This window comes from Panthera leo, chromosome A2 (genome assembly GCF_018350215.1).
Source record: "Panthera leo isolate Ple1 chromosome A2, P.leo_Ple1_pat1.1, whole genome shotgun sequence".
NCBI lineage: Eukaryota > Metazoa > Chordata > Mammalia > Carnivora > Felidae > Panthera > Panthera leo.
The window spans coordinates 90152989-90212853 of record NC_056680.1 but is presented as its reverse complement, the minus strand read 5'-3'; the positions used below and the strand labels follow the sequence as shown (position 1 = coordinate 90212853).

The window sequence follows — 59865 nt, the reverse complement described above, 5'->3', positions numbered from 1 at the left end:
ACTTATTTGGCATTTTATTGGTTAAAACAAGTGACATCACGTGACTTCAGAGCCTAGGCCTCAAGAGGTCTTGCAAATTCTACCTTTCTCTCTGGGAACACTCCCAATGCCAAGTACAGAAGTCAAGAATAGAATACTGAATGATCAGAGACCATGTGGAGAGTGTCCCAGGTACCAAGTCGCCAGGGAGTGGGGGCTTTACAGCCTCATTCCATTCACCCTAGTGAATGCAGCCACATTAAACTACAGCAAGATCAGAAGAACTACCCAACTGGGCACAGTCAACTGACACCATCATGTGAAATAATCAATTGATTTAAGACCGTTAGTTTTCGGTGGTGTTGTACGCAGCAGCACCTAAGTTACATCAGAAAGTAGAAGGTCAAACAGGAATGGATTAGTTATCCAAACACCATACAAGAAGCTATAGGATTGACAGCTTTATTTTCTATTTTGAACAGCAGGGAAAAAAAACCTGTAAAATCCTGAGAATCTGATTCAACATTCAATCTTTTTAAAGTCACCAACTCTAAATATGTGCTTTCATTTTATATTCACAAACTAGTTATAATGAATTTTGATAGGTTTTTTGTCTATATGCATCATAGGGTATAAACCTCCCTCTAATTCTTATATCCAACAGAAATTCTACTTTTAAATGACCAGTAAATTGTAGTGGCCTTTCCCATCAAACAAAGCAGGCTTGTATCCCTGTGCTGAATGTGAAAGGCAATGACTTCATGGGGAGTTAGCATTTAATCACGTACTTTATATCCTTTGGCAACTAGAAAACGTTAAAGTGCTTGGAAGACAGACTCTACAATGATGGTCAGAGGATTTATAATCTATACAGGTACCAACAAAAATATGTGTAAGTTAAGAGTAAGACTTGCATTATTAAAAATTGTAGACTTGCATTGTTGAGGCTCATCTTCAACTTTCGCATGATGCTATATTTCGTTGTATCAATTTGCATTGCTACTGCATCAGAGGAAGCTTAAAAATCCTATTTTTATCTTCTAGGTGAGAATAGATTTAAAAAACGTGATTCTACCTATTTCTACATTTAACAAGTTTCCTTTAAATCAATATTCCTTTCTATCTCACATCAACAACCCACTCTCCACACCCGGTTTAATATTTTTGTAAATGCTTAATAAATGACTAGTCTCTAAAGATGGGCAGTGTTCATCAGCTGCATCATATCTTGGAAAGAATGAAAAACCAGCTGAACCAGCTTTTCTGCATCAGTTTCTGGGCAGGATTTCCAGGCTGTACTGGCCACATTAAACCTGTGAAGCACAAATAAAAAATGATTAAGTACTATACAAAAATCACAACACAAAGAGGCTCCAAATGGTGATGATGAACACAGCTGTGACCTTTACAACACCATCTGGTAAAATGCCTACTATTATACTTAGAAAATTCTGACTTCTTGTATTACAAGGCCCTGTATCAACTGACCACCCAAACCAAGACTCTGTCTCCAGAAGCAATGTTTTTAAAGCTTTCTAGGTGATTCTCATGTGTACCCAGACTTGAGAACACTGTCCTCCAAATGGAGGACCTCTTCAACTTCTACCCCCACCCAAAGCAACTTCATTGCTAATTAATAGTCATGCTGTTTCTTTCTGTTCCTTATAAATATCAGGCTCTTTCCTACCCCAAGACCATATAATTTTGTTCACCAGCAAAGTCACTGTGAAAACGTTAAGTGTATTCTACTTATTTAGAAGGCATTGTTACAGGGCTGGGGATACAACAACAGACAAATCAAAACCCCTGTTCTTCTGGGCTTATATTCTAGGAAGGGAAGAAAGAGAACATACAAATAAACATGGATACCCACTGGATGGTTATGAGTGTTCTAAAAAAAAAAAAAAAAAAAAAAAAAAAAAAAAAATGCAGCAGGTATGTGTGAAGGAGGCACAAGGGCTATTTTAGACCATCAGAGAAGGCCTCTCCGACCAGAGCAAATTTTAAGCAAATACCTGTACGGACTAACGGAGTGATCCCTGCATGTTATTTCAAGGAAGAGTAGGAGGCAGAGGAAATCACAACCACAAATGCCAGGAGGAGGGAGCTTGCTTGCTGTACTCCAGGTACAAGAAGGCAAGGGTGGCTGCAGTAGACTGAAAGAGGAGGAGAGCTATAGAGGAAAGGTCAGATCTGTGACTGAGAACTTGATCAGACAGGATCTCACAGGAGGACTCTGAATTTTACTGTGAGTGAGATGAGCTCTTGGAGAATTTTGCGAAAAATGATAGGACTTGAGTCACATTTTTAAAAGGGCATCAGGGCTGTTGTGTAGACAGTGGTCTGTAAGAATGAAAGGGTGGACCCAGAAGACCACATGAGAACCTGTTGCAATAACCTCAGTGGGAGAAGATGGTGGCTCAGCCCGGGTGGTGGCACTGGAGGTAGCAGGCGGTGATCGGAGTCTGGAGAGCTGCTTTCTTGGCATAGTATTAATTCCTTCTCATCCCTAACATCTCAACTTCCCTGTTGCTCTCTGACCACACTAAGTAAAGCGGTGCTCGATCTCGCCCTCCCCACCAGTGTGTCTGTATTACCACATCAGCTTGCTTTCGCTTCCCAGCACTCATCACTACTTATCTTGCTTATTTGCTTCTGTCTCTCTTTCCCCAGGAGAAAATAAAATCTCTAAAAGCGAAAATCTGGTCTGTCTTGCATCCTGAGCACCTAAAATGCTACAAGTTTCCAATACATATTTCCTGAATGAGTGAATGGATGTTCTGCCCCAGGATCGGGACTTCCAAAGTCAGAGAACTGGTGTGTCTGGACTGAACCCTTGTCACTGCATGCAATACAAGATCCATACTTGTCAGGAAATATGTTAGAATGCTTATGCTCTGTGTCTGATCATGATTTTAGACCGTAGACCCTTTATATGAAAACATAGTAAGATCTATGTTGAACCTTTGTAATTTAATCTTTAATTTGTACATTCATGGACATAAACTAAATACTATGGGAATAAATATCTAAGGACTTAGATGCTAACAAATATAAGTACCACTGGTATAAGACTATATGCACAGGTCACACTTGACACGGAGGCAGAAGAGAACATTTTGCAGAACAACCCTGACTGTAAACTCTTTTTAAAAAGTTAATGAAAAAAATAAATTACAAACTGAAATATGTCATACATATTATCAGTCCAATTGTTCACATTCCATCCGAAGCCCCCAATCCTACCATCTTATTCACATAGTGCTAAATGTGGCCACATGATTTTTTACAAAGCCCCCCAAGCTCTCAAAGATCTCTGAGATGGCCAGACTATATGGATGAAGACCTTGCAAGCCATTCTCCCAATTTCATATTACCTTATTCTCCACCTAATAGGTTTTAGTATTTTCTTTCTCATTCTTTCCACAAACATAAATCAAACCTCATCTGAAATTGCATCTGAGCTGGTAAAACATTCTTTTTTGGAATATAAATTAATTTACCTAGTCTCTTATCTTGGTCACATTAGTACTGTTAGGACTACATGAACCACCACATATTTATAGGCAATTACATTTTATGTGTTTTATTACCATAAAACACCTTGCCCAGAATATGTTAATATGTGTACTGAGATTTAAGGATGATGGCAGTATATCACTGAGTCAACCTAAATTGGTGTTCTGCACAAAATGCCTAAGGGACTGATTTGACCAGTGTCCCAAAAGCAGGATAGAGAAACAAACACACATTAAATGCCCACGTGGTAAAAATAATTACCTATGTAGCGAGTGGCAGATGACAACACAGTCAGAATTACAGTGCAAGAAAGACATTCAAAAGACAGAATAAAAGCTTTCTTACTCTGTAGCACAGTAAGAATGAGAAGAGCAGTCTCACCTGTCATCTCTGATGTGGTAGAAAAATCCATAGCCATTGTGTACCATGGGAACCACCACTCCCAGGACTCTTGAATACCCAACCAGACTTGTTGAGAGAACAAAGTTTCCACCTCCTCCACTGTATGCCATAAAGAGAGGATATTTTACTAGGCTTACAGAAACTTACATTACTTCAGAAAAGCTTTTAGGGTCCCAGAGGTGGCTCAGTTGGTTAGGCCTCCTAGTTCAGGTCAGGTCATGACCTCTCGATTGCTGAGTTTGAGCCCCGCTTTGGGCTCTGTGCTGACAGCTCAGAGCCTGGAAGCTGCTTTAGATTCTGTGTCTCCCTTGCTCTCTGCCCCTCCCCTGCTGGCACTCTGTCTCCCTCTCTCAAAAATGAATAAATGTAAATTTTAAAAAAAGCTTGTAACCTTCAGAAAGAAGGAACTGATTAAGTTATTAAACACTACATTACATTATATTACCTTTTGGAGAAAAGTGGGTCTGTAAAGAGTTCTGGAACTGGAAGATCTTCCTCTTTTGCTATGAGTAAAAGACCTAAAAGATGACGGTCAAATCCTGCAATGAAACCCCAAGTATTAAGCTAGAAAAAATTTTTCAACATGAGAGAATTTTTTTTAAGTCAGAATAATTCCAATGTAAGTACCTTTTCCAGCCAAACAATATTTCATCATTTTATCATGTTTTGCAAAAGCTTGTAACATCTTTCGCTGTCGCTCAAGAGGCTGTGTTAAAAATCAAGACACATTTCAATAAACTTTCAGCAACAATAACAACAAAAAAACCTGAGCTCAATATAGTTAGGATGCGGGTCATCTGAGAGAGAAAAGATTTCTAAAAAGACCTTTAGACACATGCTTCTATTTATTTTCCTCACTTCTATTGCCTTTTCTTTCCTATAGGTCCTGCATCTTGATTATTTCTTTCCCAGAACAGGAAAAACAATAGGAACTTGTGGGCAGCACTGAAGTGATACTAACAACTGTCAAGACAGAAACAAGTAGGATTTCAATACTAACACACAGTTGTTCAAAATGATAAGGAAGCAGTTCTAGGACACTAAAATAAATTAACACATACATAACTATGTCTATCAAAACTAAAGAAAAAAATACAATACCAAAATACCAGGGGGAAGGAACTACCCTATCGTCTAAATGCTTCAAAAATAAATAAATAAATAAAGTATAGGGGTGCCTGCCTGACTTGGTTGGTAGGAGATGTGACTCTCGATCTCCCGGTTGTGAGTTCAAGCCCCAGATTGGGTACAAAGATTACTTTTAAAACAAAACAAAAATATAAAACAAAACTGTTCTGGTTCCAACACATTAAAACAAGAATCTGTGATTTCAAAAACGTTCAAACACATTAAGAAAAGCTTCCTTTTAAGGCACTTTGGGAAAGTCTTCACTTTATTGGTGTTATCTCAAAGGCAGATCGACAATAGTCAAATACTCATGGTATTGAAGACACTTTGCTGAAATACCAATCAAAAGCACAATGAGATACCACCTCACACTTGTCAGAATGGCTAAAATCAACAACTCAGGAAACATATTGGCAATGATGCAGAGAAAGGGGAACCCTCTTACACTTTTGGCGGGAATGCAAACTTGTGCAGCCACTATGGAAAACAGTGTGGCGGTTCCTCAGAAAGTTAAAAATAGAACTACTCTAACAACCCAGAAACTGCACTACAAGACATTTATCCAAAGGATACAAAACTACTGATTCAAAGGGGCACATGCACCTCAAAGTTTACAGAAGCACTCCCAACAATAGTCAAATTATGGAAAGAGCCAAATGTCCACTGACTGATGAATGGATAAAGATGTGTGTGTGTGTGTGTGTGTGTGTGTGTGTGTGTGTGTGCGCGCGCGCACACGTGTGTGTGCCTCTCTCTCTATATATAGAGAATATTATTCAGCCTTCAGAAAGAACAAACTCTTTCCATTTGAAAAACATGGATGGAACTAGAGTGTATTGTGCTAAACAAAGTAAGTCAGAGAAAGACACATACCATATGATTTCACTCATATATGTAATTCAAGAAACAAAACAGACCAACAAAGGGGAAAGGAAGGAAAAATAAGATAAAATCAGAAATGGAGGCAAACTGTAACAGACTCTTAACTAAACTGAGGGTCGCAGGAGAGGAAATGGGGGGGAGGGAAATGGGGGAGATGGGGGAAATGGGTGATGTACAGTAAGAAGGGCACTTTCTGTGCTGAGCAGTGGGTGTTCTATGTAAGTGATGAATCACTAAATTCTACTCCTGAAACCAATACTACATTATATGTTAACTAACTTGAATTTAAATAAAATCTTAGAAGAGGAAGGAAGGAAGGGAGGGAGGGAACCAACTTTGCCTAGAAACAGACACAAATGGACTGCTTCTCAGGTCCTTCCTGTTTCATATTCTTCCAAGTACATACTTCATTAGCAAATGAATGAATGCTTCAAAAACTTTCAGAAAAAAATATGTGAAAGTATTTTACTGATCCAGGAGAACTGAAGCCAAGGGGTTCGTTATTCAAGGTCTAAGGATCCTTTAAACAAGTAAATAAATACTGTGAATTTCTTGTTTTTCAAATACTCACACTAGTAGAGGGATCCTGCATGGACTGGCACCACCTGACTGCTTCTACTGTACATGACCTCACAGTCTCTGTGCGGCCATGATAAAAGTATCTGGTCATGGCAGTTTCATAGCAGCTGCCAGGGCTACAAGAAAAAATGAAAATACAAGGATGTGTCACAAGAAAGAAAATGCTCAAACATCATCCAAAGAAAGCTTACGTAATAAAGCTGGCTTTGGTCAGAGACTAAGTTCTGTAATACAGACCACAGTCGAGACTTTCAATAACAAAGAGACTATTTTCGGTATCAAAGAGCAAAAAAGTATTCTGATCAACAAGGCCTGGTATTAATACGGGCTGTTTCCAAGGCTTGGCTGCTCTGAGGTTATGTACACTGGAGTGTGTGTGGTAGGTGGCCTGTAAGATGCACCCACAGTGATCCCTGCCTCCTGTTATTTATGCTCTGGTGTAACTCCTCAGATGGGAGTGTGAGAGGGACCTCATGATTTGCTTCTACTGAAACGAACAGGACAAAGGTGATGTCATTTCTGAAATAAGGTTACAAAGAGATCTCACTGCTCTCACTTCCTCGATACGAGGAAGACAAGCTGCCATGCTGGAAGGTGCCCTACAGTGAGGCCCAGGTAGCAAGAAACTGAGGGAGGCCTCTGGAAAACAGCCTCGGAGGAAATGATCCCTGTTAATAATCACATGAGTGAGCCTGGGAGCAGATCCCTTCTGAGTACCTTCAGATGAGAAAAGAGCTGAATGACACTCTAACTACAACCTCAGCAGACTACTACAATTGTATTTACCCACAGACTACAAAAATTCTAACTCAAAAGGATACATGCACTCCAACGTGTATAGCCCCAAATGTCCATCAACAGATGAATGGATAAAGAAGATATGGTATACATATACAATGGAATGTTACTTGGCCATCAAAAATAATGAAATCTTGCCATTTGCAACGACGTGGATGAAGTTAGAATGTAAGAAACAAAACAAACAAGCAAAGGGGGGGAAAAAGAGAGGCAAACCAAGACAGACTCTTAACTACAGAGAACTGATGGTTACCAGAGGGGAGGTGGGTGAGGGGTTGGAGATTAAGGAGTACACATCTTGTGATAAGCATTGGGTATTGTATAGAAGCTTTGAATCACTAAATTGTACACCAGAAACTAATACTACATTGTGTTAACTGGCATTTAAATAAAAACTTAAAAAAAAAAGAAAAACACTACAAGAAAATACTATAGACCATTATCCCTTTACGAATATAGATGCAAAAATCCTCAAATTAGCCAACCAAATTCAGCAGCATATTAAAAAGGACAACTCACCATGCCCAAATGCAATATATCCTAGGAATGTAAGGGTGGTTCAACAAATGAAAATCAATCAATGTAATACACCTTATTAATAGAATGAAGGATAAGTCCTAGAGTAATTGAGACAGAAAAGCATCTGACAAAATCCAACACTCTCCAGTAAAAACGCTCAGTATACTAGGCATAGAAAGAAACTTGCTCAACATGATCAAGGGCATTTATGAAAAACTCACAGCTAACATACTCAAAAGTGAAAGACTGAAACCTTTCCATCTAAAAGGAGCAATATGACAAGAATGATTCAGCATAGTACTGGGTGTTCTAGCCAGGAGAAAAGAAATAAAAGGCACCCAAATTGGAAAGAAAAAAGCAAAACTATCTCTATTTACAGACAACATGATCTCATATTTAGAAAACCCCAAAGAGTCCACAAAAAATTGTTAGAGGAAATAAACAAATTTGGCAAAGTTTATTTATTTTTTAATGTTTATTCATATTTGAGAGAGAAAGCTCGCACGCGCATGCGTGAACGGAGGAGGAGCAGAGAGAGAGGGAGACACAGAATCTGAAGCAGACTCCAGGCTCCGAGCTGTCAGCACAGAGCCCGACACAGAGCTCGAACTCATGAACTGTGAGATCATGACCTGAGCCAAAGTCAGACGCTTAACTAGTGAGCCACCCAGGGGCCCCCGGCAAAGTTTAAAGATACAAAACTAACACACAAAAATCAGCTTCATTTCCATACGCTAGCAATGCACAATCTGAAGAAAATTAAGAAAACAACTGCATTTACAACAGTGTCTAAAAGAATAAAATACTCAAGATTAAACTTAAGAGGCAAAAACAGTATACACTAGAAACTACAGAACATTGCTTGAAGAAATTTTTAAAAACATAAATAAATGGAAAGGGATCCTGTGTTCATGGACTAAGACTTATTATCATTAAGGTGACAATACTACCCATAGCAGTCCACAGATTCAAAACTCCCAACATTTCTGCAAAAATGGAAAAACTAATCCTAAAATTAATATGGTATTTCACAAAGAGCCAAGAACTGCCATAACAATCTTGCAAAGAACAAAGGTGAAGGACTCACCCTTTTGGATTTCAAAACTTACTACAAAGCTACCATAATCAAAATAGTATGGTATTGATATAAGAAGAGACATACAGACCAATGGGATAGAATTGAAACCCCAGAATTAAACCCTTACATCTATAATCAATTGATTTTAAACAACAACATCAAAACCATTCAATGAACAGCCTCTTCAACAAATAATGCTGGGAAAACTGGGTATCCACTTGCAAAAGAATGACATTGGACCCTTACCCCACAAAACTCCTAGAAGAATATGTAAGGGGAAAACTTCATGACATTGGATTTGGCAACTATTTCTTGAATACATTGACAAAAGCACAGGCAACAAATAAAAAAAAAACAAAACAAAACAGATAAACTGGACTTCAAAATTAAAAACTTGTGCGTCAAAGGGTACTATCAAGAGAGTGAAAAGAAAACCCACAGAATGGGAGGAAATATTTGCACATCACATATCTGATAAGGGTTTCATATCCAGAATACATAAAGAACTCTTACAATTCAACAACAAAATGGCAACCCAATTACCAAATACACAAAGGACTTTTATGGACAGTTTGCCAAAGAAGATATACAAATGGATAATTAACATATGAAAAGCTACGCAACCTCATTAGTCAATAGGGAGATGCAAATAAAAACCACCATGAGATACTACTTCACAAATAATAGAAATAATTTTTTAAATGAAAAATTAAGTGTTGGCAAGGATGCGGAGCAACTGGAACCCTTACATATTGCTGGTGGGAATGTAAAATGGTATAACCATGGTAGAAAATAGTCTGGCAGGTGCTCAAAAAGTAAAAGAATTATCACGCAACCCAGCAATTCCACTCCTAGCTACAGACTCAAAAGGAAACTAAAACAGGGACTCAAACAGATACTTGTACGTGAACATTTACAACAGTATTATTCACAAGATCTAAAACATAGAAACAACCCAAGTGTCAACCAAGAGATGAATGGATAAACAAAATGTAGTATACTCACATAATGGAATATTATTTAGCCATAAAAAAGAATAAAGTTCTGATTCTACAACATGGATGAATCTTGGAAACATTATCCTAAGTTAAACAAATCAGACACAAAAAGACAAATTCCACTTACATAAAATATGTGTATGATTCCACTTACATAAAATATCTATAAAAATAGGCAAGTTTTGGGGCGCCTGGGTGGCTCAGTCAGTTGAGCGTCCGACTTCGGCTCGGGTCACGATCTCGCAGTATGTGAGTTCGAGCCCCGCATCGGGCTCTGTGCTGACTGCTCGGAGCCTAGAGCCTGTTTCGGATTCTGTGTCTCCCTCTCTCTCTGACCCTCCCCCGTTCGTGCTCTGTCTCTGTCTCAAAAATAAATAAATGTTAAAAAAAAATTAAAAAAAAAAAATAGGCAAGTTTATAGAGACTGAAAGTAGATTAGATTACCAGGGGCTGAGGAAACAGTAGGAATGAGAAATTATTTTTCAATGGGTACAGAGTTTCTGTTTGGGGTGATGAAAAAATTTTGCTATAGACAGTTGTGATGGTTGTATAACATTATGAATGTAATTAATGCTGCTATATCATACACTTAAAGGGGCACCTGGGTGGCTCAGTCAGTTAAGCATCTGACTTCAGCTCAGGTCATGATCTCACGGTTCGTGAGTTCGAGCCCCACATCGGTCTCTGTGCTGACAACTCAGAGCCTGAAGCCTGCTTCAGATTCTGTGTCTCCCTCTCTCTCTCCTCCCCTGCTTGCGCTCTGTCTCTCTCTCCCTCAAAAATAAATAAAAAACATTAAAAAAAATTTAAAAAAAAGAAAAAAAATGACTACAATGGCAAGTTCTATTTTATATATTTTACCACATTAAAAAAAAGATACTCAAATGCTTAAGGCAAATAGTAACAGTGTATTGTAAGGCTTGTAACATATGTAGAAATATAATGTTATGACAACAACAGCACTAAAGATAGGAGAATCAAAATAGAAACATTCTGTTTTAAGGTTCTTACATTATACTTCAAGTGGAAAATGTTATTTAAAGGTAGACTCTGGTAAGTTAAAGATGTGCTTTATAAACCCCAGTTCGACTATTAAAAGCAAAACAAAACAGTATATCTGACAATGGAAATAAAAGGGAACAAGTGAAAAAAAATGAATTCAAAAGAAGATGAGGGGCGCCTGGGTGGCTCAGTTGAGCTTCTGACTTTGGCTAAGGTCATGATCTCACAGCTCATGAGATCGAGCCCCGCGTCGGGCTCTGTGCTGACAGCTCGGAGCCTGGAGCCTGCTTCGGATTCCGTGTCTTCCTCTCTCTCTGTCCCTAACCCACTCACATTCTGTCTCTCTCTCAAAAATAAAATAAACATTAAAAAAAAATTCAAAAGGGGGCGCCTGGGTGGCTCAGTCGGTTAAGCGTCCGACTTCAGCTCAGGTCACGATCTCCTGGTCCGTGAGTTCGAGCCCCGCATCGGGCTCTGGGCTGGTGGCTCACAGCCTGGAGCCTGCTTCCGATTCTGTGTCTCCCTCTCTCTCTGCTCCTCCCCCATTCATGCTCTGTCTCTCTCTGTCTCAAAAATAAATAAAACGTTAAAAAAAAAAAAATTCAAAAGAAGATGAAAAAGAACAAAAATCAGATATGATAAAAAGAAAAGAAACAGCAATATGGTAGACTTAAACCTATCATTACTGATAATTATATTAAATATAAATGACCTACATATCCTATTTAAAGATACATATTCTCAGGGCGCCTGGGTGGCTCAGTCGGTTGAATGTCCCACTCTTGATTTTGGCTCAGGTCACTATCTCATACTCATGAGATCAAGCCCAACATTAGGCTCTGTGCTGGGCGTGGAGTCTCCTGTTTTTTAATTTTTTTTTTTTAAAGTTTCTTTATTTCTGAGAAAGAGTGAGCAAGAGTGAGTGAGCATGAGCAGGGGAGGAGCAGACAGAGGGAGACACAGAATCCGAAGCGGGCTCCAGGCACCGAGCTGTCAGCACAGAGCCCGATGCGGGGCTCGAACTCGCGAACTGCGAGATCATGACCTGAGCCGAAGTCAGAAGCTCAACTGACTGAGCCACCCAGGCGTCCCTGGGTGTGGAGTCTCCTTAGGATTCTCTCTCTCTCTCTCTCTCTCTCTCTCTCTCTCCCTCTGCCCTTTCCCATGCTTACAGGCAGCATGCTCTCTTTCTCTCTCAAAAGAAAAAAGAGAAAGAAAAAAAAAAAAAAAAGGACACACGTTTCCTGATTAGATTTTTAATTTTAATGCTTATTTATTTTTGAGAGAGACAGAGCACGAGCACGCACATGAGTGGGGGAGAGGCAGACAAAGAGGGGGACACAGAAACCACAGCAGGCTCCAGGCTCTGAGCTGTCAGCACAGAGCCCGTTGCGGGGCTCAAATTCAAGAACCAAGAGATCATGACCTGAGCCAAAACCAAGAGCTGGACAGTCAGCCAACTGAGCCACCCAGGTGCCCCTGGATTTTTTTTTTTTTTTAACACTCAGCTGACTGACCCGCCCACATGCCCCTGGATGTTTTTTAAGTTTTATTTATTTATTTTGAAAGAGAAAGAGAACAGGAGTGGGGAAGGGGCAGAGAAACAGAGAGGGAGAAAGAGAATCCCAAGCAGGCTCCACACTGTCAGCGCAGAGCCAGATGCAGGACTTGAGCTAACTGTGAGATCATGACCCGAGCCAAAACCAAGAGTCAGGCGCTTAACAAACTGAGCCACCCAGGTGTCCCTCAGACTGGATTTTTATTTTTTTTTAATTTTTTTTTTTTTTTAACGTTTTATTTATTTTTGAGATAGAGACAGAGCATGAACGGGGGAGGGGCAGAGAGAGAGGGAGACACAGAATCAGAAGCAGGCTCCAGGCTCTGAGCCATCAGCCCAGAGCCTGACGCGGGGCTCAAACTCACGGACTGCGAGATCGTGACCTGAGCTGAAGTCGGCCGCTTAACCGACTGAGCCACCCAAGCGCCCCAAGACTGGATTTTTAAAAAGCAAGATCAAGGAGCTTCTACTTCTGCTTAAGATTTAAGAAAGTCTCAACATACCATTTCTCCAATCCTAAAAATTAGTAAAGACTGGATAATCTATAAAATCATGAACACATCAGGAAACTGAGGCTACAAGAAAACCAAGTGATTTGAATTCCAAAGAACATAAAACCCCTCGTAGAACAAAACAGACACTTCAGAAGTATTAAGGTTATGAAAAACAAGACTATGAAAAGTGTCACAGATCAAAACTCTAATATACTAATGATGTTAAGTCCCAATTAGGACAAGGTGCTACTTGGGAGAAAAGTCAGGAAAAACAATGGGGAGGAGTTAGGATGGAATAGCTATGGTAAAGATATACCCTTGGACTTCAAGATCTGAAAATGGAAAATGAATGGTCCTCACCGTCCATGAAGTCTATAATAGGCCAGCTGAAGTGCAAGCTGAATAAATGTATCAGGGTGAAGCCTCTTCTTCTTGGTTAGTTTTTTGCCAAAAGATGTAAAGGCATACGCCACAATCTGCAGATCAGATGCCTAACAAAAAAAATTAAATGGGAAAAATGAAAAATCACCTAAGAATACCCCAAAGATAACCAAATCATCATTTGCATCAATCATTAGATATTAAATAATAAAGGTATCAAAGCTATAATTTAAAATGTTTTATGTTGTCATGCTTGGATGGTAGCCAAATTTTTATATACGGTAGTTAAAAGACAAAGCATCAGTTTCTAAGAAAAAAAGTTAAAAAAATCTACCTGCTTGAGATATTGGGCTTCAGCCTGTTTAATGTTGTTTAGGATTTTATCATCCACAGTGAAAACGAGCTCCTCTGGAAGTGATATATCCCGTACTCTTTCTGAACCCTGAAAATAAGGAAGACTTAAAAATGCTCAAAAAACTACCAGGAAAAAAAGGATGAAATATTTTTTCTGACATACCTTCCATCTTCCTTCATTCTCTAAAATTTTCTCATCAACATAATGGCTGACGTTTACTACAACCATCCCATCAACAGGAGCATGCTAAAATGAAAATATACAAGATACTGAATACTTTATGTAAACTTAAAATTTGACCCAATATTTCATTTTCAATTTCCCTGCCCTTCATTCTTAATACAGAATAAACTGCAAAATTCAAATGCTTCACCTAGTAAGAATATATGGCATAATAAATGACTGCTATATTTTATCTGCTGCGAAAGAACAAATACTTAAAGCTGGAAGCACCTAATTAGAGATCCTTAGGTAATGATATTTATACTGGAAGTGAAAGCAGGTGTATGTGTGCAGTGCTAAGATATTCTGAAATTTTAAGAGCACTGTGCAAAACACAAATAAGGCTGGCAAACTTTCTGAAGGCAAACTGAGCATGGATGCAAATTTTTTAGGTGAAGACATAGACCACTAGGTTGAGTATCAAAAAGCATAACAATTTTGTGTTTATGTCTACAAAACTGTTCAGATGTGGCAGAAATAATTCTCAACCTTTAAGGAATTCTGGAAAGATGGGCTGAGTTACAGGGGTATTATGGGTTTGACAACTATATTTAGAGAAAGGAATTGCAGCTAGTGAATTTTTCCATTATTTACTATGGGGGACAAACTTTATGCCTTCTTTTTCCCATGTCCTTTGACAATTGCATCAAATAGTTTTTATTTTTCCTCCATGTTACTGCTCCACTTTAAACAGTTACCATTCATGAACTGTATGTGGTACTACCAGCCTTGGAGAGAAAGATGGGAGGCTTAAGATAGGAACTGAGCACACTTGGACCCAGTTTCAGAGGGAGTTAGGTATCGTAAATATCACCCTAACATTACAGAGATCCGCTGCCCTCTCGAACAGCCCAGTGGAGCCTAGAAGTACAGATGAATACTGTTACCAACTAGAGAGCAGCCTCAACATGAGGAAAGGCTCCTGAGAGAGTTCAGAACAAGATGCATGAACAACTCATCCCACCTGTCAGCAACAGCACCCATAAGACTCACAGATCAGTGACAAGCACATTTTCTAACTGCATCTTGCAACTTTACAAGAATTTTTTATTGGTATCACATAATGTTTCATTTGAGGAAATACTATTAATTTCTAACTCTTTTACTAGAGCCAGTAAGAAAAAGCAAGACTGGAGGATAAAAGTCTCTTTGACTTATAATTATTCTACCCTACCCATCTCATGGTAGAAAGCTTATCATCTATTTTTTAAAAGTTAGGAACTATGAAAACTTTAAATGCTTTCATGACGTTTTATCTATTAATACAGTTTTAACTTCCTTTTCTTTTTATTTACGTGGAGACAATATGTGTAACGTATTGTTTAGGAATGAGGGCTTTGATTCGGAGTCCAAACTCTACCATTTCCTAGTTGTTCAAGTGTTGAAAAGTTACTTAATTTTTTAAGTAATCTGCCTCATCTGTTAGTGGGGATAATAATCACAGACTTAGTGAGAAAAATGATTTTAATAATGCTTATAAAGTAACAAATAAGAGTCCAGGACCAGATGGCTTCCCAGGGGAGTTCTACCAGACATTTAAAGCAGAGATAATACCTATCCTTCTCAAGCTATTCCAAGAAATAGAAAGGGAAGGAACACTTCCAGACTCATTCTATGAAGCCAGTATTACTTTGATTCCTAAACCAGACAGAGACCCAGTAAAAAAAGAGAACTACAGGCCAATATCCCTGATGAATATGGATGCAAAAATTCTTAATAAGATACTAGCAAATCGAATTCAACAGCATATAAAAAGAATTATTCACCACGATCAAGTGGGATTCATTCCTGGGATGCAGGGCTGGTTCAACATTCGCAAATCGATCAACGTGATACATCACATTAACAAAAAAAAAGAGAAGAACCATATGATCCTGTCAATCGATGCAGAAAAGGCCTTTGACAAAATCCAGCACCCTTTCTTAATAAAAACCCTTGAGAAAGTCGGGATAGAAGGAACATACTTAAAGATCATAAAGGCCATTTATGAAAAGCCCACAGCTAACATCATCCTCAATGGGGAAAAACTGAGAGCTTTTTCCCTGAGATCAGGAACACGACAGGGATGCCCACTGTCACCGCTGCTGTTTAATATAGTGCTGGAAGTTCTAGCATCAGCAATCAGACAACAAAAGGAAATCAAAGGCATCAAAATTGGCAAAGATGAAGTCAAGCTTTCGCTTTTTGCAGATGACATGATATTATACATGGAAAATCCGATAGACTCCACCAAAAGTCTGCTAGAACTGATACATGAATTCAGCAAAGTTGCAGGATACAAAATCAATGTGCAGAAATCAGTTGCATTCTTATACACTAACAATGAAGCAACAGAAAGACAAATGAAGAAACTGATCCCATTCACAATTGCACCAAGAAGCATAAAATACCTAGGAATAAATCTAACCAAAGATGTAAAAGATCTGTATGCTGAAAACTATAGGAAGCTTATGCAGGTAATTGAAGAAGATATAAAGAAATGGAAAGACATTCCCTGCTCATGGATTGGAAGAATAAATATTGTCAAAATGTCAATACTACCCAAAGCTATCTACACATTCAATGCAATCCCAATCAAAATTGCACCAGCATTCTTCTCGAAACTAGAACAAGCAATCCTAAAATTCATATGGAACCACAAAAGGCCCCGAATAGCCAAAGTAATTTTGAAGAAGAAGACCAAAGCAGGAGGCATCACAATCCCAGACTTTAGCCTCTACTACAAAGCTGTAATCATCAAGACAGCATGGTATTGGCATAAAAACAGACACATAGACCAATGGAATAGAATAGAAACCCCAGAACTAGACCCACAAACGTATGGCCAACTCATCTTTGACAAAGCAGGAAAGAACATCCAATGGAAAAAAGACAGTCTCTTTAACAAATGGTGCTGGGAGAACTGGACAGCAACATGCAGAAGGTTGAAACTAGACCACTTTCTCACACCATTCACAAAAATAAACTCAAAATGGATAAAGGACCTGAATGTGAGACAGGAAACCATCAAAACCTTACAGGAGAAAGCAGGAAAAGACCTCTCTGACCTCAGCCGTAGCAATCTCTTACTCGGCACATCCCCAAAGGCAAGGGAATTAAAAGCAAAAGTGAATTACTGGGACCTTATGAAGATAAAAAGCTTCTGCACAGCAAAGGAAACAACCAACAAAACTAAAAGGCAACCAACGGAATGGGAAAAGATATTTGCAAATGACATATTGGACAAAGGGCTAGTATCCAAAATCTATAAAGAGCTCACCAAACTCCACACCCGAAAAACAAATAACCCAGTGAAGAAATGGGCAGAAAACATGAATAGACACTTCTCTAAAGAAGACATCCGGATGGCCAACAGGCACATGAAAAGATGTTCAACGTCGCTCCTTATCAGGGAAATACAAATCAAAACCACACTCAGATACCACCTCACGCCAGTCAGAGTGGCCAAAATGAAGAAATCAGGAGACTATAGATGCTGGAGAGGATGTGGAGAAACAGGAACCCTCTTGCACTGTTGGTGGGAATGCAAATTGGTGCAGCCGCTCTGGAAAGCAGTGTGGAGGTTCCTCAGAAAATTAAAAATAGACCTACCCTATGACCCAGCAATAGCACTGCTAGGAATTTATCCAAGGGATACAGGAGTACTGATGCATAGGGGCACCTGTACCCCAATGTTTACAGCGGCACTCTCAACAATAGCCAAATTATGGAAAGAGCCTAAATGTCCATCAACTGATGAATGGATAAAGAAACTGTGGTTTATATACACAATGGAATACTACGTGGCAATGAGAAAAAATGAAATATGGCCTTTTGTAGCAACATGGATGGAACTGGAGAGTGTGATGCTAAGTGAAATAAGCCATACAGAGAAAGACAGATACCATATGGTTTCACTCTTATGTGGATCCTGAGAAACATAACAGAAACCCATGGGGGAGGGGAAGGAAAAAAAAAAAAAAAAAAAAAAAAAAAGAGGTTAGAGTGGGAGAGAGCCAAAGCATTAGAGACTGTTAAAAACTGAGAACAAACTGAGGGTTGATGGGGGGTGGGAGGGAGGGGAGGGTGGGGGATGGGTATTGAGGAGGGCACCTTTTGGGATGAGCACTGGGTGTTGTATGGAAACCAATTTGACAGTAAATTTCATATATTAAAAAATTAAAAAAAAAAAAAAAAAAAAAGAAAAGAAGAAACAAAAAAAAAAAAAAAAATGCTTATAAAGTACTTACTACAGAACCTGGACCACAGCAATCATCAGTAACTGCTGTTATTATTTAATAACTTTATTATATGCTTCCTTATGTGCCCTTCACAAAGCCCTAAAACAAAGCCTGTATAGAGAAGACAAAATAGTTGACCCCAGGATTTTAAACCCCAAAAGGGAAATGTAATTAACTGCTATAATCACAAAAGTACATATTCAAGTACCAATGGAATACAGCAGCGACATGGCTTTGGATATAGAAGAGACCAACTTTTAGAGTATACAGATGAACAACACTGACCTCTCATGCAATCAAAAATCCATATATAATTTTTCACTACCCATAACTTAATTACTATTGACCCGAAGTCTTGCCAATAACATCAACAGTCAATTAACATGTTCTGTGTTATAAGTATTATATCTACATTCTTACAATAAAGCTAAGAGAAAAGAAAACGTTGAGAAAATCCTAAGCAAGAGAAAATACACTTATTGTATAGTACATTAGTAGAACAAGGCACTACACATCTCCTCATTCCCACCCAAATTAGCAAAGCTACCCAGGAATGCAGGAAACCTCCTTCCAAGAAGATTCTAGGGGAAGGCAGAGAAATGGCGAAGAGAGAGCACCATTACCCTTCTCGCTAGGTTGCTTGCTCCCCTGACCCCTCTGCATGGTTCTAACTCAGCTTCTGCTTGTGCCAAGTGCTGGCAAGTGGCTCCCAGCAGTATTAGTTTTCTACTTCAGAGAATTTTCAGCACCTCAGACAGCATTCCTTCCTGCCCTGAGCTCTGCAGCCCAGGTTCCTGCCTGGTGGTATCCTGCCCCAGATATTCTCCTGGACCCGTGGCACGGAGAAAGGGTTGGAAGGAGTGCAGATTATCATTCTGTGGTTCCTGGCCAACTGTGGCCAGGCCAACTGTGGACAATGACTGGCCTCCAGTTCCTCTGCTCCTTTCAGTTCAAGACCTCAGTGAACCAAACTTTGCACAGGTAGTGAGGTGAGGACTGCCAGGAGCACGTAGAAGCCCTGCTGTTCCAGCCTTCCCAGCATCTCTTCTCTATCTTTCCTTCACTTTTAGTCATTTGGCAACTTCTATCTTATTTTTCAATCACAATATAAAATATATACTTAAAACAATTAAAAAATAAAAATAAAATATATACTTTTAAAAATCCATGTATTTACACCCACACAGTTGAAACCCATGTTGTTCAAAGGTCAACTGTATACACTCTATTAATGATATTTTACATAGGTGAAATTGTTTTTTTCTGTAATCATCTCAGGTTACAAGGGAAACCTACATGGAATTTTAAAATAAGTGGGTATTAATAAATACACATAAAACATGTCCATACACTTACTACAAGAAAACATCTCATTTGTGCTGAGATGTGTGTTTATTTTGAGAGCAATATTCTTCATTTAGAGATGAAAAAACATCATTAAAGTTCTTTTCATCCTGAATTTGAGCAAGTATCAAGAGTTTAGTGCTATTAGTAAAAGTCAAAGTAGTGCAAGGAGTTTTTTGGAGGGATTTGAGGGTTGAAAGTGTTGATGAGAATAATTTACCCTTATGTAACAATATAACAACCAGTTTGAACAATATAAAATGAAACAAAATTCTCAAAATAAGAATAGGTAAAAACTAGAAAAGAATAACTGCTCCATTGAGAGATGAATGGATAAAGAAGTTGTGGTATACATACTCAATAGAATATTACTACTTTGCCATAAAAAAAGAATGAAATCTTGCCATTTGCAACAACATGGATGGAGTTAGAGAGTATTATGCTAAGCCAAACAAGTCAGTCAGAGAAAAGACAAATACCATATGATTTCACTCATATGTGGAATTTAAGAAACAAACAAACAAAAATGATCATAGGGAAAAAAGAGAGAGAAGCAAACCAAGAAAGAGACTCTTAACTATGGCAAACAATCTGCTGGTTACCAGAGGGGAGGTGGGTGGGGGTAAGGGTGAAATAGGTGATGGGGATTAAGGAGGGCACTTGCAAAGAGCACTGGGTACTGTATGTAAGTACTGAATCACCACATTGTACACCTGAAACTAATAGTACACTGTATGTTAACTGGAATTTAAATAAAAACTTGAAAAAAAGAAAAGAATAACTTTAAGCCACCCATATACAAATGGTCAATGAAACTATTAAACCAGGGGAGAGAACACACATAAGAGGAAACAGTGAGACTAATACTAAGGTCAGAATCAGTACACAGGACAAGACTGTTAAGAGATGGAGGCAATGTCAGAATATGTACGAAGAAGGTAATCAACTGCAGCAGACAAGTCAAGAGAAAGAGAGAGGAAGACACTAGGAAGTAGTTAGCTACTATACAGAGGATAGTTTCCGGGGAATAGAAAGAACTCAAGAAAATGGAGGCAATTAACAACAAGTATTTTGTCAACAATGAATCCCAAGGAAGATAAGAGACAAGAAATCTTTAAAATGACTCACAACAAACTTGCACTCTGATGAGGTACTATAATAGACATCTAGTTTATTACCTGCTCATCAACCCTTCACCCTCTTCTGAGATTTATTTTTCTATAGGCAACCACCACATATGCTGTGGTGGTATGAATGAGAGTGATTCTACCCCCTAGATTCCAAGGTTTAACATGTGACCCAGGCCACACAAATGAGAGCACCTGATTCCTCAGAATGGGCACATGGTAGACAAAGGCCAATCACAACCAGTGAGCATTATTCCAAGGACTTTTGCTGGAACCACTAGGATGGTGGAGGCGGTGTGTGTGTGGGGGGGAGGGGGGTGTTTGGTGTGCTGGCCATTTGCATGAAGAACACTAATCTCTGAAGTGATCTGTGAATGTGAAGACAAGACATTGTGGGTACAACGACCACATGGGATGGTCCACCTGAAGTCAAACACAGGAAGTAGTGTAAAAAATGAAGAGGGAAATTTCTAATAAAAGCATTTGGACACTGGAAGTCAGCCTTACCCAAATTCAGCTGTACCCTTATGCCAACAAATACCTTCTTAAGCTAATGCCAGTATAATTTAGGTTTCTGTCACCCAGCACTGAATACTGATTAACACAACTATTGAACGCAGATCAACATAACAGGTCTTTTTAGTATTGTATAGTCGCTAAATGCTTCTGGAGGAAGGCTACCAAAAACAATCTACCTCATACTACTTTATAGCAAATTACGTATTTTATGAAAGGTCTTAAAATGAGATTACAAGTGTATGCTGCAACTCTGACTTTGATTGATTTTTTAATTTTCTTGGTTTATAGACTTCTTGAATGGCCATCAGAAAATGGCAAGGTAGAGCTAATGAAGATGATCAAAGGAGAATAAAAGAAACAAGTTTTTTCTTTTTATTATGAAGAAGGTAAAAAATTGTAGAAGCATCACTTTAATATCTACAGTGTAAATAAATGTTCCAAGGATCATGTGCCATTTTAGGAAAATAATAATTCCTGGGTAAATCTAGAGATATATCCACATATATCTCTCTGTGCACAGAACATACACATAATGCTCTATCTTTTTTTTCAATGCTTTTATTATCTTTATCTTTGAGAGAGACAATGTGAGCAGAGTTGGGGCAGAGAGAGGAAGACATAGAATTCAAAGCAGGCTCCAGGCTCTGAGCTGTCAGCACAAAGCCTGATGTGGGGCTTGAACTCACGAATCATGAGATCATGACCTAAGCCGAAGTCAGAGGCTTAATTGACTCAGGTACCCCAATGCTGTATCTTTTAAAATAGGTTGTAACTCTCAACCAACAGGTAACAGTGGACTTCAAGACCTTCAAAACTCTTTAAAATCCTTAACCACATAAAATACACGCAAATTCCACTTTGCAGATACACGTCAAACCGTCAGCCTTACTACGAATAAAAATAACTTGTCCTATACTCTGTCTTCACTGGAATTTATAACTAAGCCTTTTAGTATAATGTTACAGAACTACACAAGTGTTTATTTGACCACAGCACAGCCTAACTACTATAGTTTATTGCCACTAAATTAACCTCAACAATTGAAAGGAAAAGTAACTTTAGTAGTTTACTTACATCACAATTACAGCCAAATACTCCATTGGAAAAGGAAATCAAGTTATAAGATTTGTCTCCCCAGCGTAATGTTGGATCTCCTGCAAGAATCATTGCAGTTACCTAAAACAAATTCAATGTTTTAAAATTAAAAGAATTTTAATATTAAAAGGTATATAAGAATTTATACCTTAAACGTGTATATACACACACACAAACACACACAAAACCCACTTTTCCTCTTCAGGTAAACCAAATTTAATAAAATGATAATAATTATACTCAAGAGATCATACTAATTCCAGCCCTGTCTCTAGGTATTTCTCAAAATCTCAAGAAATCCCACCAGTAAACAGAAAGCTGGTAAAATACTCATGGGTGTTTAGAGAACTTGGAAGGGAAAAGACAAAGCTTTTGCAACTTGAATAGTCTAAGAAGCTGTGATAAGTTTAGTCATTAGAGTCTAGTTACAAGAAGAATATTTCAAGAATTCATACCCTACTAAGCCTGTTTCTTAAACAGTACGTTTGGCCCATTAGTGAGCCATGAGAACAATTTAGCACATCAGAGTAAACATTCATTACAAAAAAAGTACAAAATAAAAATAAATATCAGAGTCTGTCACAAACAGTAAAAGTAATTACTATTTTGTGAAACTTCCATTATGTGTGTATATGCGTGTAGTGGGCTACAACCTCAATGCATGTCTAACTAGACTGCAGTAAAAGTTCAAACACTACATTAAAATATATTCTTCCTCAAGAAGTTTGGTGACTCTCCCAGGGTACCTGGGTGGCTCAGTTGGGTAAGCATACAATTTTGCCTCGCGTCATGGTCTCAAAGTTCATGAGTTTGAGCCCCGCATCAGGCTCTGTGCTGAGTTCAGCCCCTGGCCGGGCTTAGAGCCTGGAGCCTGTTTCAGATTCTCTGTCTCCCTCTCTCTCTGCCCTCCCCCGCTCACGGTCTGTCGGTGTCTCTCAAAAATTAATAAACATTAAAAAAAATTTTTAAAAAAAGCTTGCAGACTTTCCTACTAAAGAAGTCCAGCTAAAGTTATTTTTACTTACAAAATTTTTCAATCCTTTATTTTTTCTACTATTTAATCGTGATGAATCCATTATGAAATAATTTAAGTGTTTTCAAAAGCCTAAGAGACTTCTACAGGTACGAATACTACCTTTTATTGTTTCCCAGGAAATGATAACATTACCCTGGGGGGGCAGGGAAGGAAACAAAATAAGGCCACATCTACTCTGTACTCATGACTCACTAAAAGTCAGTGTGAATAAAAATCAAATGATAAATTACTTACAAGAGTGATATAACTCCTAGAACAGACCTCACCAACTAAGATGTCAACCCACTGCTGTGGGTTACTGGAAGGTTCTCATGTCACCTTTGGCATGATAAGCTCACTTAGCCCAGAGTCCCATGCAAATTTTCTGTTCATCCAAACAATAGCCATACTTCTTTAAATAATGTACAAGATATATCTAAATTACCTAAACAATGAGGCAAGAATTTACAAAGGATTATTTATGTGTAAGCTTCAATCTGGTAAATGTATATATGACAGCTAAGTAAAAATTTTAAGAAACTGCATGTAACAAAAAATCTTTTCATCTTTAATATACACAAGAGCCTTCCAGAATAATCTGTGAGAAGAAGTAACAGAACAAGATAGTCAAGTACCTGAGAATAATCTTCTGGCGTTACATGTGGACTGCTATCTTCTAGGGAGTACACCAGTAAACTGCTTTGAATTTTTTCTAACCTAGTCAAGTTCTCCGGATCAAGACTAATCAAATATTCTCGTGCCTAAGAAACAAAGAAATAATGATTAAATGTTACAAACTAAATATATCCAGAAAATCTAAAAATAGTCTGTTAGGGAAAAGGTTTATTAAGAAAAGCATAAACCTCTACCTGAAAGTAGACTATTCCTATGAAATCTTTCATGAGCCAAAATGGTATAGAGCAAAGAGGCAATTACCATTAATTTATATGGAAACAGGTTTGAACGTTCTCCAAAAATAACCTCGCTTTTGCTTTACTGATAACACAGGACACATCTTGCAAAGGGATGCACAAATAAAGTCAGATAAAGCACAGGTGCTCCCAGACACAGATGCCCAGAGCTTGATGGTGAGATTCTGAAGGCAGCTCCAGGGGAATGAGCTTGGTGTGCCACTCTTGCTGCTCAAGGAACGTGCTGTGACACACACTTGCTGACACTATTTTTGCTTTTTGCCTTTTTTCGTGAAAGCAAACATCCTCCTTGGGTTTCTTTCAATGCACAAAACCCAGTACTAATGTAGGTACTTTGTGAGAGTGTAGTGACATAACCAAAACTTTAAAAAAGTGGGAGATACTTGTGCAGTTAATAATGCCCTATTACATATTTCGAAACTGCTAAGAGAATACATGTTAAAAGTCCTCATCACAAGACAAAAAATTTAATTATGTGAGATTTATTGTGATCATTTTACAGTATATACAAATATCTAATTATGCTGTACACCTGAAACTAATGTCAATTATACCTCAGTTAAAAAAAAACACACACAACTATAAATTATAACCTTAGCCCATCGGGTTCGCTCCTCACTGGTTAATGCTGGTATCCCAGGTCCATCGGGTTCACTATGGCACTTCTTGTGAATATATGTCAATTGCCTTAGGGAAGATTAAAGAAAGAATATGTAAAAAAAGCATAAGCAGGATCACTAGCTACTTTTAGCCTTTAATAGGTCATATTGTTTATCAGTACTTAAATGTTTTGATGTATTATCCAAAGAAAGGGATTATGATCTCAACAGCAATTTCCCACACCTTATCTCCTTTTTTTTTTTTTTAAAGTGTGTGGCCTATTAACACAAAAGTATATTTAATAACTTTAAGTAATTAAATTTGCTGTTTGGCTGGTATTATTTATACTTTCAAAATGTACATGTACTTCCGGGGTCTAAGTAAATACCCCTTACAATAGAGAACTTGAAAAATATTCTGTAAATGATATCACAAATATTATGTACATCTTACCTAACTAAAAACTATGTGCATATATATTTAACAGAAGAATTACTCTATAACCAATTAATATTTGTGTGTAACCTCAAAAATAGAATACGTTGTCAATTTTAAATGTTTTCACATGTTACTTACAATCATTTTAAAGATTCTATTAAAGAAAAATTTTCACTCCCAAGTACTCTATACTCTCAAACTGATGAGTTTCCTGTATCTTTAAACATTTGACAGGCAAATAACAGGGTTCTTCAATAAAGAAATACACTTTCATCAATCCAAAATCCACAGAGGTTTAGCATAGGCAACAAAAGCAAAAAATTACATCAAACTAAAAGCTTCTGCACAGTTAACATCAAAATTAAAAGGCAACCTACAGAATATGAGAAAGTATTTGCAAGCCATGTATCTGATAAGAGGTTAATATTCAAAATATATAAGGAATCCCTACAACTCAATACCAAAAAACCAAATAACCCTAATTTAAAAATGGGTTAAGGAACTAAACAGACATTTCTTCAAAGACATACAAATGGCCAGCAAGTGCACAAGGTACTCAACATGACTACACATCAGGGAAATATTAATCAAAACCACAATGATACATCACTTCACAGCTATCTGGATGGTTATGAGAAATAAGAAATAAGAAATAAGTGTTGGTGAGGATGTGGAGAAAAGAACTCTTGTGGACTGTTGGTAGGAATGTCAATTGCTGCAGCCTCTATGGAAAATAGTAAGGAGTTTCCTTGAGAAATTAAAAGCAAAACTACTCTATGACCCAGCAATCCCAGTTCTGAGTGTATATCAAAAGGAATTGAAGTCAGGACCTTAAGAGACATCTGCACTCCCATGTTCACTGCAGCATTATTCACAATAGCCAAGAGGTGTAAGACACTTAAGTATCCACTGACAGATGAATGGATAAACAAAACGTAACATACATGTACAATGGAGTATCATTCACCCTTAAAAAAGAAGGAAAGGAAATCTTGCCATTGGCAACAACATGGATAAGCCTGGAGTACAATACACTAAGTGAAGTAAGTCAGACACAGGACAAATACAACATAATATCACTTACAGGAGCAAGCTAAAATAGAATGGCATGGTGGTTTCCTGGACATGGGTAAGGAGGAAAAGGGGGGGGGGGGTGTAATTAGTCAAAGGACACAAAATTCCAGCTTTACAAGATGAATATCCTAGAGATCTACTGTAGAGCACAGGGCTTGTAATTAACAATACTGTACTGTATGCTTTAAAAAATTAAGAGGATAGGTTTTATGTTAAGTGTTATCACAAAAAAATTATTAAATAAAGGAGGCAGGCAACTTTTGGAGGTAATGGATAGGTTTATGGTAGATTGTGGTGATGGTTTCATGGGTCTGTACTTATTTCCAAACTCATCAGGATGTACACAATAAACATGTACAGCTTTTCATATGTCAATCACACCTCAATAAAGTTTTTAAAAGTCTGTTCAAATTTTTTTAAATGCTACAGATTTGGTAACTAGGATAACCCCTTTTCCTTTAATTTGGCCATCTATGCATCTGTTTTTTAGCTACACATGCATTGTTTGATATTTAAAAGCACAAAATTTGTATTACCAGTATTTACATTTCAGACTCCTACACCTTTCAAAATATTCTATACTTGAGATTTTCTCACAATCTGGTTTCTGCCTTCATTACTTTCCACTTTACTTTCATTTATTATAATCTGGTTTTGTCCTCCAATGATTATCTTGAAACTGCATTTCTGAAAGTCACCAACAGTATCCCATAAAACAAATGTAGCAGGTTTATCTCAGTCCTGTTTTCCTGATCACAGAGTATTTAACACCCAGGAGTAAATCTTAAAATTATCTTCTATCTTAGCTTTTGTAGCACTGTTCCACGGCAGTCTCCTTACCTCGCTTTCTGCTCAGTCTATTTCACTGATCATCTGTTCTCTTTTCACCGCCAAACGTTCCCCCAAATCTGTCACTGACCTCTCCTGACGTCTTCTACAAGTTTCTCCTTTGGTAATTTCATCCATTTGTTTAAGAGCTTTAACTGTCTATTACCTTTGTGTAAGAGGCAACCAAATCTCTAACTTCAATCCCACTTTCTCTTAAAATTTCTGGTCCCAAATTTCCTAATGCTTGCTGATATCTCTACTTCAGTTTCAGTCAGCATTCCAAACTAGATTTAAAAATCATCTCCCTGTCCCCTTTCCAAATTAAAAGAAAAAAAGCTTATCTTAGAAGAAAACATAGGTATACATCTTTGTGACTTTGTTTTTGTTTTTTAAGGAGGCTCCATGCCCAATGTGGAGCTTCAACTCATGATGCTAGGCTCAAAAGTGGGATGCTCTACCAACTGAGCCTGCCAGGTGCCCCTAAATATTTATGACTTTGGATTAGGCAACGATTTCTCAGATACAACACCAAAAGCGCAAGCAACCAAAGAAATAGAAAAGTGGACTCTGTAAAAATTAAAACATTTGTGCTTCAAAGGAAGTCAAGAAGAAAATGAGAAGAGAACTCCAGAAAGGGAGAGAAATATTTGCAAATTATGTATCTGGTAAGAGACAGAATGTACAAAGAAGTTTTACAACTCAATAATCAAAAGACAATCCAATTAAAAATTGGAAAAGGATTTTAATAGACTTTTCTCCAAGGAAGATATACAAATGGTCAATAAGCACATGAAAAGATGCTCAACAGCACAGAAGAAAAAGAACACTACTGCACCATTGGTGGAAATGAAAACTGGTGCAGCCACTGTGGAAAATAGTATGGAGGTTCCTAAAAAAGTTAAAAATAAAACTACCTAGAATCTAGCAATCACACTACTGCGTACTTACCCAAAGAATACAAAAACATTAATTCAAAGGGGTACATACACCCCTATGTTTATAGCAGCATTACTTACAATAGCCAAGACATGGAAACAGCCCAAGTGTTCACTGAATGATGAATGGATAAACATGTGGTATATATATACAACTGAAAACTATTCATCCATACAAAAGAATGAAATCTTGCTATTTGCAATGACATGTATGCACCTAAGTGAAATAAGTGAGCAAAAGACAAATACTATATGGTTTCACTCATATGTAGAATTTAAGAACACAACAAATGAGCAAAAGGGGGAAAAAAGGGGAGAGACAAACCAAGAAACTGACTCCTCACTATAGACAACAAACTGATGATTACCAGAGGGGAGGTGGGGGGAGGATTGGGTTAAATCGATGATGAGGATTAAGGAATGCACTTGTTATGATAAACGCCGGCTGATGTATGGAATTGTTGAATCACTATACTGTATACCTGAAACTAATACAGTTAGGTATGTTAACTAAACTGGAATTAAAATAAAAACTTAAAAAAAAAATAAAGTTCTTAGTCATTTAAAAAAATGCTCAAGATCCCTGTCATTATAAAAAAGCAAAACTAAACCACAATGAGATCCTACGTCACACCTTTTTGGTTATAGCCAAGGTTATAGGATGGCTATAACCCAAAAGACAGATAATAACAAGTGTTGGTGAGGTGAGGATGCTAAGAAATTAGAACCCTCATTTACTGCTGAAGTGAATGTAAAATGGTGCAGTCATTTTAGAAAACAGTTTGGCATTCCCTCTAATAGTTAAACAGAGCTACGACCTAGCAATTCCCTCCTAGTTATGTATCCAAAAGAAATGAAAATACATATTCACACAAAAGTCTGATGTTCAGGACAGTATTATTCATAATGTCCATTAAGTGATGAATATTTACATAAAATGTGGCATATCCACAGAATGGAATATTCAGCCATTAAAAAGAATAAAGTAATAACGCATGCTACAACACAGATGAGCCTTGAAAACATCATGCTAAGTAAAAGAAGCCAGACACAAAAGACCATACATTTTAAGATTCCACTTGTATGAAATGCCCAGAATAAGCATATACACAGACACAAAAAGTCCATTGGTGGTTATGCCAGGCTAATGGAATTAGAGTGTTTGGGAGATATGGGTAGTGTCTACTAATGGATGGGGTGAAAGCTGGGGAGCAATAGGGCTTTACTGCTTATGGGTCCAGGGTTACTTTTGGAGGTAACAAAGTGTTCTAAAATTGATTGTAGAGATGATTGCACAATTCTGTGAATATTCTAAAACATGCCAAATTTCACCCTTTATTTTTTTAAGTAGCTTCACACCCAGCACAGAGCCCAACGTGGGGCCTGAACCCATGACCCTGAGATTATGACCTGAGATCGAGTCAGACACTCAACCAAGTGAGCCACCCAGGCACCCCAAGAATTGCACACTTTAAATGGGTGAAAGGTATGGTGTGTGAATTATATCTCAATAAAGTAGTTATTAAAAACAAGAAAAAAAATGAAATGGTTCCTCCTCCTCTGTTGCCTCCTTTTGTTATAATACTACTTGCCTACCCAACCATGTTTAAAAATTTCAGTCCTATTTAATACCTTCTTTTCTTTCTAAGCCCAATCACCAACTCTTACTAATTTTATCCAATGATATTCTAATAGTGTTGTATGGTGACGATTGGTAGTTGCACTTCTGGTAAGTATAGTGTAACACAGGAAAAAGTTGAATCGCTATGTTACGCACTTAAAACTGATCTGGGGCGCCTGGGTGGCTCAGTCGGTTGAGCGTCCGACTTCAGCTCAGGTCATGATCTCACTCTGAGTTCGAGCCCCACATCTGGCTCTGAGCTGTCAGCACAGCTGAGACAGCTGGAGCCCGCTTCACATTCTGTGTCTCCCCCTCTCTCTGCCCCTCCCTGCTCATGCTCTGTCTCTGTCTCAAAAATAAATAAAAACATTTAAAAAAAATTAAAAATTTAACTTATCTAACACTGTGTGCCAACTTCCCTAATAGAAAAACTAAAAAAAAAAAAAAAGATACTTTAATAGGGTATAAACATCTTCTATTCTGTGGATTTCAACACCTAAACACAACAAAAGGCTCACATCCAAAAAGTATAAAGAACTCCTCCCACATAGTCATATATGTATGAAAGTGCTAATTAGTATAACTATTTTCGAAAACTGCATTATGTACTGAATTTCAATGTTCACATACCCTATGACTCAACAAGTCCTTTCCTAAGTGTAATCAGAAAGAAAACGTACAAGGATTCTCACAGCATCATTTTTTGTTCTAGTAAAAACCGTAAGCCACCTAAATAATTACCCTTGAAAAGAAGAGAAAGCATGGTAACTGACAAGTGGTATGAAGGAAATTTCTAAAATACTGGAAATATTCTATTATCTTGACCCGGTGGTGGTTACATGAGTATGTAGCTGTATATTTCTGTGTGCACTTTTGTACATGTTTGTAATACTTAATAAAAAAATTTTAGAGATATATATAGATACATACAACTCAACATTTATAAGACAATCTAGGAAGATTTGAACAAATGATTGTATATTAATGATATTAAAGAATTCCTCATTTTCTAAAAGAAGCAAGTCATTAGGTGTGATAATGGTACTGCATGTGTATGATTTTAAGAGTCCTTATCTTTTAGAGGTACATACTAAAATACTTCAGTGGAAACATTATGTCTTGAGATTTTCTTTACAATAATCCATAGGAGACTGAGGGGAGGAGAAAAGGCGAGTTGATACAAGGCTATGAATTCATAATTGTTGAAGCTAGGAGATGATAACTGTTGAAGCCGGGGTATGAGAACATGGAAGAGCTTCATTATACAGTTCCCTCAAAATTTTGAAATTTTCCATAATATACTTTGAAAATATAAACACACAAAATACTACACGTACATACTACGTGTACATACTATTTGTATGCATTTAAATACATACTAGATATAAACTACATTCTTTTTTATAAGTCTTTATGTGCATATAAATTCACTAGAACGGATACAGAAGGACAGAATATACCAAACTAGTTAATGGTGATAAATTCTGGGGCAAGAAATGAAATTGATAATATTCTGAATGTTTTCCTTTTCTCCAAGTGGAATAGATTCATATACATCTAGTAAAGTTAAAAATTAATGAAAGCTAAAAATAATAAATTTGCAAAAATCAGCATATACAGAATTATTTCTTTTTAGCTTACTGTCCCTTTATACAAAGGCAATTGTGAACAAAATTTATTTTTTTAACTCAAGCAAAAACTTAACACCTCAAGACTCAAGAAAGTAGTTTGAAAACCTGTGAATCTCTGGTGGGGTCATCAAACATCCTTCATGCATTACATCAAAGACAAAGACTCGGCCTCGACAAAGCACCGTAATGTGAGTTGGGGAACGCCCTTCGCTCTCTGGAAAAAGAAACAGGAAATCCAAACTCAATCTCTCAAAGTTAAACAAGAGTAAAACTGCTTATTTACATCCAAAAGAAGAAAATAATCCTTGCTCCAATACTTGATAATATATTCATATATTCATCAAAAATATCATATGAACAATAAGGTGATGGACTTTCAATTATGATATAAATATACACTCTTGAAATCTGTCCATGTGAAACAGCCAAAAATCCATGGAGTTTCAAATATTTGTACACCTTGAGACTTATATAATCCCAAACTCCTGCAGGGCTTTCTAGTTTATTCATGGATAGAAATGACAAAGGGAAAAGGGCAGCAAGAAATCCTGTAGAAGAGCTATGAGAATTAGTTTCTCCTAGGCTTTATTTCAATGTTGACTGCTTATCAGATAATTTAATTGCAGTAAAAATCTAGCTATGATTTCTAAATAAAATAGTTTTCAGTTGAAAAAGGGCACTGTTTGAGTGGCAAGGAGAATGCTTTTTGCCAAATCTAGTTTTACTTAAGGCTCTAATCACACCTGGCAAGCCACTGATAATTGATTCTATGATTCTTTGGGCACACTTTAACTCTCCAAGAACTGTATGTTTGCTGTAAATCTCAGAATATTTTGATTTAGCCTCACTTTTCTATTACCATTGCCTTTGACAAAGGTCTTCCTATATGGTCCCTGTTCCTTTCCTCTAAGAAAAAAGACAGAAAAGACATACACTGCCAATGGAAGGAAATGTACTGATTAATATGTACAATTAACTGTGGTAAATGCTTTACACACATTATCTCATGAAACCCATCAACTATGAGGAAAGATCATCTCCTCATAGCACTGTTTTTTTTCTCTTATATCCTATTTCTTCCAGTTCTAGGAGGTAAGGTATGTATTTTCATTGTCTTTCATGGCTACTTCCAATACATTTCTTCTCTCTTCTCCTTCAAAAACCTCCTCATCTTTTTACATTTAATACTACTACATCTTATTGTTGCCATTTACTGACCACCCCCTATTTAAATTTAGGACTGGAAAAGAAAAAAGAAAATAAGCCTGATAGCAAATTCATCAACAAATGTTGGGAGGGCGACAGGACAGGAGGGTACTACTTCAGGATGGGCCTAAGTGGGGATATTTTAGCAGAGACCTAAACAAAGTTAGGAGTGAGCATGGAAATATCTGCAAGAAGAGAATCTTAAGCACAGGAAACAGCAAGTGCAAAGGCATTAGGACAAAATGAGATAGTTTGCTTTAAAAAAAAAAAACAGAAAAAAAAGTCAGTGTAGCTGCAGCAGAGAGAGAAAAGGGTAGAACGGTAGCCAGGATCAGGGCCAGGTTACATTGGCCTCAGAAAGCACTTCCAATTTTAAATATTATGAAAAGGAAGCCTATGGAGGGTTTTAAGTAAGACAGTAATAATGTGACCTCATTAGTACTTGAAAAAGGTCACTCAGGCTACTCTATGAAGAGGAGATCGTAACAGTGAAGAGAACATACAGCAAGATCAGTTGAGAGATAACTAAAGTGATCTAGGTGACAAGGATCTATGTGAAAGGTGATGGTGGCTTTGAATGAGGTGTGACACTTGAAGCAGACAAGAGGTCAATTTTTTTTTTTCTTTCCAGATGAGCGATACTACAGATTAGGACAATCCAGTAAAGAGGGAAAACTGACAACGCAGCAAAGAGAAGATAAGTCAGCAGCAAGGTCCTTGATTACACAAGAAGAGGTGGGGCCCAGTGCACCATACAGAACGTTGTCTTTATGAGACAAAGCAGTTCATCCATTTAAACAAGGCAAGGCAGAACGTAAAATAATGTATTGTGAGGGGGTTGCAGGATGGACAAGTATTTGAATGAGTAGGTTTTCTATGAATGCTGTAACAAATTACCACTAACAACACAAATGGATTATCTTACAGGTATGGGGAACAGAAGTTTGAAACTTGTCTTACTAGTCTAAAATGAAGGTCAGCACGTCTGTGTACCTTCTGGAGGCTCTAGGGGAGAATCAGTTTCCTTTGCTTTTCCAGCTTCTAGAGACTGCCCACACTCTTGCCCTTAGGACTCTCCTCCATTTTCACAACCATCAAAGGAGGATCATGACTTTCTCATCCTCCCATCAATTGGGTTCTCTTCTGCCTCTTTCTTTACTTGTAAGAATTCTTGTGATTATTTTGTGTCCACATGAATATTCCAGAATAATCTTCCCATGTCTAGTCAACTGATTAACAAACTTAACTTCATTTGTGACCTAAATTCCCCTTTACTATGTAACCTAAAACATCTGACAGGCTCCAAGGATTAGGAAGCAAACAACTCTGGGGGGCTGAGGAGCATTATTCTGCCTAACAGATAGGTTGGTAAATTTTGTGATGGAAAGACTGCTTTACATTTATTGAGAATAAGAGTTCATTAGCTGAGAATAAAGAAAAGCATGAGACAGTCTTTCTGGAAGAGAGAGAATAACCTGACAAAAATATATGGCAAGATCGGGGCACCTGGGTGGCTCAGTCGGATAAGCATCCGACTTTGGCTCAAGTCATGATCTCACAGTTTGTGAGTTCAAGCCACGCATCGGGCTCTGTGCTGACAGCCTGGAGCCTGCTTCTAATTCTGTGTCTCCCTCTCTCTCTGCCCCTTCCCCATCATGCTGTTTCTCTCTCTCAAAAATAAACAAACATTAAAAAATATATATATATGGCAAGGTATGCTGTGGGTCCATTTGAGGTTTAACAGAAAATTAAGTGATGTTTTCTCAAGCCAAGTAAATTGCTATGGTAATATGTAGAGGTAAGAGAGAAGATTATAATTAAACAGTGATGAGGGGTGGGTGGAGTGGGGAAGGGGGGCGGTGGGTGGAGTGGGGAAGGGGGGGTGGGTGGAGTGGGGAAGGGGGGGTGGGTGGAGTGGGGAAGGGGGGGTGGGTGGAGTGGGGAAGGGGGGGGTGGGTGGAGTGGGGAAGGGGGGGTGGGTGGAGTGGGGAAGGGGGGGTGGGTGGAGTGGGGAAGGGGGGGTGGGTGGAGTGGGGAAGGGGGGGTGGGTGGAGTGGGGAAGGGGGGGGTGGGCAAAGATTTGAATGTGTATGCAAAGGAGTGATTACAGTGGAGGTGGCAGGAATGGAACTGTGAATAACTATAGAATAACTGCATTTAAGTCACAATGTGATCAAAGAAACAGCTAAGGTAGACTCCCAAAGGAAGGGAGTTGTGAAGACAAGGTGGAGATCAGAGTGAGATGCTTATAATTACTATGCAGCATCGAAATTGGAGATGGAGTTTTTGATAACAAGGTCTAGGGCATGACCACAGGAGTGTGTGGCTCCTTGAGAAGGAATGGAGGTGCAGATCACTAGAGGAAGAAAGTGAAGGAAAGCAGAAGTCACGGATTATCAACAATTGGAAGTTCAAGTCATCAAGGATGTGACTGAGGTAGTAATGGAAAGAAATGCAGGGAGCCTGGTGCTATACCAATCAATGAACAAAGGAGAATGGTCAAAAACAAAGTCACTGCAATCATGACAAGCTCTGGGGATCTCACCTGATAGCTTTCCTTTTTTCCAGAGCTCAAACTGTAAGGAAGAAGGGAAAGTGGAAAGAATAACAGGAGATAAAGAGCATACAACATCTCCTACCTTTCTTCTAGTACCAAAGTATGAGAGAAAATATACCCACTTGAGATGGTTATAGGCAACGCAGTAAGCTCAAAGAATAACCAGGTTCAGTAACAGAACCCTTCAAAGTAAACAGGAACTTTCAGAGAAAAGGTTGAAGATATAAAGGATTTTGCTGACTGTGTGCTTCAGGAAGTACACAAGAGTCTGGAAAAGGAAAGGAGAGTGGGTCACAGTAGTAAGGAACGTAGATCAAATTAGGCTATGCACAAATCCACGAATCCAGAGGACAGGCTATGATCTGAGAAGTCTGAACTTCTAGGCAAAATGAGGTAAACAGGGCAAAAGGCATGACGGAATTAGTGTTAATGGTCTCTTAAGGGGGAAGTAAAAATAAAAATCGTTCTAACTATTGCCTCCTTATTGACACCATCCTTTGAGCCATAGCAGCTTACAGGCTGCCTCCACATACATCATTTCTTCAATTTTCTCTGTCTTCAAGATAGATTCCATGACCCATTTTAATTTCTCTCTTCCAAAACACTTAAATCTTCCACTTTCTCTTTCTGCACCTGCTTGATTGTTGTAGGAAAAAAAAAGAATATATCATCTAATTTTAAATTCGTAAACACCATTTCAAATGGGCACTCAACACTGATCAGCTACCCTACATTTCCATAGCAAATGTGCTTCTCCCACTTTCCAAAAATGACTAGTATTTCACACCATCTCCTTTCTCCTCAAATCTTCTACCCCAGGTGATGACCTCAGTTCTCATTTCACCAACGAAAACACAGGGAATTCATAGGACCTCCTCATCTTCCCACAACAAAATTGGTCAATTATGTCTGCATCAAGATGCACACTTTCTGCATTCCCTCTCATCATTGCTCTTGTCAAAGACCAACCCCTCCACCATTTCTACTTTTTGACCCTCTCAGCTCTTATCTTTTCAAAGACTCTGGCTGTTTATTCTTACCCCTGTAAGATTATTGTTCTTCCTCTCCTATGCCAATCTCGTGATGTAATAGCACTCATTTTTATTTAGATTTTAGCTAGCCAACATGTAGTGCAGTATTGGTTTCAGCAGAATTCAGTGATTCATCGCTCACATACAACTCCCAGTCCTCATCACAACTGCCCTCCTTAATACCCATCACCAATCTAAGCCCATCTCCCACCCACCTCCCTTCATCAGCCTCAGTTTGTTCTCTATCATTAAGAGTCTCCTGTGGTGTTTTCCTCTCTCCCTCTTTCCAACCCCCTCTTCTCATATGTTCATGTTTGGGTTCTTAAATTCCACATAAGAGCGAAATCATATGGTTTCTCTAATTGAGTTATTTTGCTTAGCCTAATACATTCTAGTTTCATCCATGTCATTTCAAATGGCAAGATTTCATTCTTTTTGATGGCTAATATTCTGTTGTGTGGGTGTATGTGTGTATACATATGTGTATATGCATATACACATATATATGCATACACACAGTTTGACTATTGTGGATAATGCTACTATAAACACTGGGGTCTGTGGACCCCTCTGAATCTGTACTTTTGTATCCTTTGGGTAAATACCTAATAGTCCAATTGCTAGATTATAGAGTAGTTCTATTATTAGTTTTTTGAGGAACCTACATACTGTTCTCCAGAGAGGCTGCACCAGTTTATATTCCCACTCACAGTTCAAGAGGTTTCCCCTTTCTCTGCATCCTTGTCAATGCCTGTTGTTTCTTGTGTTGTTAATTTTAGCCATTCTGACAGGTGTGAGGTGGTTATCTCATTGTGGTTTTGATGTGTAGTTCCCTGATGAGTGATGTTGAGTATCTTTTTAGGTGTCTGTTAGCCACTTGGATGTCTTCTTTGGAAAAGTGTCCATTCATGTCTTCTGCCCATTTCTTCAGTGGATTGTTTTTTTGGGTGTTGAGTTTGGCAAGTTCTTTATAGTCTTTATCTGATAGGTCATTTGCAAGTATCTTCTCCTATTCAGTAAGTTACCTTTTAGTTTTGATTGCTTCCTTCACTGTACAGAAGCTTTTCATCTTGATTAAACAGTTCACATTTGCTTTTTTTCCCCTTGCCTCCAGCAACGTGTCTAGTAAGAAGTTGCTGTTGCCAAGGTCAAAGAGGTTGCTACCTGTGATCTCCTCTAGGATTTTGATGGTTTCATGTCTCATATTTAGGTCTTTCATCCTTTTTGAATTTACTTTTGTGTATGATGTAAGAAAGTGGTCTAAGCTTCATTCTTCCACATGTCACTGTCCAGTTTTCCCAACACCATTTGTTGAAGAGACTATCTTTTTTCCATTGGATATTCTTTCCTGCTTTGTTGAAGAGGAGTTGACCATGTAGTTGTGGGTCCATTTCTGGGTTTTCTATTCTGTTCCATTGATCTTTGTGTCTCTTTTTGTGCCAGTAACAATAGTGTCTTGATGACTACAGTTTTGTAATATAGCTTGAAATCAGAATTATGATGCCTCCAGTCTTTTCTTTTTTAGGATTGCTTGGACAATTTGGGGTCTTTTGTGGTTCCGTACAAATTTTAGGATTGTTTGTTCTAGCTCTGCAAAAAATGCTAGTGGTATTTTGATTGGGATTGCGTTAAATGTATAGATCGCTTTGGGTAGTATAGACATTTTAACAATGTTTTGTTCTTCAATGACCATGGAATGCTTTTCCATTTCTTGGTGTGCTCTTCAATTTCTTTCCTAAGTGTTCAATAGTTTTCAGAGTACTTCTTTAGTTAGGTTTATTCCTAGGTATCTTATTGTTTTTTGATGTAATTGCAAATGGGATCAATTCCTTGATTTCTTTTTCTGCTACTTTGTTACTGGTGTATAGAAATGCAACAGATTTCTGCATGTTGATCTTATATCCTGTGATTGTGCTGAATTCATGTATTAGTTCTAACAATTTTTTGGTGGTATCTGTTGAGTTTTCTACATACAGTACCATGTCATCTGCAAAAAGCAGAAGTTTGACTTCTTCCTTGCCAATTTGGATGCCTTTTATTTCTCTTTGTTATATAATAGTACCCATTTAAAAAAATAAAGTATCTCCCACTGTACATCAAAACTTCTTCCGTAAGGATTATTTCCAAATGTTGTCACTACTTACTTAGCTTCCTTTCATCTTCTCCAGTTGAGCTCCCTTCCCCAACTTCCACTAAGACTGCTCTTGTCGAGGGCAGCCGGTCCATGTCATGTTGACAAATAATTTGGTCACTTTTAAATTTTATCTCAGTTGACCTTTGGAGCATTCAGTACAACACTTCCTCCTCTTGGCTTCCGGGAGACCACTGTCCTTGCTTCCTTCCCACTTTAGTCTCTTTTGCTGTGTTGGACTCTTCAGACCACCAAATACCATATTTAATTGTGCTAAGCATCATTATTTGTTCACTTGATAATCTTCCTCTATATGTGTTACAAAAGCTACTCTTAGGGCTTTAAAATGTTTTCTGTGCCTGCTAATGGTGATTCCTAAATCTCTTGGTACAGCACTGAAACTGCTCCCCCAGTCCAAACTTTGCATCCAACTATCTACTTGCATTTCCACTTCAGATGTCTAAAAGGCATCTTAAACTCAACATAGCCTAAGGGACCTCTTAATTTCCTCCCTGAATATTTCGTCCCAATTTTTCCCACCTCATCAACCAACACATCTATCTACCCCATTTCTTAAGCCAAATACCTTGAAGTCATCTGATTCCCCTTTTTTTTCTTACATCTCATAACCAATCTATGAATAATTCTGCTAAACCCAAAACCAAAATATATCCAGAATCTAAGAACTTTTTATCAGTTCCATATTATTACGCAAGTACAAGTCGTTATTGTAGCTCACTAGAACTACTAAAACTATTTTCTTTTTTTTTTTTTTTTAACGTTTTATTTATTTTTGAGACAGGGAGAGACAGAGCATGAACAGGGGAGGGTGAGAGAGACGGAGACACAGAATCTGAAACATGCTCCAGGCTCTGAGCTGTCAGCACAGAGCCTGACGCGGGGCTCGAACTCACGGACCGCGAGATCATGACCTGAGCCGAAGTCGGCCGCTTAACCGACTGAGCCACCCAGGCGCCCCTAAAACTATTTTCTAACTGATCTCCCTGCTTCTACCACTGTCTGTTTCCTAAAAATCTTAATCTTCAAACAGCAGGTACAATCATCTTTTCAAAACATAAACCTGATCACATCACTTTCCTCCTCAAAACTCACTAATACTATCTTATTCACATTTTAAATAAAATCCAAATCCACGAGTTGGCTTCCAAATTACCATATGATCCAGCCTCTAGTCACCACTCCAGTCGGCCACCTCCCCGTGGCCTCGTGTGCTCCATCCATATTCCCCTTCAAACATGCCAAATTTATTCATGCCCGGGGGATTTCTTCCCTCAACACAAAAACAATATGAACCAATCAAAAATAAAAAGACAAAAAACTGCTGGAACATCTTATTCATATCCTCAGAGATGCTTTCCCTGACTACCTAAACAGCCACCTACTTACCCATTATTTGAATTCTCTATACAGTATTTATCACCAACTCTGTTATTTGTTTACTTATTACCTCAGCTTTATCCCTAACTATACCTCTTCGCATGGCTGTAAGTATAAGAATATAGTTTATGATAGCTTGAAGGACTGTATTAAGAGGCACATTGTTAAATTAATGACTGCATTTTACATGCCCAAACACCATAAAATACCTAGGAATAAACCTAACCAAAGAGGTAAAAGACCTGTATGCTGAAAACTATTCAAAGCTTATGAAAGAAATTGAAGACGACACTAAGAAATCAAAGAACATTTCATGCTCATAGATTAGAAGAATATTGTTAAAATGTCGAAACTACCCAAAGCAATCTACACACTCAATGCAATCCTTATCAAAATAGCACCAGCATTCTTCACAGAGTTAAAACAATCCTAAAATTTCTATGGAACCACAAAAGACCCCAAATAGCCAAAGTAATGTTGAAAAAGAAAACCAAAGATGGAAGCATCACAATCCCACACTTTAACTCGCAATACATGCTGTACCTTAAAGGATTATTTTATCTATCTTAGAACATACCTATCAAATAGTAAAGATTGAACTTGAAAACCAGGTTGACTGATTTGAGTTCTTAACCAATATGCATATTTCTCTCTTTGCTATGGCTATTCCATTTTCTCCTGTTCATTTTTTCCATTCGTGTTTGGGCATTAAACTTTATGCCCTAAGTAACCAGGTTTTTCACTTGGAACATCAAGATAAATGTGTGTGGGCCTGAGGACATTAAATATCTCAAGCATCTAATGAGGTTTACAAAGAGGAGTTTATGAAAGTAAACTCATATTCCTCACACTACAAGCAAAACTGGCAAAGAAATTTTACTTTTTTTTTTTAACGTTTATTTATTTTTGAGACATAGAGAGACAGAGCATGATCGAGGGAGGGTCAGACAGAGAGGGAGACCCAGAATCCGAAACAGGCTCCAGGCTCTAAGCAGTCAGCACAGAGCCTGATGCGGGGCTTGAACTCACGGACCGCGAGATCATGACCTGAGCCGAAGTCGGACGCTTAACTGACTGAGCCACCCAGGCGCCCCAGAAATTTTACTTTTAAACAAAATTTCAGGTAAGAAAAATCTCCTTTCATAGTTACATTCTGCAGTAACTATAAACTATGTTATTAAATTTATAAAAAAGAAAAAGATCCTGAAATAACCAAAAACAGGCAGTTACTACAATAGAATTTTCCATTTTGAGATATGCTAGCACACCAAGCAGAATTTACCATTAAGCGGACAGTAAAAACAAAAACTTTGGTGAGTCAATCTGAACTCCTATGCCTTCAAGAAGACTGACACCAGGCTCTCACCTCGAAAGGCTGGGAGAGGAAGGAAGGGCATACTCACAGAGAAATGGGGCATAATAACCATATATAAGCAAACACTCAAAAAGAAAATTCAAGTAAGAGGGTAGAGACAGAAAGATCCAAATCATATGCTCCAGATTTCCTAATATTCTAATCGATAATGTTCTTTAAAATTTAAATACTCAAATGATGCAACATAAACACCAGCTTTTATATAGAACTATGTAAGACACATTTTATAAAATCCATTCCCAGGGCATCTGGGTGGCTCAGTTGGTTTCACATCCAACTCTTGATTTCAGCTCAGGTCATGATCTCACAATTGGTGAGTTCACGCCCCATGTCGAGCTCTGGGCTGGCAGCAAGAAGCCAGCTTGGGATTCTCTCCCCTCCCTCTGTGCCCCTCTCTCTCTCAAAATAAATAAGCATTTAAAAAAAAAAAAAATCCATTCCCATAAATTACTTACAACTAAAAGGTTCACAGAAAGCCTCCAATTAGTCATCCACAGCATCACAGTAGAAACCACAGCACAACTATCCAAATCCTAATGACTTAACCAAAAAAGTACCCATGTTTTCTACTTACCAGTCCTAAAATAATTCATAATTGAATCTCTAGTAATCCCTGGAATCTTGCATGTGGAAAACACCATTCGGAATTGATCCATATCTAGAGGATTATTTCCAACTTTATGAACAGGCACTTTTTCCCTATTAAAACAAACAAAAAAAAGTATTTTGGTCAACAAGTCTTTATAACACTTGTAAAACAAGTAGTCACAACTATAGTATCTTTGAATAACTAAAATTCAGCTTCTCAACATTTTGCCACCTAAAACTGTAGGTAAACCTGTTACTAAATTCACATAACTGTCCTTACTTTCTTAATAGCTGCCAGTAGTTCAAGTTATGCCAAAGACTTATACTTCCTCTTTCCAACTGAGTGCCTTCCTTTGGAGGCCAGTAGTGTTCAATATAAGGTGCAGGACCAGCAAAATTGACATTCAGTTGTGACGGTAAACGAGCATCCAGATAGGCAACATTCAGCCACCATTCTTCCAGCTAAAAGAAATTAAGAACTTCAGCCTAATGCAATTGGGTATACTTGAATGTATAATTGCTGCCAAAGAAAACCAAAAAAACAAAAGCTGTATTTGTTCTTTTCTCTTTACTCTTTAACACTTAAAAACACATTTACTTACCCACATCAAATTGTACACGGACAATGGACTTTAAGTCAATTTTACCTCAGTAAGCTCTTTTTAAAAAAATGATAAATTAAAAAATAAAAACACACTTTCTTGTTTTAAATTATCACAGATATTGAAAAATGGTATTATGATCATTTCTTTCTTCTGGAACTATAGGATCTTAATTATAATTACATTACCAAAAACAGGCAACAAGAAAGCACTGAAAAGTCACCTTCAGATAGATCATACTGAAGTCACAACACCGAAGTCCTTAGGTGAGTTTTCCCAGAGTACTTTGGGTATAATAAATATTTAACAAATCCTCACTTAATTATAACAACTAGTAAGACATTTGCAATTTTCCTTTTCCAAGCAAAAACTGCAGTGCTAAATCAGAAATATGAAACCTTTTCAGTACACATAAAACTAATTCAGAATTTTCAGTGCTTTCTGTGTCCTTCTTTTATAATATGCAACTAAATTTCAGGCAGATATGCAGATCTCATCAAATTATCTGGAGTTATTTTTTAAGAAATGGATGTTATAAACTATAATCATTCAGAAAAGGAAGTAACCAAAAAGGATACAGACTTCTTACCTTACCCTGATTCAATTAAAATTGCTCAAGTCTCAAGACTGTGAAGAAAGAAATCTCAAAGTATAAAATTCTATTACTCCTTCATAGTTATCAATGACTAATGGAAAGATCAACTTGCTTTTTATTTCTAAAGCTTAAATACAGTTACAATCATTATTTCTAGATTAAGGCAATTTTTTTTAATGTTTATGAGACAGCACGAGTCATTGACGGGCAGAAAGCGAGAGAGCCACAGAATTTGAAGCAGGCTCCACGTTCTCAGCTGTCAGCACAAAGCCCAATACAGGGCTCAAACCCACAAACTGCGAGATCACGACCTGAGCCAAAGCCAGAAGCTTAACCAACTGAACCACCCAGGCACCCTGGCAATTTTTTTAAATTATGAAAACCTAACCTCTGGTTCACACTACAGAAGCAGAGTAGTTAAGCTGAAGAAGCCCAAGATTCCTTAAAGAAAATTATGCACTGCCTCAGTAATGACTGTATCAACATCTCCCTCTCAATCTACCTAATTCCAACATATAATACTCAAAACCATTCTCCACTCCAACTTTGTAATGGCCCTTTCTCTCCCATGCAATATTTAAGTATTTGTATGCCACCTATGTGGCATGTCTATTTTTTTCAGGCTAGGATTACCTGAACAAAATGTTTCTCTCAAAGCAGGGTCTGCATATCACCTCCACCAGGACCACATGGAAAGTTAAAATAAGGACTTCTGGGCCCCCATTCTAGAGATACTGAATCAGAATCACTGGTCCCAGGAAGTCTGCATTTTAACAAGTTCTCCATGTGGTAAAAGAAAAGTTCACACACAACACTTAAAACTCCCTAGAGTTAAACAATTCCCTCATTCTTCTGGATGATTACAACAACGACTGCAAGGATATTTACACTAATAATTTTAAATTGAAAGCTATTTAAATAAAACATTTTTATTTTTCATTCAAGCATCATCAATTTTCTAATTATAAGTACAATAACACAAATACCCAATTTCTTTTTCCTTTTGCCCTTTCAAGTAATTTCTGGTGCAATTTTCTTCCAATACCATCTTGAAATTTTTGGACAATTTCTTCAGTTTTTTTATATTCTTCTTTATTTGCAAATGGCTTTACTATAAAGATAAAATATGCATTAAAATACTTAGACATCATGTACCATAAACTCACATTATTACATAAATCTTGAGACTTAATTACGTAAAACAATTATAAATGCATTAATTACTACAGCAGTCCAATAAATTATGACAGAGTTTACAACATAAAAATAGCTGAAAAGCAACAATGCAAAATGAGGTGAAAAATAAAACAGTGGATACTGGGTAATCTGATAACCTTTTTCTGAAAAACTATTTTAAAATTATTCTGGATGATGAGAATTAAAAAGATAAAGATAGAACTATCATCTAGCTATTAGCCCAACAGAAAAGTTAATCCTGTTTAGCCATGAATAAGAGAAATTAAAATCTCCTTCCACTAATGTTCAAGCAGAGCCTTGAACATCATGTACGTAAGTGCAATATGTACGTAAATTTAAGTGTAAAGCCTGCCTCCAGCCCAGAGCCAGAGCCAATAACAGTTTCCTTCCAAATACATACACACACACAAAACAAAAACAAATAAAAAACAGGATTTTAGCCCATGAAAATGAAAACCAATTGTTCCGAAAATTTGCTACCGAGAAAAGCAAATTAGCAAAGGACATTAATATCTTCCTTTTTTATGATTCTGTCTCTTCCAAGTACTATCTTAAAGTCAATTTAAACAGCTGTATTTAGCAACAGTCCAAGTGAAATGTATAATCAAAAACAGTGAATAATCATTAAAATTTTTACAAAAGAAACTTGAATTCCCAGATAAAAGTACCTGAGGAAAAAGAGAAAAGAAGAAACTTAAAGAACATCAAGGGCTTTTCAGTTCAACAAAGTGAACCAAATGCATACATTTATCTCCAAACCTCCTAGAATTCAGTAAAATCACGGTAATTAAAAAGGCAAAAACCTATAAGGACCAAGAATATGGAAGGAGAGGACAGCAGACCAGTTAAGCTAACATTTTACAAATTAGAAAACACATGAGAAAATGGGGACTTTGTAGAATGGAGAAAGCCTGTCTAAAGCCTAGACAGCGGAAGGGAGGAAGATACAAGGTTAAGGTTAGGTGCAAACCAAGAAGCAAGTCAATTCCTGCAGTAGAATCCCAGAAAGGTTCAAGAATTCTAGGCAAATGGACTTTCAAAGGGGGGGGGGGGGGGGGGGGGCAAAAAGTGGCTGAAAACAGGTCTCCTGTAGATCTTTCTCCACTCTAGAAAGCCAGGCAACTTCCTACCAATGCCAGCAGAAATCTAGAGGTTTATTCTTAGGAAAAATTGACAAACAGAATACATGGCTCCTAAGTCATATTGAAAAAAAGATTATGATGAAAGGGTACACCCAGAACAATGACCCCTCCAGCCTCCTTCCCCTACTTAGTTCCCAAAACACTAGAAATCAGGCTAATGCCTTCTAAACAAAAGAGGACTCTTTGGGGAAACAGATCAGTCCAAGAAAAATTATTACTTAGGTCTGGGCATGGTCCCAATGGAACTGCTAGATCTCTGCAACAAGAGTCACTAGAAGGCCCACTGGTCACCAAATCCCTACCCACACATATAGAGCTTTCAATCGGCTTTTTAGGGTCTAACTCTAAAATATGAAGACTACAAATTTTCTGATATTTGAGGAAAGCCTCTCGCATGACAGTCAAAGGCAGAATAAGCAAAAATAGGATTGGTGGTCCCAAACAATAAACAGACCCTTTCCCAGGAAGGGAAAGGCACTAATAATAAGGGAAATCATTTTTTAATTAAAAGCTTAGTCCAGAATGCCCCAGATCCAATTACTAGGAATTCCAGAAAGAGAGGGAAAACAAAGGAGAAAACTATTCAAGAAACACTATTTTTCAAATTTCCTCAAACTGCATAACTTGAATTTTTCAACTTAAAAGAACCTACTGTGTATTCAGAGAAATAAATGAGAAAAAAAAATCTACACACTAAGGGACATGGAAACAATCAAAATGGTAGGGATAAAAAGGTTTCCAAACACATCTGTAAAGTAAAAAACAGGCCACATATGAAGGATCAAACAGAATGGCATTAGACCTCTCAAGAGAACAGACAGTACCTTCAAAACTCCTAAGAAAAATCATTTCCAACCCAGAATATTCTATATTCAGCCAAACAATCAGATATGAGGGTAGAATAAATTTTTAGGTCTCACATTCTTTTTTTCCCAGAAATTCTTTTCTCAAGTAGCTACTAAAGATGTACTTCACAAATATAAGTGAAAAGAGGAAGAAAAAGACAGGAACCAGAGAATCCAATAAAGGAGGGAGAGGTGAAGCAAACTGCTAGGATAATGGGGGAAAGAAAGTCCCCAGAGAACAGCTATCAACCAACTTAAGAAAAATATGCTGATTGAAGGAAGAGGGCAGAGGGCCCTAGGAGGGATGTCTCCAAGAAATGAAACTCAGAGAATAGCTTATGTGTTTAATATATGTATAGGTACATACACATATATGTATTATATATAATGTACATAAGGGTTTTCAGTGTATTGAAGTGTTTGGGAGTGAATTAGTTAAGGATACAAAGCAAAGTAAGCAAATGAAAAATGAGGCAAAATCAAACAAAAACAGCAAAAAGGTAACCAAAGCACAGTGTGATTGACTGCATAATCATAAACCCTAAATGATCAGGTAAAGTAACACAGGTACATACTGATTTAAATGAGGTAAAACCTGGAGTTCAATCAAGTGAATACTAATTTAATCATTTAATCCCAAATGGTGATTCTGTACAACTATATTGAGAGAATGAAAAGGAAAACGTGGATATGTTGGACTGCATATATGCTGAGCGTGAAGAGTGGAAAGGTAAAAGGTGTGAAAGAGCTAAATCCACATCTTTTTACCAACAAATTTATAATATCTAAAACTAAAAAAAAAAAAAGAAATAGTAGTATAAACATGTTACTTTAAATCTGGAGATAGAAGATATCTGGAGATAAACAATATCAAAAAACTGAGAAAATATTTGAAAATGCTTGCCTGAGGGAGTGGGATTTGGGGGTGGGAGTAGAGAATGAGGCAGAGGCCTGCTACTTTTTATTATAAACCTAAAAATACTATCTGGCTTTTCAAACTATGGAAAAAGTAACTTGAGAAATAAAGACAAAAAAGTTCTGCACATTTTAAGGATACATTACCATGAGTCTCAAGGAAAAAACAATTACACCCCCATCAACTTCTAGTAATTTCATAGTTTCCTACATTACTAATAATATAATACATACGAAAAGATTACAAACATACATACCTGATTCAAGATATTTTTTTAATGATTCTTCAAGTGAAGGAACAGGCAGAGATGGAAGAGAATCCTGGTATTGAAATGTTCGTTCTTCAGTTGATTTAGCCAAGTGATTTTCCATGATGCAATCACAACAGGAAAACTAAAGAAAAAAGCCCTCACAATTTCAATCTCATAAATATTCTTATATATGCTAGTTCCAATGCAATAAATCATTATCTAGAGACCACAGTATATACAGAACTTTGTTCTAGTCCTTACAGAAGTCATAAACTTGTCAGAGTGAGAAAATCAATTAAAAAACAAAAAAAACAAAAACAAAAAAACATGTAGATTCCAAGAGGTGGAGCTCAGAGTCAGTACCTACTATTTGCCAAGTACTACAGTATCATAGAAGACCTTATCTAATCTTCCTATTATCTCTGCCTTTTGGCATTCACTGACATTTTACATACCAAGAAACCAAAACTCAAAAGACAATTTACCAACTCTAGTAAGGTCAAGATCTGTTTGATTCCAATCTTCCCCTTAAACAAAAGCTACTAGAGACAGGTAAGAGAACCCACAGGAGCTCTAAATGGGTAGGGAGAATTCAGATGTGTAGCAAGTTATGCTGGGTGGAAGGTGAGCACTCCCAAGAGCCTAGTATGAAAAGCAGAAGATTCATCCAGCTGTGGACTTGTAGAATATTACAGAATTCATCAATCATACGACAAGCTGTTGTAACCGCATGCAGATGGTTTGAAGCCTACCCAGAATGACTTCAAGTATCCCCAGCAATCTTGAACAAATTTATTAATTTTCATCAGAGAAATCAAACTAATCCAAAATGTGAATGAGGTATACAAATGTTAAAAGGAAAACTAAGTTTCTCAAAGTCTTTAATAGCAACTGAGAAATCAAGAAACCTTAAGAATTATCTGTGCTTTCAAATCTTTTTAAAAACTGACAGCAAACCAAATAAAATATTCCACTCATAGGTTAAAGAATAAAACATTATCAAAAGCAAGGGTGTGGCAGAGACTGTTATCAGCCAATATTAACTGTTTCCTTTTTTTTTTTTTTTTCTTAACAGAATCCTGACTTTCAACTGGGTATAAAGCCACACAGCTTTATCTCCTACCCTGCCTTGGAGCTCAGTATGACTTTGAAATGTGTCACCTCCAGGTCATGCCCCTATAAAGGACTAACTACATGTGTTCTCCCTGTGCTTTCTCTCCTCACTAACAGGTATGACCAATGGAAGCAGCACCTTACAGACACCTCAACTGCTTACAGACACCATGTATTGACAGAATCTTCCTATTACCCCTAGCCTCCACCCTCTAGATGTATGTGAAAACACTGTCATTCATGTCATCAAGCTTTGTTAGGCTAAAACAGTTCAACCTACAGCGCTAATAAAAAGATATAATCCAGAAGTAAGGTACAACAAAGACCTCCCATTTAATAGCTTCTTGCTATCTAATGACTTTGCACTTTATTTTGACCATCCACCAACATTAGCTTTAGACTTAACGGAAATGTAGGCATGGGTCCATATGCCAACTCTACCACTTTCTAGTCATGAGCCTCTGGGCAACTGACTTGAACCAAATTCCCTTATCTGTAGAGAGGATAATCATACAATCAGAAAGAGTTGTTGTTAGGATTGTTTTATTTATTTTTATTATCATTCTTAAATAGGCTCCATACCCAATTGGGGCTTGAACTTGCAACTCTAGGATCAAGAGTCAGATGCTCTACAGAGCCAGCCAGGTGCCTCCAGGATTGTTTTTAAATGACTGCAAAAACACGTCACAGGGGCGCCTAGGTGGCTCAGTCGGTTAAGAGTCTGATTCTTGATTTCGGCTCAGATCACGGTCTCACAATTCGTGGGTTCAAGCCCCGTGTCGGGCTCTGCATAGACACCAAGAAATCTGCTTAGGATATTCTCTCTTTCTCTCTCTCTTCCCCTCCCTTGCTGGCACGCAATCTCTAAATAAACTTAAAATAAAAAACAAAAACACACATCATAAAAATAAAGCAATCTGGGGCACCCGAGTGGCTCAGTCGGTTAAGCGTCCGACTTTAGCTCAAGGCATGATCTGCCGGTTCGTGAGTTCGAGCCCCGTGTTGGGCTCTGTGCTGACAGCTCAGAGCCTGGAGTCTTCTTCAGATTCTGTGTCTCTTGTCTCTCTGCCCCTCTCCTGCTTATGTGCTGTCTCTCTCTCTCTCAAAGAATAAACATTTAAAAAAGTGTTAAAAAAAATAAAACAAATAAAAAAAGTAAAAATAAAGCAATCTAGTTGAGACAACCATGTTATGCTAGGCAGAATTTCTAGGAATGGCTCCCATGATTTCACCCCTACACTCTCCAGAACTTGTGAATATAATGAGATCATCACTTCCATGACTGTGATCATGTTGTCTTACACAGCACAGGTGACCTTAGATTATCCAGGTGGGTCTAATCATTTGAGCCCTCAAGAGCAGAAAGCTTACTCCAGCAGTTGGCTGTAGATGAGTCAGGGGGATTAAAAGCATGAAAAGGATTGAAGGTGCTATCTGGCAATGAACATACAGGTGGTCTTACGGAACTGACAAGGCCCCCAGCTGGAGCCTAGGAAGGAAATCGGGTCCTCGGCCCTAGTACACCTGCAAGAAAATAAATTCTGCACCTTCACTTAGCCTAGAGGTGGATTCTTCCTCAGGGCCTCCAGACCAGAGCCCAGGACTAGAGAAACCTTTATTTCGGCTTTGTGAGGTGCTAAGCAGAGTACCCAGATAAAACTACCTGGACTTCAGACCTATAGAAGCTGTGAGATAACCACTTTGTGATTTTGTGTGGTTTGTTTTGTTTTGTTTTTTTAACTAAGTTTATGGTAAATTGTTATGGCAGCAATAAGAATCTAATACACATACGTAGAAAAGATAAGCTATTCTCTGTATACCTACCTCCCTTAGTACTTAATGGACGCTAGAAAAATGATACCAAGACTACCAATCCCATACCTATATGGTCTTAACTCACCAAAACGTACACAGTGAAAATATGAATTAGGAGATTTTTTCAGCAAGGACTGTTTTGAATGTTCAACTACAAAGATGAAGTCTAAAAGAACCTACATACGCATTAAGAAAAATCATGACACTGGATTTAATTACAGGATGGCTTCCTGGGGGCAATAAAATGTAAACACAGATTGGAAAAGAGAATCGGGAACAGCAAGTAAAAAAATAAATTGCCACATACCGGTACACGAAGATGAACTGGTTAGGACTTCCAGGAGGCCGCTGCAACCATCCTGTTTGAGAACACAGGGGTTTGAACTAGGCTGGTGACTGTGGGAAGCAAGAAACTAGCGTGACAACCGCCGGGGGCGGGAGGGAACATGGAAATTTTTACCAAAAACTGGCTTAAGAAAATGGAAGACAAGAAATCTGCAGACTATGAAGCCCTAAGACTTAAAACTGTTGGGAATCAGAGCACGCACTCAAAAGAGTCCATCTACCAGACAGCTGGCGAACAACTGTTACGGGATTCACCAGGTTTTGGACAACCACACTCAAGAGACAAAGTGCTGCCGGTGCCCGGTATCTGGGGCCCCCGCCCAGACGCAGGGCGACAAGCTTAAAGCTTGGGTGTAGATACAGAAGTGCAGAGCGAGGAGAGCTCAGACTTCTCCCACCACACCAAAAGTTGCTCCGCACACTCAGGAGGCCACCAAGTGAGAGAAATCCAAATAAGCAGCGCTACGGCACCACCCGGCGGCCCAACCTCGGGGGTACTTCTACGACCGCGGCAGGCGAGCTGCCAGACTACTCGACACTCCCGCCGAGTCCGAGCACTTCCGCCGTTCCACGCTATGGAACTCTGTTCTACGCAACTTAACTTTTCCCCACCATCTCCACGGGCTGGGGAGAGAGGGAGCGCTGCCCCATCGGGCCTACTGGTCCTCACCGCTTGCCCTTCACCTCCTCGGCCGCGACCCGCGGCCCCCGAGGAGCAGGAATTAAACGGAAAGCCGCGAGGGTCCCGCCCCGCAGGCACCGGCGAACGAAGATTGGATGGAAAGCCGCGAGGGTCCCGCCCCGCAGGCACCGGCGAACGAAGATTGGATGGAAAGCCGCGAGGGTCCCGCCCGGTACTTGAAGCCTGGGACGAGCCGGGCCTGCGCTCTGACAGGACCCAGCCCAATCTCACTCGGGCGTCCTCTGCCGGAGGCTGGGTTCCAGGCTGCGGGGCTGGGAGGGGCTTCCCCGACGCCAGAGAAGGGCTTCCCCGACGCCAGAGAAATGGCCCCAGCCCTGCCGGACAGCGGTTGACTGCTTTCAGCAGGTGGAGCCCAGCGCCCGGGCCAGGGATACAGCGGGAGACTCCGGGCAGGCAGTCCTCCGCCTACGCAGGCACACAACTCTGGGACTGACGTAGTAACTGATGCCTCAGACTCAATCTTGGTCCAGTTTGTGCAAGACTCGGCGCCCTGTTTACCTGCCTCTTCTAGCCCCAGCTCTGTCTTGCCAGCCGCTCCTTCCCCTTAACAGTGCGACTCTTTTTGCAACCCTCAAGCAATAATTTATACCATTGCTTTTTAAAGGAATCTTGTTCACCCTGTGTCTTGGCAAGAGAGTAGTGACCACACAGATATCTGCTTAATCTCTTTTTCTATCCACTGAGACTGAAGTTTGCCCAGCGAAGATAATGCTTCAAGCACTCTGCAGCATCCCTGGCTTCCCTACCCGTCTACAATTCTTCATGATGTCCAAGGTCGGTGAAGCCCCAAGGGATGCTTACCCTGCAAGCTTGGGGTTGATCTGATGTTTTTTTTTTAACTATTGCGCCAAAAAATAGAGTTTTCAACCAAAATAGAGCTAGACGAGTTCAAGAAGATCGCAATGTGATTAACTTCGTTAAACAGGCCAGTCTATTTTACATTTACCTCCTGAAACAAAATATACTGTTCGAATTTTCATTTTAAATACATTGTTTCATTTGTGTGGAAGCAAAGACCAATCTTTTACCCTGGCTCTGAACTAAATATCCAATATAAAGAACTGAGTTTCTAATTAACATATCAATGGAGGTCTCAATCCTTTATCTGTCTTTCCTAACTCCCTGGTAGTTAAATCTGAAGTGAATGGAACTGAAGCTATGTATAACTGAATATTCACTTGGTTTGAATATTCCTAAATTTCCTACAGAACTGTTAATGTGTGTGATTATGGTGCAGCTCCAGCCCTTGCTGAAGGTGTTGCATAATATATGACAGACACACCTTTCTAATAAAAGTTCTGAATTCTGAACTATATCAGGTCAAGCAGGTTTCGAATAGGAGTTGTAAATTTGTAGTAGTTGTTTCTGAAGTTGTCATAAAGACTATTTCTCACAGTATGTAAATGTTGTGTTCTGGATAATGTTACAATTGGCTGATAAGATAGTATTCGCACACAGAATAATAAAGTAATAGAAAGCTGCTCAAAAGCCTTCATCGTACTTTTTTCTTCTTCCTGATGAGTCTTGGCACCTCTTGAAAAATTTATGCTTATTTAATGCCTTTTGATGGCATAGAAGTTAGGGTCTCTTCACTATCTTTCTCCTACTCTTGTGACTTATGGGGAAACAAGTTATTTCTGTAAAGATTCCTGGATTCTTGAAAGGTGGAAAAAGATGGACTGAATGAAAATGACAGGAATGGAGACTTGAGTGTGCAGGGAAAAAATGTAAGCTTAAAATATACTGAGGAGCCACTTGGGTGGCTCAGTCAGTTAAGCACCCAACTAAGGTCATGATTGTATGGTTCCTGACATGGAGCCCCACATGGGTGCCCTGCGCTGTCAGCATGGAGCCTGCTTGGGATCTCTATCTCCGTCTGTGCCATGCGCACGTGCTCTCTTTTTCAAAAATAAATAAATGTTGGGGTGCCTGGGTGGCTCAGTCGATTAAGCATCCAACTTCAGCTCAGGTCATGATCTTGCAGTTTGTGGGTTCGAGCCCTACATCGGGCTCTATGCTGACAGTTTAGAGCCTGGAGCCTCCTTCGGATTCAGTGTCTCCCTCTCTCTGTGCTCCTTCCCTGCTTGCGCTCTGACTCTCTCTCAAAAATACATAAACCTTAAGAAAAAGTTTTAAAAATAAAAAAATAAACCTTTTTAAGAAGATTTTAAAATATACTGATAAGCATATGTACTAATAATCCTTAAAAGCATATAAGTGATTTTTCTTCAAAATGCATAATAAATACTTTAATGGCAGACTCCAGATTATGTTCTGTTCAAGTTAAATTCTAACTGGTTTGCATTTCTTAGAGTGATATGGAAGATACTGGCTAGTGAGGAAGATGTTTCAGGCACATGAAGTACATTGATAACAGTAAGTTTTACCAAGATTAAGAACTGATTGTGAATCAAAATATTTTGCTGCAGAAAAACTTGTAAGTACTATAAGTGGTGATAATAAGTTTTTTAAGTTGCCATAAAAGATCTTTCATTTTTAGTCCTGCATAGGTCTTTCTCACTATGCTACAAATAGAAAAAGCCCTTAGAGACGAGTCCAGTAAGTACAACTAGCTTACTGCTAAGACTTGTAACTCTAATGTGGTGGGGAAACTGAAGGGAATCCGATTTATTTTATTTTTTAATTTTTTTTTAATGTTTGTTTATTTTTGAGAGAGAGAGACAGAGTACAAGCCGGGGAGGGGCAGAGAGAGAGGGAGACATGGAATCTGAAGCAGGCTCCGGGCTCTGAGCCATCAGCACAGAGCCTGACGTGGGGCTTGAACTCATGAACCATAAGATCATGACCTGAGCCAAAGTCTGAGGATCAACCGACTGAGCCACCCAGGTACCCCAAAGGAGATCCATTTTAGAAAAGGTCCATCTGTGCTGTTTGTCTGCTAGGCCCATTTGCTCATGTTTTATATTTCATCTTGCATCTGAGTAAACCAAAGAAGCTAATTATGTTTACATTCCAAGGGGGAAACAAGAAAGTTAATCATTCTCTGAGTTTCGTCCTAGGCCCCCATATACCTGATAGCATCTTAAGAACAAACCTCAGCAGACACTGGTGCCAACAGCCCCTTCCTTCGGTGATTTGTGGAATAACACCTATTGTTCACCTGACACTCACCTTTGATTGGACCCTACCCTGGATTCGTGAAGGAACCCATGCCCTGGACCCCTTTCCAACATAAAGCCCTAATCCCAAGCAGTGGAGAAACTCACTTCTTTTCTGAGCCTCCCAGACACTCCATCTGGGGTATTCTATCTGTTCTGTGCTATCACTTAGGTTATTCATTAAACTCTGCTCTCACTTCTTCCCGGCTCATATTTGATTTCTATCCTGTACAAAGCCAAGGACCCTCCAGTCCTATAAGACCCCCTTTGGGTCCTCAGACATAGCCTGCTTACTATGTCACTACCTGTCACTAAGAAGTAATGAAATAACATATAAATAGCTCTAATCTATAGGATAGATCTTGACTTTCATCCCAGTGTGTAAAATGAACATATGGAAGACATAGTGTTCTTATTTTTAATGGGGAGGCAGTAAAAAGGTGATCATTTTGGGAAGCAGCCAAAAACAAAGTATGCTGGATGCAAAGAGGCCAAGAAGGTCTAGAAACCTACTTCTGCACCTGCGAGACATGTGTTCTCAATTGCACAAGGATTCATCATGTAAACCCCACGTAGGCAGGCTTTGGCATTTTCTGGGAAATAAAATGATACTCTCCAAGCTCCATGCTCCTACTTTATAGTTCTGAGAAACTCCCAATAAGATTTACCAGGTGTCCCAAAGCAGGGCCCATCATGCCCATGTCTCCAGCTGGGCAGAAGCCCCAAGAGAAACTGGAGTCATCCTGGCTTGAGCAGGATTTACAATCAACCACACGAAACTTGTAGTCCTTAGAACACAAAATGGGTTTCATCATCTCTTGCAGCTGCCATCCACTCTTTCTTTTTTTTTTTTTTTTTTAACGTTTTATTTTATTTTTGAGACAGAGAGAGACAGAGCATGAACGGGGGAGGAGCAGAGAGAGAGGGAAACACAGAATCTGAAACAGGCTCCAGGCTCTGAGCTGTCAGCACAGAGCCCGATGCGGGGCTCGAACTCACAGACCGTGAGATCATGACCTGAGCTGAAGTCGGACGCTTAACCGACCAAGCCACCCAGGCGCCCCTGCCATCCACTCTTTCGTAACACGCAAACTGCTGTGGGAAACCTTCCTTCCTGTTCTTGTTCCTTCACCTTCTTACCAGCAACCCAGGCTGACTGCGTACCTGTTTCCTCACAAATCCTTTCCACTGCCCACCTTTTGTGTAATCACTGTGAACCCTTCTCAGCTGCAATTGCACCCTGAATTCCCTCCATCACTAAAGCTGCTTAATCTGAATAGTTAACATGACTAAGCAATTTGACACAATTGTCAACACCGGCTGCCCACTATTGTGGTTTTCTTGTTAGCATTCCAAATATCCTGGACTCTGCTTTGGTGTGCTTAATATTCACTTCCTTTTTCGTGTGTTTCATACACATTCATATGTGATTAGCTACAGAGATAAAAGGCTATACAAGCAAGTGTTTATTTTTAATTTATTTATTTTTGAGAGAAAGAGAGAGAGGCAGAGCAAAAAATAGGGGAGGGGCAGAGAGAGAGGAGACAGATAATTGGAAGCAGGCTCCAGGCTCTGAGTTGTCAGCACAGACCCCTTCACTCAAACTCACAAACTGTGAGATCATGCCCTGAACCGAAGTCAGACGTTTAACCAACTGAGCCACCCAGGCACCCCTACAAGCAAGTATTGACTGAGCACTGCTCCTTACCTAACATTCTATTCAATATCAACAAATCAACAAGTCAAATCCATAAATTTATGAAAACCTCCCCTCAGAGAAATACAAATACACGTATAGAAACAAAGTGTAAAAAATTTCTGAAGGTTCACAGATGCCCTGGAGCTTACTCATACATACCCTTTCAGCCTTGATCAAAGCATGGGCTACAATTTTCATCAGAACACCTGAAATGCTTGTATCAAATGCAGATTCCCAAAGGTTGCCCCAGGCTTTAATTGAATTGGAGGGAGAAGGGGGACCCCAGAATCTGCATCTCTAAGGAGACAGTCATTCCCTACCCTCCAAGTATGCGGAGTGCATAGCAAGTGAGAATCTCAGGACCTAGGTGTCTACACATCCCACATTAAGAATCCTAAGTAAGAATAGCAAAAATTAAAATGATAGAGAATACCCAGTGCCATGTCTGGAACTTAGGAATCTGAGCAGAAAGCTGTCAAGTAGAGAAAGGGAGAAGGAGGCTTGCAGCCGAGGAAGGGGAAGAATTGGACAGAGGGAAGCATGGGCACAGAAGTGTGAACTAATGACAGTCTGACTGGGAACTGGAAAGAACTAAATAAAGGAAGTTCAAAGTGCTCACACGAAGTCATGAGCAAGACTGTCGGAGTCACATGTAGAAGTCATGAGGCCAAAAATAGTGGTGCCAGGCTCAGGCTGGTGTGGTTTTGGAGAAGGGATGTTTAAAGTAGTCTTGGTGGGAGGACCTGGGTGGCTCTGTTGGTTAGGCAGCTGACTCTTGATCTTTTTTTTTTTTTAATGTTTTTTAATGTTTATTTATTTTTGAGACAGAGAGAGACAGAGCATGAACAGGAAAGGGGCAGAGAGAGAGGGAGACATGGAATCCAAAGCAGGCTCCAGGCTCCGAACTGTCAGCACAGAGCCCCCACACGGGGCTCGAACTCATGGACCGTGAGATCACCACCTGAGCCAAAGCCGGACGCTTAACCGACTGAGCCACCCAGGTGTCCCTGCTCAGGTCTTGAGCTTAAGGTCGTGAGTTCAAGCCCTGCACTGGGCTCAGCACTGGATGTAAAGCCTACTTAAAAAACATACATAAATAAAAATTAAAGTAGCCTTGGTGGTACATAAGGATGTTTCATATTGTGAGAGTAGAGGGGAATCCCATGAGCAAATATGGCAATAGTATTTATCTGAAGAGAAAATAGGAGCTAATGAGTACTTCAAGAAGCTATTCTGGAATCATAAGATGTCAAGAATAGAAAAGACCTTGTTACTTATCTCTTACAGCATCCTCATTTTTAAAAACTGCTTTAAAGTTTATTAAATATTTATGTATTCATTAGCATTTGAGGTAATAGTTTTATGAAAATACAATAGGTTAATATAAAGTACATTTCATCACCATATTTATTTTTTAATTTTTATCCGAGCCTCATTCCCTACCCCCAGCCCCCAATCTCCTCACTTTCTTATTGACACCTAATGATGTAATTTGCATCCAGGTCACACATGACAAAGCTGAGCTTGAAAGTAGCTCTATTTCCATACCACTCAAATTACACAGTGCCCAACGCTGAGAGGTAATAGGTCAATATTTATGCTACAAGCAACCTTTATCCAGTAATTGGCTCAGTAGTGATAAACACTGAGGATGGGCATTTGAGACAGCTACAACAATAGCCTACAGCTGCCACTGCTCGGCTCACCTCTGCCCCTACGCAGGGGAGCCACAAGGCACAGGAAGCTCCACTCCTTCGGGGGCAGGCATTGCTAGTGAGCGATGACCAGGGGGTACAAAAGCCAGCCCCTTTGCCTCAGGTGGAGCTAATTTGGGGGCAGCTCATGTTCCAGAGCCCCCCAGAATAGACTGAGGCCAACTCCAGCCAGGACAATTGCTCTGCCCCATTCAGCCTCACCCGCTGCCTCCCTGGGTCACCATCATGCATGGTCTTGGATCCAGATGGCAGAGAGGTGGAATGCAAGAAGGAAGAGGCGGACTGCAAGAAGTTTGGGAACACCGGAATTGCTGGAGGTAGAGAGAGACTTTTTCTACTGGAGCAGAAGTGTTTTCAGGAAACATAAGATCAATGGGTGGGATTAGGTTTGTCATAAATGAAACCTGGGCTTTGGACATGATATTCAACCATTAGAAATGTTCGCAATCCTAGATAAATGTCCACAAACCTGTAAACAAGTGAAAGTTTGCGTCCTGCTGTTACCCTAATAATTTGGCACATTTATTTTTTCTCCTTGGTTCATCCATCCATCTATTCCACCATGTTATTGTCAGTCACAGTAGTAAGTGCAGGAAATAAAGTGGAGCCTAAGACTGACATGTCCTCTAGCCCATGGAGTTTACAGTTTAGATGGGGAGACAGCCAAGAAGCAAATGAAATACACAAGTAAATATCAAATAAGCATTTAAAATTTTTATTAAGATAGTAAGTGAAATAAAATATCTAATTTATATACTTGGTAAAAGAAGACCTCGTGGACAGATAACATGAAGCTGAGACCTGAAGGATGAATATGTTCCTGGGGGTGCCTTGGTAACTGGGCTCTTGCCAGGTGAAGATGGTTGAAAGAGTCCTCTATGTAGAAGGCAATCGTGTGCAAAGACTTTGAGGGATCCCAAATGAGATCCATGTGGCTGGGGTCCAAGAAGCAGAGGAGGCATGTCAAGAGAAGAGGTAGGACAGGAGCAAGCTCACACAGGAATGCTCACCATCCAAATCAGCATGAGGCTTCTAAACTTCAGCTGCCGCTTTAAATGGCCGTTCTGATCTATCTATGTTTTGGGAGAGGGATATTTCAGACTGCTGGAGTGCAGTATTTTTAAAGACAGACTGTCCATATTGTTTTACAACAACCTCATCAGAAAATTTTTAGCCAGGAGTTCATTTTGAAAACCTTGTCTTGGTTGGATAAGTTCACTAAATTCCCCTGAGCATTCAAGGTATTCCAGTTTTGGACAGTTTCAAAAGGTAAGATTTTATTCAGACCTACACAATTAACTAATATTTCTTTAAAGCAATAATATTGCCCAATGTTGTTGTGTATTTGGGGTGTGAATATGTTATGCCAGATGACAAAAGGGATTTTGCAGAAGTAACTAAGTTAAAGACCCAGAGATAGGGAGCACTTCCAGGGTTACTCAGATGTGTCTAATGTACACAGATGTTCTTAAAAAGAGGGAAGTAGGTGGGTCAGAGCCAGAGAGGGAGATGTAAAGATGGATGTCAGATGTTGGAATCCTGTGATTCCCACCTGTGTTTGAAGATGGAAGGGAGCCACAGGCCAATGAATGCAGATGATTCTAGAAGCTGGTAAAAGGTAAAGAAACAAAATAGCTCTTAGCGCTTCCAGAAGGAATACAGTTCCACTGACCCCTCAATGTTAGCCCCTTTTTCTGAGTTTAGATGGTAAACCTATGTTGTTTTAAGCCACTAAATATGTTGTAATTCATTACAGGAGCAAGAGGAAGTTAATATAAAATAGGCATACCAAATATGTGCCCAAGGCCACATCACTAACATCACTAGTAAGTGATGGATCACAGTTCAAGCCTAGATCCTCTGTGACTCCCAAAGTTATACTTAAGCCACTCTCGTAGTGGTATGAGTTAAAGATTTATTGAATTAAAGATATGTTGAGTTAAAGATTTATTCCAAAAGTCTGAAATAGCTGAGAAGAGGATATGTCCTAGTATTTTGAGTTGGCTTTGGTATCACATCAGTCTTCCAAACAGAATTCCCTGCAACAGTGGTGTGGATAAGACCAACTACAACAAAGTCCAGAGCAAATCTTGAGTGAAAGAGAATTTCTCCATTCTGTCTCCCCCCCAACCCCACTACACTTAACTGCTACTATCACCATGATCTACTTTGAATTCTTGAGTGTTCACATTTTTAGCAATACACAAAGTGCTTCACATACATAAAGTTCCTTCATCCTTTGCTTACACT

General features: G+C 38.8%; 1 protein-coding gene and 1 long non-coding RNA gene across 5 annotated transcripts; one reads left to right on the top strand and one right to left on the bottom strand.

Annotated features, from left to right (window-relative positions):
• Positions 1–427: 427 nt before the first annotated feature.
• On the bottom strand, positions 428–51134 carry CROT (carnitine O-octanoyltransferase). 4 transcript variants are annotated; one of them, XM_042916884.1, is made up of 18 exons: positions 51050–51133; positions 50342–50393; positions 47113–47248; positions 43743–43867; positions 41840–42021; positions 41546–41670; positions 31379–31487; positions 24740–24833; positions 23850–23975; positions 22179–22280; positions 13835–13918; positions 13652–13759; positions 13297–13427; positions 6482–6605; positions 4528–4606; positions 4346–4439; positions 3880–3999; positions 428–1292 (listed from the first exon to the last, which is right to left on the bottom strand). In XM_042916884.1, exons 3-18 carry the CDS (start codon positions 47225–47227, stop codon positions 1172–1174), a joined length of 1839 nt encoding a protein of 612 aa, XP_042772818.1. In that variant the 5' UTR covers positions 47228–47248; positions 50342–50393; positions 51050–51133; the 3' UTR covers positions 428–1171. The 4 variants fall into 4 exon arrangements, with proteins under 4 accessions (XP_042772818.1, XP_042772825.1, XP_042772835.1 ...); XM_042916891.1 differs by having other exon boundaries at positions 50982–51105; XM_042916901.1 differs by lacking the exon at positions 51050–51133 and having other exon boundaries at positions 50342–50416.
• Positions 51135–51220: 86 nt separating this feature from the next.
• On the top strand, positions 51221–54386 carry LOC122207120. The gene is made up of 3 exons (XR_006196667.1): positions 51221–51856; positions 53395–53458; positions 54103–54386. It is a non-coding gene; the product is annotated as an uncharacterized LOC122207120 (long non-coding RNA).
• Positions 54387–59865: the final 5479 nt, after the last annotated feature.

Bases quoted from the DNA above. Each gene is read 5' to 3' on its own strand.
- CROT (XM_042916884.1), bottom strand. From the start codon at position 47,227: ATGGAAAATCACTTGGCTAAATCAACTGAAGAACGAACATTTCAATAC. The intron at 13,919-22,178 runs GTAAGTAAACTA...TTTTCATTTTAG, and splicing joins TATTTGGCTGTAATTGTGAT to CATGCTCCTGTTGATGGGAT. The intron at 4,440-4,527 runs GTACTTACATTG...GTTTCATTGCAG, and splicing joins ATATTGTTTGGCTGGAAAAG to GATTTGACCGTCATCTTTTA.